Here is a 72,089-nt window from a genome sequence, read left to right on the forward strand (position 1 = left end):
TTGCAGTGGTTTGCCAATTTAGGGCACACTTTAAGTAAACAAACTATGAATGATTTCATGAGGTACATAGTACCACAACAAATGAATGAAGTTTAAAAAATGTTTCACCCTATTTTCCCATAATCAAGTATTTTATTCAGAATTTTAAAAAGTATTCTAACTCTAAATGCATAAATATAATCATTTATCGAGCAAGGTGATTTTTCTGATCAAGGCAACAACTATACGCAAGGCTTTCACAAGGAATTCTGGATAATGGGAATGTTTACATTCAAAGGTATTTGGCTGAAGCATGTAGAGTCTTTACATGAACTGGGTTTTGTGTCCCCTAAATCTGTGGGCTATGAGAATTTGTCACACTTTATGCCTAACTTTACTAACAACTGCACCAACAGCTGCACCAACAGCTCCACCAACAGCTCCACCGACAAATACACCAACAGCTAGACCAGCAGGGCCACCAATAAACCCACAAGCTGCACCAACCGCCCCACCAATACACACACCGACAAATTCACCAGCAATCATGTGTCCACCAAGTGCAAACGCTGATAAACGCAAAGTGTGCTGATACTTGGATAAAAATTGTTCAAATTCAGGGTTTTCACTTTGTCTTTCATCTTCCTCCTTTAACATTCTCTCAGTCTCATCTTCTCCTTGTTCCCCCTCTTGTTGTCTTCTCTCCTCTTGCTCTCTCTCTCTTCTCTCTTCTTCCTTTCGTCTGAAACTCTGAGCATCTTGAAACATCTGATTACTGTAATATCCTCCTCCATTCTGCTCGATCATTGTGTCAATCTTCTGCAGTAGATCATTCACCTGCTCTCCGCTGTTCTGATTTTCATTGTTGAAGACGTGAAATCTGCCTCCACACTGTTCAAGTAGATGTCTTAATTGACAGTTCTTCTTAGCGAGGTTCTCTACATTTTTTCCTTTCAGCAGATCTCCATAAGTGAAGAGAATGATGGAGTATTTTAACGCCTCTGCACCAAACAACGTCTCAATCTGCTGAGGAATCTGCTGCTCGTGTTCAGTGAATCTGTCAATTACTCTGAACACAATGAGAAAAGCATGAGGTCCGGGACTGGATAAATAAACACTTCTCCCTATCTCTGTCATTAACTCTTCACTTTTCATCTGTGTGTCAAAGAATCCAGGAGTATCAACGACACACACTGATTTGCCTGAAACAGTGGCCTGGACATCTAAACATCCACCGGTTACTGAATTCATGTTCATCTCAGATCCAAACTCTTCCTTTCCCAGTATTGTGTTTCCAGCTGCACTTTTCCCAACACCACTTTTACCCAGAAGAACAATCCTTCTGGATGACTGACTTAAGACAGGATCATCTAGTTCATTAGAAGTGTTTGGACTGATTTGAATCCGTCTGACTCCTCCTCCATCTGATGAATTATAAAAAGAGAAAACAGTTGTTAATCAATCAACCAATCAACCAATCAACCAACCAACCAACCAATCTATCTATCTATCTATCTATCTATCTATCTATCTATCTATCTATCTATCTATCTATCTATCTATCTATCTATCTATCTATCTATCTATCTATCTATCTATATATCTATCTATCTATCTATCTATCTATCTATCTATCTATCTATCTATCTATCTATCTATCGATTAATTAACCATTCTGAAACAATCTTTTTTCCGGATAGCTTAAATTAGTATAGTGCATAAAATGAAATACATAATTACATAATTTGTATCACAATAGACTTAGCAAAGCACCATTAAAGACTCACCCTTTACTCCAAAAGATCTCTGGAGAATTTTTCCCAGCAGTAATCGAGCTTGGTCACTATGTCCTTTTATCTTGTTGTTGAACACATGGTATCTCTGATCATATTTCTGAACAAGTTTCTTCAGTGCTTCAGTCTTATTGATAAATTCATTTATGGTCATGTTTTCCTTTTGTAGTTTGTCTCCTCTGGTGAAGAGAATCCAGGTTTTATCCAAGCATTTTTTTCCTAGCAGCTTCTCAATCTTCTCCACAGCTTTTATCTCTTCTTCATCAGCTTCTTTATCAGCTTTGATAACCAGCAAAAATGCACAGGGACCAGATTCACATTGCTGGATAATCTTTTTAAGTTTCTGCTGAATCTCTTCTTCTCTCAGCTCTGGGTCACAGAACCCAGGTGTGTCATAAACAGTGACTGGAAACCCATCAACACTCCCAGATTTCACAGCTACATCTCTAGTGACTGATTTGGAGCTTTTCTTTGACATGAAAACTTCTTGTCCCAGTACTGTGTTTCCTGATGCACTCTTTCCAGTTTGTTTTCCCCCCAGTAAAATTAAGTTACATTTTGCATTTGATTCTATTTCTGATGAGTGACCTAAAAAAAAAAAAAAAAAACTCATCTCTGTTAAAATCTGTAATATATAAGAAACATATAACATCATCTTAAATAGACAACAGAGGACAAATAAATACATTCTTACCACACTGATGTTCACTGCTTTCCAGCTCTTTTATCCTTATCGATTCAGTGTTGAACTTCTCTCCAGTGTAGCACTGCTGTTTGTTCTCATTAAACAGATGCTCAATCTTCTTCATCAGGTCTCTCATCTCTGATTGGTTGTTCATCATTTTGTTGCAGGTCTGATATCTCCCTCCACATTTCTCCAGCAGCTGCTGCAGATTAGGGTTTTTCTTCAGATCATCTTTTATACTGTTACATTCTTCTTCTCTCTCATAGGTAAATAGAATCATTACAAACTGAAGAACTTTGTCACCAAACAGTCTCTGAAGCCATTCAAAAATCTTATCATCATTGGTTAACTGGCCCAGCCGCACAACAAAAATGAAGACGTGGATTTCATTATCATTCACTAGCTGTCCAATGTGATGATCCACACAGTCCAGGTAAAGCTCAGCCTCATGTAAGTCAATCATGTTGAACACAGAGATGTGGTGTTCTGATATCTTCTTCTGTAAAAAATCAATCCTGGGCACTTCAGCGTTTTCAGTATGTGTCTGTTTTTCTCCAAGCAGAATGTTTTCATGTCCAAACTGGACTGACGAAGAGCTTCCGAATAACACAATGGACAGATTTGGAAACATATTTTCTAAAGTAGATGAACAGATACACAGATTTAATGTTAAACACATCAATCACTGTGATGTAAGTCTTTTTACAAAGAGTTTTTGTTTCATTACTGATGAAGCTGTCTGATAAGCAAAGTCCCTATAGTCTTTAAGTCACACTGTTGTTCAATCTCTATAATCTAGATTTGAAACTGTCATCATATCACTGGAAAACATGTGAACAATAAAAACAAAATAAAAATAATAAATAAATAATTGCAATTAAAACAACTATAAGATATAAAAATGCTCAGCCCCATTACTCATGTAAAAGCGAACAGGACTGTCTAACCGTAATAGTGTCCTCTGGTGAATTGATTTATTAATGTAAATATTTGGCTACATCCATGTTAATCTAAGTGAATTTCTAAATTGGTCTGTTTCCCTACATTTTGACAAAACAACGGTTTTGAACAGCAGTAATTACCCGCAAATCATGTGGCTATTTCAGGTGCAGCACCAAAAATTAGAATACCATGAAAAAGTTAGTTTTTTGTGTGTAACTTATTTTAAAAACTGAAACTTTAATATATTGTAGATTCCTTACATGTAAAGTAAATCAATCAGTGGTCGCCGCAGTGGAGTGATCCGCACCGCCACTTTGGCACATGTTTTATTCCGGATGTCATTCCTGACACAACCTAGTCCTGAGAGTGCACTAACTTGTGCACCCCCAGTGCTGGGACACACTCACTCACTCATTCACTCACACACTCAGTCAGTGCAGGGAGATAAAGCGAGGTGTGACCTGGGCTATTAGGCTCGTTGAAGAACAGTTGTGCCGATGCATTCTGAATCATTTGTGCATGATGAAAGTCTAGCCAGAAGAGCATAGCAGTAGTCCAGCCTAGAAATGACAAGGGCCTGGACTAGAAACTGTGTGAGGTCTGGCTCACTAAGCAGTGTTTAACAGGTCTCACTATTAGTGAGGAAATTAACAGCTCACAAGTGTAGTCAAACCTGTTTACGGCCACACATTCATGTTACCCAATGTTTATTCCTGTTACTGTTATTAAATATTTTGTACATATATAAAAAAAAAAAAAGAAAATATATATATATATATATTCTTGAGTGATAAGCAAAGGAATCAGTTGATATTTTAAACATGATTTTTAAAAGACACATAAGTTTCCATAACATTACTGATAAAAATACATTTCTGAATAATTAAATACATTTCTTTTGAGATTCAGTTTTTAAAAAGAAAAAAATTAAATAGGCTAAATGTCTACACAATCTCTGTCACGTATCTGGTCTATCTCATCATGAACTCTTGCACACACATTCTGGACTTCAATCCCCATAAGCCACTGCACCAATCACTGCACACAGCTGCTCCTTGTTTCCCACTGAACTGATTGCTGCACACACCTGTTTCACATTTACCCACATGCATTTAAGCCACAGACACACACACTTCCTTGTGAGGTCTTATTGTTCCTATGGTCGTAATTCTAAGCGTTTATCTCTGTGTTGGATTCTCTGTGTATGACTCTGGACTGTGTACCCCGTTGACGATTCCTGCTACCTGCCATTGCGACCATTGCCTGTCTATCGAACTGTTTCCCGGATTACCTACGTTGTTCCTGTTTTCTGGTGATTATTCTGGCCTGTCGACATTTCTCAATAAATGCTGCAATTGGATCCGCACGTCTCTGACTCTCCTTGTGACAGAAGACTTCGCCGATACAAGGATACAGCAGCTTTATTCGTCAGCAGAACGACCACCCAAGAATGGATCTATCAGGAGGACTGTCCAATCCAGTAAGTTTGCTCTGCTCCATTTTTCAAGATGGCCGCCCCATCGAGGATTATGTGGAGAAATTCATTGCTTTTAGTTACCTGGCACCTTGCGATGAAACTTTGCTCAAGGAATGTTTTTGGAGCGGATTGGACACTGAGATCAGCTTGAACTTACCTGAGGAAGACCCCAGTTGGACCCTCACACAGTATATAGACTTTGTTTTGCTGTTTTGTGAATCTCCGTTTACTGTGGGTGAGGTAGAGCCTGTTCACAAGATGTGCCGCCAGAGCGCCCTCCAGTGACTGCGCCGCCAGAGCGCCCTCCAGTGACCGCTCGCTCAGAGCCTGCTCTTCCCGAGTCTCCGCTGGAGAAGCCCAGCCCTCCTGAATCTCCGCTGAGGTCGTCCAGTTCTCCAGAGCCCGCTTCACAAGAGCGTCGTCCAGAGCCCGCTTCACAAGAGCGTCGTCCAGAGCCCGCTCCTCAAGACAGCCTTCCAGAGACTCCGCTGGTTCAGCCCAGCCTTCCAGAGACTCCGCTGGTTCCACCCAGCCTTCCAGAGACTCCGCTGGTTCAGCCCAGCCTTCCAGAGACTCCGCTGGTTCCACCCAGCCTTCCAGAGACTCCGCTGGTTCTGCCCAGCCTTCCAGAGACTCCGCTGGTTCCGCCCAGCCTTCCAGAGACTCCGCTGGTTCCGCCCAGCCTTCCAGAGACTCCGCTGGTTCCGCCCAGCCTTCCAGAGACTCCGCTGGTTCCGCCCAGCATTCCAGAGCCTCCGCTGGTTCAGCCCTGCCTTCCAGAGCCTCCGCTGGTTCAGCCCTGCCTTCCAGAGCCTCCGCTGGTTCAGCCCTGCCTTCCAGAGACTCCGCTGGTTCCGCCCAGCCTTCCAGAGCCTCCGCTGGTTCCGCCCAGCCTTCCAGAGACTCCGCTGGTTCCATCCAGTCGTCCTGAGATTCCTGTCTGCCCGGTTCTGGTCACGGAGCTCATGCATGGACTGTTCCCACCCACCCTCCCTGCTGCTCCAGTCCCGCCACCTCTGTCTCCTGACAGTCCCTCTGCTCACCCACATCCCACCTTCGGTGCAGAGGACTTGCCGTGGGACTGCCAGTCTCCATCGGTGTCCAGACTGAGGGATCCCTCACCATCACCTCCAGTCTCAGAGTCCTGGACTCCACCTCGGCCCTCCGACCCTGCGGCTCCACCCCGGCTCTGTGCTCCCTCGTCTCCGTTGTCGGCCGTCGGCCCACCAGCTCCTCCGGGCTCCATCGTCTCTCCGGCTCCGCCCCGGTCAGTCGTCGCCCCACCTTCGCCTCTGGACTCTACTCCTCCGGCTGTGCCTCGTCACTCCGTCCTGCCGGCTCTGTGGACCTCCTCCCTCCCGTGGGCACAGCCTCGATCCTCTGTCACTCCGGCTCCGCTGCGTACCTCCGGACCTCCATCTCCGCCGGGGTCGCCAGAGCCTTGGGCTCCGCCTTGGCCCTCCGGATCCTCGGTGTCACCTAGGACCATCGACTCTCCGGTTCCGCCTCGGGCTCCACCGGCTCCACCTCCGTCGGTCGGCCCCATGCAGGAGCCAACCCTTCCTCCGCCATGGCTTCTCCCTCCGTCGGCTCCGCCTCAGTTCGTGGTTCCAGTACCCCTACATGGACCTGGCCCTCCATCCCTCCCCCTGTTCCGCCTCCGCTCCACCACCCTCCAGGTTGTATTATGTGGTTAGAGCATCTGGAAGCCGCTCCTTGGGGAGGGGCTCTGTCACGTATCTGGTCTATCTCATCATGAACTCTTGCACACACATTCTGGACTTCAATCCCCATAAGCCACTGCACCAATCACTGCACACAGCTGCTCCTTGTTTCCCACTGAACTGATTGCTGCACACACCTGTTTCACATTTACCCACATGCATTTAAGCCACAGACACACACACTTCCTTGGGAGGTCTTATTGTTCCTATGGTTGTAATTCTAAGCGTTTATCTCTGTGTTGTATTCTCTGTGTATGACTCTGGACTGTGTACCCCGTTGACGATTCCTGCTACCTGCCATTGCGACCATTGCCTGTCTATCGAACTGTTTCCCGGATTACCTACGTTGTTCCTGTTTTCTGGTGATTATTCTGGCCTGTCGACATTTCTCAATAAATGCTGCAATTGGATCCGCACGTCTCTGACTCTCCTTGTGACAATCTCAAACTTATTACAAATCTCTGTAGAATGAAAATAGTTATTTACAATAAATAAATAAATAAATAATAATAAATACAAATATCAGTTTATCTAATGCACAGAGAAGTCATCAGAATTAAAACAGCCCTGCCTACATTCAGTTTAGTTTTGAGAATTCCAATGGGGGTGGGTGGACCTGTAGAACCAGAGGTAACTGACAGCTGTACATGCCTAGTAGGCAAATGATTGGGACAGATTTGTTTATCATAAAGAGAACTTTTATGTAAAATAATGGTTGCAATGCTGCAGAGCAAATGGATTTCCACAACAAGAATAGCAATGCACAATGCGAGAACTGCAAGATCTGCTTACAAGTTTCACAAATTTTCAACAGCATTTCAAAAACATTTGCATACGAAAATCAGCAAATTGTAATGATTTCTGAAGGATCCTGTGACGCTGTAGACTGACGTAATGACGCTATGAATCCAGCTTTGAAACCACACGAATAAATTACATTTTTAAATATAGTCACAAAAGAAAATAATTTATTTCTAAATAATTTTAAATATTAAATATGCAGGTTTGGTAAGCAGAAAATACTTCTTTAAAAACATTGAACATCTTACTGTCCAAAAACTTTTATCTGGTAGATCAGGTTGATATAGTAACATAGGGGTACTCACTTAGATTCTGACAACAGCTAGTCAGCTTCGCAAATGCACATCACACGCAAGAAGATTCCATCTATAGAATGAGAATGACAGGAAAAGGAAATGGCAGAGTTTAATCACAAAACTACAGTGTAGTTATATAGCTACTACATTACTCTATTAATATTAGATACATTACAATTTACTTTTCAATAAATTTAAAAAAAGCTATTTGTCACTCTGTTAAGCTTCTGAGTTCCAATAAGTTCTCTGCTGGTCCTTATGTTGACATGAGAAAAAAAAAAAATCCTTGAAATTCCTTGAAATCACATGACATCAATTATTTTAGACCAGAACAGGCGAAATATCTCAAGAAACTACTCCTACTGAATGCAGGCAGCACACAATGAGGAAGTGAGCTCAGTCCCCAAAATCATAAAACATGCACTTGTTCTCTGCACAGCATTCATCTTTACATGCATCTTCATTTTTAATTTTCATTAATTGTGTTGATAAAGCATCATTTTCACACAATTACTTGAAGAATATTATATTATGACTTTAAAACTATTTAATATGCTCGGATGCTTTTGAATGGGAGCATGACATAGCTTCATATCTATGGGTTTTAGACAGTAGTGTTGTTCGGTAGCCCACACAGTATGAAGATACATTTACATTTATTAATTTTATACAAACTTTTATCCAAAGTGACTTACAATTGGGGAATACAACAAGCATCTAATTGTAAAAACGCAATACTTATACATACAGCCTATGAGCCACAATCTGCCTCACTTCAATTCATGATCAGGAACCGCTGCTGCTTGAACAAGAACAATAAGACTCAGGAGTGGGGCGGATCAGTCGAAAGTGAAAGTACAGAAATTGAAGCCATTTTGATGAATTCCGTGAAAAAAACCATTTTGCTACTTTGCTCTGCTGTCACTCCGTGCCGTGATCACAGAAATCTGAGCGTAATTAAGTTCAGTAAATATTGACTTTTTTGGACTGACAACTGAGACTGAACAAGAAACGTTTAATTTTTAATTTTTATTTTTAACCATGCACTTAAGTGAAACTTTGATACATCATTATGTAATTTTATAATTGTATTTTTTTTTCTTTTGGTTTTGGTAAAGTATGGTTTATTTGTAATTTGATTTATGGATTTTGAAATATTTTCTGGACCCTACTGACTGTCATGTCGTATGGGAGGATGAGGAGCCAGAGGTAAACGAGTGGAGCCAGGAATTCCAAAATAATATGTTTTTATTAAACAAAAGAACATAAATCCAAGGATTAAAACAAACACGATGGAACTTTAAGACAGGATAAGGAAACTCAGGAGACAAACAACTTATAAAGGGAGTGACAAATTACAAAGACAGGTATACACACTCAAGGAAATGAGGGGGAAGTCCAAAAATGGGCATAAGGGTAAACCAAGACAAACTGAATAAAAGGGGGAGACAACTAAAACATGAAAACCACAGGGGGAGAAAACACTAGGAAACACAGAAATAAAGTCCTTAATCCTGACACTGACAAGCAATTAACATGAACTAAAATATAATTTAATGTTTGATATTTGCATTTAGTATATATTTGTAATTACATTTCTCATCGAATAATAAGCAAGAAATGTAGTATTTACAATACAATGAAATATATTTTAATGAAACACAATAGCATAGTGTTGCCTTATTAAAATTAAATATATTTTCAGTGAATTTAAATGCATAGAATTAAAATATGTTTTAAACTGAAATTACCAGTGCACTTTATTACAGTCAAATATAGAAAGACAGATAGATGGTTTTTGTTATTAAACAACATTACAGTGTCTTAAAAACATAAAATATTACTGAAATACTTATATTTCAAATATATTGCAATCTGAAACAATATATAGCCTACATAAACCAGGGAGTTTTCACAAAAATGTGGACTACGAAGCAGCTGAAGATTATATCATATTTGATACAAATCTAAATCCATGTTTCATCCATTAAATAAAAAGGAATCAACATTGTTCACTTCCAGAACCCCCCCCCCCCCCACCCCTAAAATGGGGGTTTAGTCACCCCCAATGGTATCCAAGATCTTCATGTCTTTTTTCAATCGCAAAGAAATGATTTTTATATATGTAGACATATTTATATTTATGTTATTTTTAAGCACATAAGCTTGCACTTACTCTGTGTTGTGCATGCACATCTTCGCACATTATGAAATCATGCTGGAAAAGTCAAGCGTGGTTAGTTCTTCACCTGTGTACTTTGGTTTAAAAGGTTTGGGTAGCTCAAAAAAATCTCATTTTCTCCTCCAACTTCAAAATTGTCCAACATTGTTGTTTTACATTTTTCTTTTGTAAAGGGCATTTGACTTTCTTTGCACATTCGCTTTGTAAAAATTGGATGTCACGTGTCACCTTTTCAACTAAAATATGTAATGCGAGAGGTTGGGCTGGTGCAATATGAGCATTTGTAGTTAAAGTACATACAAAATTATTTAAAAGTTTCAGGAATTCTTATTCTGGAAGTGAACATTTCCTATACTACTTATAAAAATAATCACAACAATAAAATCAGGGAATTCAAAATTTAAAATTTATTTAAAATTAATTTAAACAGTAAAGAATAAAAAGGTGAACAAACAGGAGGTTAATTTTAAGTAAGTTACATTTTGGTCACAATATTGTCTGTTTCACCAACACACATTGTTCTAAACAAAGCAGTGCAGTGCAGAGAGCAACATGTTTCGTAATTGCATGAATTGACTGAAAGATAAAAAAAAAATGACATTAATGTTCAAACAACATGTAAACGTGAGTTTTGCATCCAACAACTTTTTATTGTGTGTTTTTACTAGTAAAATAATTATAAAGTTCCAGAATTGCATTTTCACTAGTAAGAAATAAAATACAGAGCTCTCTACTTGTAACTGTTGGTAAGAATTAAATTAGAGAGCTCCCTAGATGACATTGTTGCTAGTAATTATAGAATTAGAGTGTTCTGTTAATTCTTACTAGTAAAAATTAAATCACGATGAGGAAGTTCAGAAGTTAAGAACAATTTGAGCTTGTCATATATTTGTCTTTTTTTTGTACTAAGTATAAAGTACATATTTGTAAGAAAGGTCACAAAAAAAAAGACAAAAAAAAAAAAAACACAGCAAAAAAAGAGTGCTTCTTTTATTGTCACTGCAGTCAGTTTATTGCAAACTCACAGTGCAAAAACTCACATTTGAACAAATGCATACGACTAAAATTTACAATACATGAGAAAAAGTTGCATACTTATAATTGAATTTTGTTTGTTTGAGCCAAAGATTCTATTGTAAAATTATATGAGACACTTGTGTCTACAAGAAACCTTCTTGGAGTTATGAGCACTTTCACACTTTCAATTGCTTTAGCGCCCCTTGCTGACTAGCTAAGTCTTTGCCAGTCTCTCACCAAAATGAGTACTACCATCTGGCTAAGTCTCTAGAACTTATGGTTTTGGCTGCAATGTTCATTTACATTTAGTCATTTTGCAGACACTTATTCAAAGCAACTTACAAATTAGGACAATAGAAGTAATCAAATCAACAAAAGATCAATGATATGTAAGTGCTATGACAAGTTTTAGTTAGCTTAATGCAATACACATTGCAACGTTTTTGTTAATAAAACACTAATAAAAAAAAGAAAACAGATGAAAAAAAGATTCAACATATTAAGAATTGAGAAGTTAGTGAGCTATTTAGTTTTTATTTTTATTTATTTATTTTTTGCTTTTTTAATAAAAAGGAAAAAAAATAGAACATATAAAGAATAAAGACGTTATTGAGCTAGGTGTTGTTGTTTTTTTAGTTAGAGGGTCAAATAACGTTGGAAGAGATGTGTTTTTAGACAGTTCCTGAAGATGGCTAAGGACTGTTCGGATTGAGTTGGGCAAGTCATTCCACCAGAAAGTTACATTTAAAGTAAAAGTCTGTGAAAGCGATTTTGTGCCTCTTTGGGATGGCAATGGCAAATTGATAAACAGAGATGTGACATGCATTCTTGTTTGGCTCATTAAAAATTAATATTGCAGCTGCATTCTGGATTAATTGTAAAGGTTTGATAGAACTGGATGGTGAAATTGTGATGAAATGATGGGTTTGATGGAACCACAAGCCATTCTGTATTGGCAAGGCTGAGTTAAAGAATGGTATTAATCGCATAGCAGTGATATGTAGTAGTTGTTGTTGTTTCTGACAGAACCTAGTGATGCCATATAGACAGAGAAGAGAAGTGGTCCAAGAACTGAGCCCTGAGGTACCCCAGTATATAGAAGTTGCAACACTTCACCTCTCCGAGATACCTTGAGGGACCTGTCTGAGAGGTAAGACTCGAACCACTGGAGTGCAGTTCCTAAGATGCCCTTTGCCAATAATATCAGTTTTATGGTGAAAATAATAATAACAATAATAATATTTAATAATAATATCATTGTTATTATTATTGTAATCCTTACAATTACAACAGGGTCTCAGCCCTTGAACAACTAATAATAATCCCTAACAATTACAATAGGCTTTCAGTGGTATGAACTTGAACTCCCTTTCAATTTTTATATTATGTAATGATACATCCCGGTTTCTTTTTTGATTTTTCAACTTCTTTTATTAGCTCTTTTATTTCTTCTTTTTTTCAGGTGTTGCACCTTTTTAAATTCTTTTTCTGTCTGATCTTTCAGGTGTTGGTAGAGTCTTTCCAGTAATTCCTGTTGTTTCTGATGCTCTTCCAGCATCTGTTGGAGCTCCTGAACCTGCTTGTCTTTTTTCTCTCTGAAATCGTTCAGTTCTTCTGCCTGTTTTCTGGCTTCATCTTCATATTTCTTCTTCATCCCTTTTATTTCTTCATCATGTTTCTTTTTCATTTCAACCCGTTCTTTCTCTTCTCTTTTTTCTCTCTCTTCTTCTCTTCTCTTCGTCTCTTCTTCTTGTTGTTGTTTCAGATCTTCAGTCATTTTCATCCAGCTCTTTCTCTCTTCCTCTCGTCTCTCATTGTCTTCTCGTTGTTTTCTCTCCCATTCATCTTTTCTCTTTTGCTCCAGCTGATCATAATATCTTTTTTTTTCCATTTTCTTTTCTTCATATTCTCTCTCTCTTTCTTCTCTTTCTCTTCCCTGTTTCTGTCTCTCCTCCTCTAGCTTCTGCCTTTCTTTTTCCTTCTCTTTTTCAAATCTCTGTCTCATTTTCTCCTGTTCCTCTTGTTTTTCTCTCAGTTGTTCCTCATGTTTCTCTTTTCTCTTTCTTTCTTCTTCCTCTCGTTCTCTCATTTGTCGTTTCTTTTCATCCTCCCATTCTCTCTGCTGTCGTTCAATTTCTTCTTTTTTTTCATTTTCGGCCTCTTTTATTTTTCTTTTCCATTCTTGTCTCTCTTTCTCTTCTTCTTCATTCTTCTGCTTCTCCTCCAAATCTCTCTTTTTTATTTCTTCTTCTTGTTTCATCTTTAACTCTGCTAGAATGCGTTCTTGTTCATGTTTCATCTTTTCTTGATCTTCTCTGTGTTTCTCTTCTCTCCTTCTATCTTCTTCTTCTCTTTCTTTTTGCTGTTTTTCATACTGTGATCTCTGAATTTCAATCTCTCTCCTCATTTCTTCCATTTTTTGATGATATTCAGCTCTTTGCTGTTTTTCTTCTTCTGACCGTTTCTGGTTTTCAGTCTCTCGTCTCTTCTGTTCTGTTTTCTCTTTCTATTCAAATTCTTTTCTGAGTTTTTCCTCTTTTTCTCTAAATTGATTCTCTATTTTAATTTTCTCCTCATCTGCTCTTTGTTTCTCTTCCTCGAGTCTCTTCATCACCATCTTGTATTTGGCTTCTAACTCTTCTTCCTGAGCCTGAATTTCTGTTTCTCTCTCTTTCAATATTTCCTCCTTTCTCTTTTTAATGGACATCTCTGCCTCCTCAAACATGCTGTTAGTGAAGTGACGACCCTGATTAGTGTTTTTCACCTTTTCTATCATGTTTAACAGTTGAAACACTTGAGTTCTGACTTGCTTTTCTCTGTTATTGAAAACCAGGAATCTGTTTCCACAATCTCTGATCAGTTTCTTGAGTTCTTTTGATTTAGTTCTCTTCACATAATCTTGTATGGACTCATTCTGAAGATCTTCTCCTCTAGTAAACAGGAGAATGCTAAACTGGGCAGCTTTTGGACCAAAGGTCTTCTTTATCAGATCTACAGTGTCTGATTCTTCTTTGGTGAATCGTCCCAAACTCAACACAATGACAAACACGTGAGGTCCAGGCGACAACATTGAAACGCATTTCACTATTTCATCCGCCGCTAGTTCATTTTTCATTGTTGTGTCAAAAAGACCTAGCGTATCAACAACAGCTACCGGTCTACCATCAATCTCACCAACTCTCTTTTCACACATGGTTGTCACTGAATCTGCACTTAATTGACTGTGAAACTCATCTCTTCCCAGAATAGTGTTTCCTGTTGCACTCTTTCCATTTCCTGTCTTCCCGATCAACACAATTCTCAGACACTCCTGATCATCTGCTTCATATTCAGCACCTGAAAATCACATACAAATTAATGTGTAAACACAATGCCACAATGCTACAAACTACAATGTTGAACTTTGTCATAATATTCTAATTTTGTGAAATACTGGATTTTTTTATTTTATTATTATTATTATTCTTTAATACATAATCATTTAAATTGAAACAAATAAAGGCTTAAAATATTTCACTTTGTGTGTAGTGAAATAATATAACATAAAAGTTTCATTTTTTGAAACAAAATATTGAAAATAATTGGACTTTTCCACTGATAATATTATTATTATATTATTATATTATTATAGTTTGTATTATATAAAAAAATGTATTCGCAAATCAATTCAAAATATTTCGACGACCATTTGACGTATTGATGGAAAGAAAAAAAATCAGCCATAAGTCACTGATAGTTCTGATTTTGCAATAACAACAGAATGTATTAGACACACAACATAAATGATGACATATTTTGAGAAAAAAATATATAAGCAATATTGCGAATATGTATAAGCTAATAAAATTCCACTAACCTTTGGAAGAAATCTTCATCTGTAACTCCATTCTCTTCAGTTGTTCTTCATATTTCTGCTGTGTTTCGTGTCTTGCTCTGTTCTCTTGAGCTTTCACATACATCTGAAGTGAATATGGTTCAGTCTTCATGCTCTCTATATATTCCAGCAAGTCTGGAATCTGTCTTGATTTTTCAGGTTCTTTTAACCCCATCACTCTATATCCACCCTCACAGAGGCTCTGAGAATCAAAGCTATATTTTGTGAAATTCATCACATTTTCTTCAACAGACATTCTTGTAGTAAAAAGCACCATACAATGTTTGCTGGAGTCAAATATCTTCTGGATCTTCTCTATTTCTGCTTTGTCTTCATTGTTAATTGGACCAACAGGAACAATGATGATGAAAACATGAACTCCTGGATCACAGAGAGACACACAGCGAAGAGTTTGATGCCTCACTTCCTCCTCTGAGAGCCAATGGAGAGCTGGAAGCTCCACCAGACTGATCAGACGACCATGAAGCTCCACATCTACAGTACTCACACTCTGATGTGAAGATTGTATCTTTCTGCCTTGCAAAATCTTGGACACAGAGACTGTAAGTGTTGTATCGCTTCCACACAGCACCAGGTTCAACTTCTCCTTTCTAGATAAATTTGCTGATGCTGAAAAACTATTTGAAAGCACTGTAAAACACACATACAGATATGTTCACTTCATGTAAAGTACATCAACAACACATTAACCAACTATAGGATTAAAAAATAAAATAAAAATAAGACTAAATCCATACAAAGTGTGTAACATCTCCAAAAGGTAATGGGTTTGGGTATGGCATGGGTAATCAGTATGGAGACATACAGCATAACATGCCAATCTTTGTGGGAAACAGTGTTTGTTGATAAAAATCTTATTCAATTAGTCAATTTAATGGCAAATGTAACGTTATTTTGATGACACACTGATGCAAAAGATACAGAAAGAGAAATATAAATCTAAACCTAAGCTTAAATGTCGCATCCAGTCAATATTGAGAAGGCCAGAACTGATGGTGAAACTGACTTTTATTGCCGATCGTGTTTTCCACCAACGTAAGAGCTGAGTATGAACAAATAAATCATGCATTACCATCACATTTCAAAGGTTACACAGCTCATTACATTAGTTTCAATCTGATAGCATTACCAAATTATACATTTTACGATAAACATTTCAAGTAACTCAAATATATTTCTCATTAACTCTACCAACCTTGTTCCCCAATTGACCGAAGCTAAACCGTGTAATTTTAACTGTTTCTCCGTGGCCTTTACTGTTTTTAACCGTGAACCTTTTCAGACTTTCCTTTCGTTCTTTGCGCCGTTTTTCCCGTTTAGTTTCCGTCACCATACTTCCGGTTTCTTTTGTTATCAAAATAAAAGCCCGATACGGTAATAATAAAACATTATAACTTATTGTAATCAAAATAGTGCTCAACTACTCTGTTGGTCTTTACACTCCCACCAAATTATTTGCTATTACACATATAAATAAAAATAAAAATAAAAACGTAAATAATTTCTCCAAGTCACTTAACTAGAATACAGAAATAACTTGTAAACATGTTACAACTGTAACTTCAACATTTCAATACACTTAAGCATTGTAAATTTACCTTTCACAATCTTCTAGTAGCAGAACTAACTTATGTACTGGACGTTCTACTACAGACATTTTGTTCACACGTTGACCCCCTTTGGTAAGATTTCTGTCTGCAAAGCCTATTTTGACCTTTCTGACAAGTCCATCTGTATCTTTTACAGTGTCCAGGATTCGTCCAAGTTTCCACTGTGATCGTGGTTGCATTTCATCCTTGTCCATTACTATGTCACCTATTTGCATGTTTCTTTTAGGCTTGTGCCATCTTTGTCTGACCATTATGTTCTGCAAGTACTCCCCTTTCCATCTGCTCCAAAATTGTTCAAGCAGGTACTGTACTTGACGCCATCGTTTTCGTGCATATAAGTCCTCTTTAACGAACTGTCCTGAGGGAGGTAGAGGAGTTGAGGGTTTCAATGTGACAAGATGATTTGGAGTTAGCGGCTCCAAACTGTTTGGATCGTTGAGATTGTCTGTTGTAAGGGGGCGGCTGTTTACTATAGCAGCTGCTTCATACAAGAAGGTTCTGAGTGAAGAGTCGGTGAGTCGACCTGGTGTGAGAGCCAATGTTGCATTAAGAACGTTCCTTACAGTACGTATCTGTCGTTCCCATACCCCACCTGCGTGACTAGCATGAGGCGTGTTTAGGACAAAATCACATTGGCTTTCTGCAAGGAAGTTCTTCAGTTTGTCAGGGTCAATTTCACCTTGTGCTGCACTCAGTTCGTTTTTGGCACCTACAAAGTTAGTACCCTGATCGCATTTTATTTGTCTGACAGAGCCTCTTAGAGCGATAAAGCATCTGAGTCCATTTATAAAAGTGTCCGTTGATAGGTCTTCTAACATTTCGACATGAATTGCACGTGAATAAAAGCATGTGAAAAGGAGGCCATACCTTTTATATTCTTTCCTTGCTTGTTTGGTCAGGAATGGTCCAAAAACGTCCATACCACAGTAGGTGAAAGGTGGAGAGTGTTCAATTCTTTCTGTGGGTAAGTCTCTCATTTTTTGTCCTTCCACAGGTCTCCTTTGTTTCCGACAAAACACACACTGGCGAATGTAGGATGCAACCGTTTGACTCAACTTTGGAATCCAATAGCCATTGGCTCGTATCTCATTCATCGTGAAGCCCTTTCCCTGATGATTGACCCTTTCGTGGCAGTGAGCAATTATCAGTTTTGTGACGTGATGTTCTCTCGGTATGATTGTTGGATGTTTAAATGAGCAAGGAAGCGATGAGTGATGGAGCCTTCCTCCCACCTTAAGCACATTGTCCTTGTCCAAGAGAACATCCAAGTTGTACATTTTGTTGTTCTTTGAAAGTTGTTTGCCTTTGTTTAATGTCTCTATTTCGTTTTGATATGCTTGTCTTTGTAAATCTTTGATGATCACAGTTTCTGTGTTTTGTCTTTCAGTTACAGTTGTGAGTGTCCTTGATTTGTCTTTGAGCACGTATCGTCTGAGACGTGCGACTGCCCTGACTGCACGGGACCAGGATGAGAACTTTGTGAGCCGGTCACTAAGGCTGGTCTGTTCAACCGTTTCTGTGTTTAGCGTATGTACCTTTCTCACCTCAGGGTCTCCTACCGTAAGTACAATGGTCTCTTTTGTTGGAAGCTGTATTTTCGTTTCCCACAGGAAGTGAGGGCCTGTGAACCAATCAGATGAGAGCAGTTCATTTACAGATGTGCCCCTGGACGCCATATCTGCTGGGTTTTTGCTGGTGGGCACATAAAACCATTGTTGCAGTGAGGTACTATTGCGGATTTTCTGCACTCTATTAGCCACGAACGTGTGAAACCGCCTTGCATCGTTGTTTATGTATCCTAGAGTGACCTTTGAGTCTGTCCAGAAGAACTCCTCAACTTTGTCATAAAGCAGTACCTCTCTTAGCATGTTACTTATAGCGACTGATACTGTGGCTGCGGTAAGCTCTAATCTTGGGATCGTAGTGACCTTTGTTGGAGAGACGCGTGCTTTGCCCATGAGGAAGGTACAGTGGACATCTTCCCTTTTGTTTATGAGTCTGAGATAAGAACACTGTCCATATCCTGTGGTGCTTGCGTCAGAAAAGTGGTGTATTTCCCTTTTTACCACTTCTCCAAAATCTGCAGGAACATAACATCTGTTGATTTGCACATTTTTTAGATTGTGTAGATCTCCTTTCCAGCACTCCCACCGTGGTTTAAGATGCTCCGGTAGCGGGTCGTCCCAGTCTGTTCCTTCACGACACATTTCTTGGAGAATCCCTTTTCCCTTGAGCACATAGGGAGCAATGAAACCAAGGGGGTCGTATATTGCTGCGACCGTGGACAAGATGCCCCGCCTGGTTGGTGGTTGGTCCTTTAGTGTGATGTTGAATGTAAAGCTATCCTTCTCCACATTCCAATAAATGCCAAGTGCTCTTTCTGTTTGTGTTTCATTAAACGACAAGTCCTTTGTTTTTGTATCTGTTGCATGCTCTGAAGCTGGAATGCTTTTTAAAACTTCAGAGTTGTTGGACACGAATTTGTGTAACCTTAGTCCACCTTTGGCACATAGTTCGCGTGCTTCCTTTGCCAGTCGTATAGCATCCTTTACTGTCTCTGCGCTGGTGACTCCGTCGTCTACATAGAAATCTCTTGCTACGAACTGTGAACCAGCTGGATATGCAGAACTGTTCTCTTTGGCTAAATGTTTGAGTCCATAGTTCGCGCAACCGGGTGAAGAAACGGCGCCAAAGAGGTGTACTGTCATCCTGTACGCTTGTGGTTGGCTGTTCATGTCTCCGTCTTTCCACCATACGAAGCGCAAGTAGTTGCGATCATTTTCTTTGACTTGGAACTGGTGAAACATCTTTTCAATGTCGCACATTAGAGCTACTTGGTGCTGTCTGAAGCGCACAAGCACACCAGTTAGGTTGTTGATCATGTCAGGACCGTTCAATAAATGCTCATTAAGACATGTGCCTTTGTGTTTTGCAGAACAGTCGAAGACCACGCGCAACCTCTCAGGTTTCTTTGGATGATAGATGCCGTGGTGCGGTATGTACCATGTCTCTCCGGGCGGTCCATTATCATCAGTCCTTTCGGCATCCCCTCTTTTGATGATGTCGTTCATGTACTTCATGTAGTCTCTTTTGTAATTTTCATCTTTCATGAATTTGCGTTTGAGCTGGTTTAGCCTGGTTTCAGCGAGTTGTCTGTTATTTGGCATCTGTGGTCTTTCTTTGAATGGTAATGGCATTTCAAAATGTCCATTTTCCATCTGTGTTATACCATGCTCGAGTTTCTGAAGGAATACTAAGTCCTCTTGCGACACAGTCTTTTCCTTCCCATCGGTCTCTTTGAAATCTCTCTCCAAAGCACGTATTGCATCTGCTGGAGTGGAGGGAGGGATTTCTTTAACAATGATCCGGTGACAGAGACTGCTCGCCGAGTCTGTTTCGTTGCATGGTGTCGAGTTGCCAACTATGCTCCATCCCAAATCAGTATGAATGGCATAGGGCTCATTTCCTTTGCCTAAGATTACCTGTTTGGGTGCGAGAGCTCTAGGACAAGTATAACCTATGAGGAGACTTACTTCACAACTGAGGAGTGGAGGGACCTCGTCTACAATCGATAACAAGTGACTCCACTGTTTGGCTGTTTCACATGTAGGTATGTGTTCTCTGTTAGCAGGTATGTAATCCTTTGTGTATGCAGTGGGGAGCTTTATGACTGTGGCCGAGTTGTAACCTCTCACTAAGAGATTAGACACCTTTCCACTGCTTAAAACTGCATTTCTACCCATCATAGTTGTTAGTTTTAGCTTTACTGGACAAACATCTGCCTGCAGCTCATGTGTGACATCCTGATCAATGAATACAGTGTCACTCTGTGTGTCTAGTAACGCATAGACCAGTTTTTCTTTGAGTGGGTTAGTGGTAGTGGACAGCCACACTGGAACTATCATTGAGGTGCTGACTGACTGTTCAGATCTGGCAACATTAAGTGACATGGCTGTTGCTGTTTCAGGTGAGCCATCTCGGGCTGCATAGTTTGTGCTCGCACGTGTTTCTCTTTGCAGACCGTCCCTGTAGGTTTCATCGTGAAGACATGTCGGGTGTCGCTTTGTGCAAGTTTCACAAGTGAGGCGGCGTTTGCAGTCCTTAGCACTGTGTCCTTGTTTTAGACAGCCATAACAAAGTCTATTGTCTTTCACATGCTTCTTTCTGTTTTCTAGAGACATTTTCAAGAGGTCAGGGCACTTGTGAAGTTGATGGGTGCCTTGGCACATTGTGCATGGAGAGCCGGTAGGTGTTTTTGTTATTGTTCTTTTATCACTTTGTTCAGTTGTGTTTGTGTTAAATGCACTTGCCTTGTTTCTTTTGATTTCCTTTGTGTTCCTTCTGTCGCTGTTTGTTTCAGTGCAGCGAAGTGCATGAATGGAGGTGACTGGGTTGCAGGCGACTTCAGCTTCTAATGAGAGGAAGGAGGCAAAGGCAATAAAACTTGGAAACTCACCGCCCTCCATTAAAGTCTTGGTTACCTGCCTGTTCCATCTCGCATTTATCCAGTCTGGTAGTTTGTGCAACAGTTTTTGGTTTTCTTCGCTGTCATTGAGTATTTGTAGCCCCTTTACATGAGGCATTGCAAGCATGCATGCATTTATGAAATCTGCAAATGCCCTTAGTCCTTCGGCATCTCTAGCCTGCACTTTAGGCCAGTTTGATAGCCTTTCTCTAAATGCCTTCTGAATCACGAATGGCTGGCCGTACCTTAGGTTTAGTTTGACCCAAGCGTCACTGTATGCCTCCTCATCGTTTCTAAAGAAAGTCCCTTCAAGGCATTTTCGAGCTGGGCCCGTAACATATCTTTTCAAATAGTACAACTTGTCTGCCGCTGAGATGCCCCTTTGTTCAATCAGTGATATGAATGTGGATTTCCATTCAATAAAGCTTATTGGTTCGCCATTAAACACTGTCGGTTCTGGCGCGGGAAGTCTGTTCAGTTTAATGCTGTCCTGCACTGCTTGAGCTAGTTGAGTGACACTAGGGGGAGCTGTTTGCACAGGAATGAAAGAGATCGCTGGTGTGGGCTGTTTGGGTGTGAAGTATGGGCTCTCCTGTTCACCTTTAATTGACTGTACATCATCCACCTGTGATAACTCTCTGTCATATGCTTCAAACCTGGCTCGAGCTGCTTTCACGTCCTTCTGTGCTTTCAAGCGTTCCAACTCTGATGTTTGAGCTGCCATTTGTTTCTTGTGCTCCTCCTCTAGAGCTTTTATCCTTTCCTGTTGTCTTTGTTCCTCTAGTGCGATCTCATATTCAGCCTCCTTTGCAGCTAACTCTGCTGCTGCCTCGGCTCGTTTTGCTGTGAGCTGTGAAACTGAGGACCGTTGGCTGCGCTTTGATGCTGCGGTTGAGCCGTATATGGACTGGGCGTAGTCGTGCTCTAAAAGTCCCCGTAAACGAGTTCTTTCACGCTCTGCATCAAACTCCTCAACAACACCACTTAATCTTTCCAGAATTATCCTTACGATGTCATGAGTTATTGCATCGCATGCATCCATCTTTCTCCTTATGTCAGATGATGGTGCCATTTGGTTTCTTATTTCTGAATATAGCTTCAGTACATCATCTCTCTTTCGTTCTATCATGTCTGCGATTTCTGACATCTCCGTGTCTGTGATATCTAACTTTAATCTTTCTCTTGTTTCGCGTACCTGTGCTTTCCATTGTTCATAAAAGGTTATTAGTCTTTTTTCCTTTTTACTCATTTCTTCCTTTTGGAATGTTATCATCCTTTCCGTTTGTACTTTAACTCTTTCAGAACGTCTTGGCAACTTTGACATGCTTTGAGCTTTGTTTTGAAGCTCTGTTAAGATTTGTTCTTTACATGTGATTGAATCTTTAATGTTTTGTCTCTCCTCACTTTCGTCTTTAAGTGAGTCTTTTAAATCTTGAATTTCTTGTTGTAAACTTGTGATCTGTTCATTTATGTCCATTTGACTTACTGAAACAGCCTGTGATTCTTCCATTTTGAGCCCTTTTCGTTGAACTGTTTTATTTCCTGACCGACTTCTGCCATCTGCTGGACGTCACGGGTAATGCCGTTGGATCTCGTAGTCCGTTGTGCAGCGTGCGGCGGTGGTCAAGCTCTTACTGTCGCATCCAGTCAATATTGAGAAGGCCAGAACTGATGGTGAAACTGACTTTTATTGCCGATCGTGTTTTCCACCAACGTAAGAGCTGAGTATGAACAAATAAATCATGCATTACCATCACATTTCAAAGGTTACACAGCTCATTACATTAGTTTCAATCTGATAGCATTACCAAATTATACATTTTACGATAAACATTTCAAGTAACTCAAATATATTTCTCATTAACTCTACCAACCTTGTTCCCCAATTGACCGAAGCTAAACCGTGTAATTTTAACTGTTTCTCCGTGGCCTTTACTGTTTTTAACCGTGAACCTTTTCAGACTTTCCTTTCGTTCTTTGCGCCGTTTTTCCCGTTTAGTTTCCGTCACCATACTTCCGGTTTCTTTTGTTATCAAAATAAAAGCCCGATACGGTAATAATAAAACATTATAACTTATTGTAATCAAAATAGTGCTCAACTACTCTGTTGGTCTTTACATTAAATGTAAGCCGGCACATGACCGACCTTCAACGTTGAAATTTGGTTGAAATAAGGTCAGTTGTTGTTTCAACAGTGAAACAACGTTGATGTGACGTTGAATGCTAAATGGTTGAAGATCAGTCAACACATGACCGAAATTCAACGTTGAAATTTGTTTGAAATTAGGTCGGTTGTTGTTTCAACGGTAAAACAACTTTAATAAAACTTTGAATGCTAAACGGTTATATTTGCCTTCAAAAGCAAGTGTTTAAATTATAATATTAATAATAATAATAATTAACAAGGTTAACTTATAAATCAACATATGTCTTCAGCATACAAAGAAATGTTTGCCTTTTAAATGATTATGGACATTATTATTTCATGAAACTTATTATAAAATATAAGTGTATGTGTTAAATATCATCACCAAAAATAAAACTAAATACATTTCGCTACCACATGCTGAAACAATTCCTATTGGTTGTTTTACCTTACTGCTTTGATCATGATTGGTTAATCTGGCTGTCATTCAGGAAACTGACAGGTGGAACTGCGCGGGCCTTTGAAATTTAAAAAAATTCGACCGTTACCGCATTTTCTTGTGAGGCTGTGAGTTGCATAGTCTGTATGAGAGCTGCTGCTCACCGAAATTATTTAGTTGGTCACGAATTATTTTATATTTTCCTGTTATAATTTTTTTTTGAGCGTATTTGAATTGTGAGATCCCAACGGAGAACAAAAACCGGAACACAGAGGAAATAGACGTGAGCTGCGAGTCTCTGAAAACATACAGCACTGGCTAAATCAGGTAAGACAATAAGTATTTATTATTAACGTTACCTTTTAAAAAATAGTACAAGAGTTTACAAATTGGTAAAGGACATGTAAACTGCAGAAGTTAAATACTTGAGTGTGTGTTTGTGCTGCTTTATTATCACAGACAGCAAAAGTTAGATGCTAATCGCATTTAGAGCGCTAGCAATATTAGCTCATCTGGTCGTATATGTATCTGCTGTTGTTGTGTGTTGCTAGTATTTGTTAATGTCTGTCTTTTAGAGATTCACATTTTTCGATATAAATGCCATGCATTACTGCAGGTGTGTTTACATTTTAATCCTATAATAACAGTCCTAAAGATGACATACTTTATCTTTCTTTTCTGAATATCATATAACGGCAAATGTCTTTATAATTAAAATGAATTAAGATTGTTTAAAGGAATGGTTTAAAACGAAAAACAGCTTTTTAAGAAAATTTCAGTAAACCATTTATTCTTTCCCATTGTAGAGTCATTAAAGGTTGTATCAGCGATTTCTGGCCTAAAACATAAAGTGTCAAATTCAGCTGACCTTTCATCACGATCCGCTCGCTGTCTGCCCCATAAATTGTCTGTGAAAAAACCGCGTCTCTCTGGTCAGCCTAGGGTCCGAGATATGCCAAAAAAACAATCGGCACTACCAACCTTTCTACACAAAAACAAACAGTGTTCCAACCAATCAGCGTCAGGGGTTTGGTGTTATGGACTTTCGCTCCGCCTCCCTCACGTCCCAGCACCAGTAGGAAAGTCCACAACACGAACCCCCTGACGCTGATTGGTTGGAACACTGTTTGTTTGCCGATTGTTTTTTTGGCATATCTCGGACACTAGGCTGACCAGAGAGACGCGGTTTTTTCACAGACAATTTATGGGGCAGGCAGCGAGCGGATCGTGAAGAAAGGTCAGCTAAATTGACACTTTATGTTTTAGGCTAGAAATCGCTGATACAACCTTTAAGGATCCAGTTTATTGGCAGTTTGGTAAGGAATTGTTCATCTGCTACTTTGCACTGTCAGTTCTGGTAGAGATTCATTGATCCTTTGTTATAAGTTTATTTAATGTAATACAAATGTACACAATATGATTTTACTTGTTTCACTAAGTACACTGTTTTGTTAGAATTGTGATTAAAACCATGTTGTTTTAAATTTTAATCTGAATACATCAAAATGTGTTTAATGAAGTGTTGTGCACTTTGTTTCCAATTCCACTGTTATTGGACTGTAAAGTAAAAAATATTGTATAAGATTTGTTTTGTATTGAGTGTTTTCAGTTAAAGATATTCAACAGTATCAACATTGGTATTTTATGAAATTTTATTTTTGGTGTTTTTGTTTATGCAGGACAGCACAGAAAGCACACAAGTGGGGGAGAGAGGAGAGGACAGCATCAGAAAGGACCCAGAGCTGGGACTCTTTCAAAGATCACCCGAAGCACAACCATGCTATATGCACAAGGCTGTTGTTTTTATCAGAATTTGAAGAAACATGTTGGCTTAAAATAATAAATACATTTCATTTAAGGTATTTCCTGTGTAAAGAATTTTAAGGCGATTGCTTTTTACCCCTTTACCACGACATGGTTTCTGTTGCAGGTTCCATTCTCAAAGTCTTTTACCCATTTCCACTGCACAAATGTAAACCTGTTACACATCTGTAAACCTGTTTTCATAGAACTAGTAAACCACCAAATAAGAGATCAAGTGGTTTTAGTCAAAAAAGGTTTCTCTTGTGCAGCGCAAAATATGCATGTTATTGTACAAAAACTTTGAGTCTTTAACCTTCTGGGGTCTAGGGATTTGGAAAAGTTTAAACCCTGACATCTGTTTTTTTCAGCATCAGAAAAAAAATACACTACGCGTCAAGTTTTTGAACAGTAAGGTTTTTTTTATTTTTTATTATTAAATTTCCTTCTGCTTTATAATATTTGTATTATTTAAAATAATTTTTCATATTATTTAAAATATTTTAAAATGTAATTTATTACTGTTACTCCAGTCATCAGTGTCACATGATCTTTTATAAATCATTCTAATATACTGTTCAAGAAACATTTATTATCAATATTTAAGCAGTAGATTTTTTTTTTCAGGATTCTTTGATGAATAGTAAGATCCAAAGATTAGCATTTACTTGAAATAAAAAGCATTTGTAATTTTATTTAGCAAGGATGCTTTACATTGATCAAAAGTGATAATAAAGACATTTATAATATTACAATAGATTTCTATATCAGATAAATTGTTTCATTTTCATTTCATCAAAGCAAACTGAAAGAATTCTACTGAGCTGTTTCCAACATTTTTTTTTTTTTTTGAGCAGCAAATCAGAATATTAGAATGATTTCTGAAGGTTAATGTGACTTGATCATGAGTAATGATACAAATTCTGCTTTGACATCACAGGATTAAATTACATTTTCAAATATCTTCAAATGAAAAACATTTCAAATAGTACAAATATATTTTATTCAATTTTTCTGTACTTGGATTGGTGAGCAGAAGAGACTTAAAAAAACATTTAAAATTTTACTGTGAGAACTTCTGAATGGTAATGTATAATGTCTAAAGTCTGATTACTTTGTATTCATCACAAACTGGGATACAGTAACATGTGAGCAGAATTCATGTATTTGTATTGTTTTTGGAAAATGTTTTCGACAGGTTTTTATTTTTTATTTACAGTGTATGTTTCCAAAATAAAACTTGTTTTACAATATTGATCATGTGTTAGTTTATTGAAGTTGATACCATTGCTGCTAGTCATTTGATTTTTAACTAACATGTACGTACAGTGTTGATCTAAATGTGAAATGGTTGTAATTTAATGTGCAGTTATGTATTCACCGTTGCTGAAAGGTACATAAGACGGTGAAACTAAGTCACGATTTCAACGGTGAATCAACGTCATAATATCAACGTTGAAAATTTTTGCAAATCCGAAAGGTTATTCACCGTTGATCCAACGTCGACAGATGACCATAATCCGAAAGGTAGGAGGGTGAAACAAAGTCGCGATTTCAACGGTGAATCAACGTTGTTACTTCCACGTTGAAAAGACGTCACAATATCAACGTTGAAAATTTTTGCAAATCCGAAAGGTTTTTCACCGTTGATCCAACCATGGTACCTGACGTTGTTTCAACGGTGAATCAACGTTGAAATGCCGGCTGGGATAGGAATAAACCTTATAATTTCTTTCAAATTAGCTTTTTTTATGTTGACACTGCTGGTATGAGTGCTTCTGACTGCTGTCACTCTAATTTCACTGGCGTTTTACCAATCTAACATCATGAGCATGTCAATTTATTAGACAAAGAATCATACTAAAATTGCATTCTGAAGAGAAAAGAACTTCAAACTAGATTTTACCTTCAGTTCTTCTGTCTTTGTTTCCCTTTTTGGGTTTTTCATCATCTTTTTGAGATCGCTCCTTTTTTTCCCCATCTGATCTGACAGATTCACAGGATCTGATCTGGTCTTCAACCACTGATCTTCCTTTAGCATCTACATTTATCTCACGTGTGAGATTTTTTTCTTGGCTTTCCTTGAGTATTTTATCAATCCTTCTAAATATCTTAGATTGAAATTCTTTTTTTTTTTCATCAAACTGCAGATGTCCTCCTCCACACTCCTTTATTAACTGATGGATTGCTTTATTCTTGATCATAGAACTAAACTTTGATCTGTATGTTTCTTCATCCGTCGTGATCACTATAGTGCGTTTAATTACCTCCACACATATTTCATTCTGTGTCCATTCAACTCATTGAAGTCATTATACTGCAGTACCAGGATGAGCACCTGAGGTCCTGGAGCAGACAGATTCATACACTCCCTCACTGCCCGTTTGATGTCAAAGAATGTCAGATCGGGCTGGAGCAGCTGAGGACTGTTGATGATGGTCACATGTCTGTCCATCACTGTTCCACTGAATCTCTCGCTGTGCAGATGGACCGTATCATCTGATGGAGCTTCACTCTTAAACACATCTGTTTCTAAGAGTAAATTCCCCACACTGTTTTTACTAACACATTTTTCCCCAGCAGAACAATCCTCAGATCTCTCACTGGAAAACAAAACACACTCATTCTTTAGGATCAGATCATCAGATAATAAAGACCTATAGCATTTAATCCACAATGAAAAGTTACTTACAATGAGGGAAAATATTATTTTATCCCCTGCTTATTTTGTATGTTTGCCCACTGACATAAAAAATGATCAGCCTAAAATTTTATTGGCAGGTTTATTTTAACAGTGAAAGACAATAATGAGAGAACAGCAGCACCAACAACAGGAAAAAAAAAAAAAAACACATTTAAAAAAATGTTATAAATCGATTTGCATTTTAATGAATGAAATAAGTATTTGACCTCCTATTAATCAGCAAGATTTCTTGTTCCCAGGTGTCTTTTATAAAGGTAAGGAGCTGAGATCTATTTAAGGGAGTGCTCCTAATCTCAGCTTGTTACTGGTATAAATAACACCTGGGCACATAAGCAATCAATCAATCAGATTCCAAACTCTCCATCATGGCCACGACCAAAGAGCTGTCCAAGGATGTCAGGGCAAGATTGGAACACCAGGCTGGAATCAAATGGGGTGATGTAGGGACCAGGAACCTTAAAAACACATGTGCTGCATGCAGCCGGCAGCTTCTGATTAGAAAAGCAAGAACTGTAGGGATGCCAGAAGTATAGCTACGAGACACAGCATCTTGTTCCTTTGGGGAACCAGGATCACATATGTAACCCAGAGACTTCAAACCCATTGGGAACAAATGAGTATGAGCAAAATTGAGTGAAAGGAAGGCTCAGCCCTAGGGAAGAGAAGGCCATCAGAAGGGGAGGAGGGTATACCAAGAGTGAGGCATCTACTTGAAACCCATACAGAAGAGACCTGAAAGCAGAAAGATAGAGGAGCAATGTATGAAAACGTCTCAGCCCATCCTGTACCAAGACCACCAGTCCAGGAGGAACTGGGTCACTCAGAGAGGCCAGAAGGGATAGAGAGATAGTCACCTGAGTCACAGCAAATCCACTTAGGACTGGCCAAACTTTCTCTAAAATACGCCAGCAAACCAGATGGAACTTCCCCAGGCCTAAAACATAGTGTCTGCTCATCCTTCCTCTGAACAGTGAAGTAATGGCTGTAAGAACCAGACCAAACTCTGGTGATACTAGAACAGTGTCATCGAACAGCAAGCCAGCAGGGTAACCACCGACCTAGGATGACCTCCTTGGAGGATGCAAGCCTCTTAGAGGAGCTATGTAGCACCAGGGGTGGCAGAGTTGACAGTCAATCTCCTGAAAGCACCGAGAAAGACACGGATATCGTATACCAAGGTGTACACCACTGTTTCCCAGAGGACTTGGCAGCCATCTTGCCCGAGGACATGTGCTTGGCAGCCATCTTGGCCAGGGAATTAAACTTGGCGGGCCGTTTAATTGGGCTTGGTGACCATGTTGGTTGGGAACTCTGAGGTGGACTCTGGATTGATGCTGTCTTGGCCGAAGACTCGAGCTTGGTGGCCCTTTTGCCTGGGGAATCGGGTTTGACAGCCCACTAAGCCTGAGAATTCGGTATGGTGGCCTTTCTGGATGGAGACTCAGATGTGGCGACCCCTTCGGCCAGGGAATCAAACACGGTGGCCCTTTAGACCAGAGAATCAAACGAGGTGGCCCTTTAGACCAGAGAATCAAACGAGGTGGCCCTTTCGGCCAGGGAATCAGAAGTGCTGGGGAGCTCAGAGGCCAGTGTGGTTGGTTGCTTGGAGGCTGGCGGAAATGATGTTGGAGAGGTCGGCTGATATGACGTTGGGGAGGACGGCTGACATGATGTCAGAGAGGCCAGTTGACATTATATTGGAATGTCTACCAGGCCTGAGTTAAAAGTAGCTAAAAGGGCTAAAATGCAAGCCTGCAAGGGGCCTTAAGTGCCAAGTGATCGTTGGGCTGCCAGTGGACATGGGTGCCAATTTGGCCAGCAGGTTTGCATGAAGAGCAGTCGACATTCTTGATGAAGGAGAAGACAACGAGTTTGACAAAGGGACTACCAGCAGACTGGAATGCGAAGTGACCAGTGTTTCTGATTGCCGGACAGCCAGCATGCTTAAATGCTGGATGATCTGCGTTTTTGAGTGTTTGTTGGTCATTTTGTATTCTGACTTTGAACTAGTTGTTTTGGTAAAGACAGATTCAGTGGCGAAGGCCATGTTGGGCTGGAACTGATTACTAGCAGCCATGATGGGTGGTGACTTAAACGACAGACCAGTAGAAGTAAATTGACTCACTGCCCTGCCATCCTGAGTGAGGTAGTAAAGAGAATTAGCCATAATGCTAAACTTCTCTTTCAATTTAATATGCTGGTCTTCTGTTACAGTTGGATAAGAGACAGCCAAAGAAAGGTTAAACTGCTTCTTTACTGAAAGGAAACAAAGGACGACTTCCCAACAGTACGTATCAAACATAAATCAGCATTCAAATTGTTTAATAATTCTATATTCCAAAATTTATATTTAAAAATTAACCTTGTAACATTATAAAATATAATTTTTGAAATGCATAATGTCACATCTGAAATTGTTAATATTCCTTAATGCCACATTTGAATGAATGATGCATTTACATAGCGCTTTCATTGTGCATTGCCATACACCCAAAGCGCTTTACAATCATTTGGGGGATCTCTCCTCAACCACAACCAGTGTGCAGCATCCACTTGGATGATGTGACGGCAGCCACGGTACAACGGTGCTAGTACGCTCACCACACACCAGCTACAGGTGGTGCATGCAGCGAACCATAGTAATTCTGTCACAGAAAAACAGGATGTGTTTGCAAGTCTCAAAGAACACCTGTGTGTTCTGCAAGCAAGCAGGGTTGGGGAGTAGCGAAATAGATGAAGACACTCATTGTTAAGTAAGCCATATTAATATCCAAAATAAGCATTTGTATTAAGTTCTATTAAGTACAGGTGGAGAGAAGAGAGTGATATAGCCAATTCAATAAAAGTGGATTATTAGGAGGCCATGATTGACTAGGGCCAGTGAAGGAAATTTGGCCCGGACACTTGTGCTCTTCTGTGCCATGCAAAGCTGAAGTGTTGTTGCTGATTTCATTTTACTGGTAACTTTTTCTTTCTGAGTGTATCGTATAATTTAAATTTCATTTATTGTCACAAAAGATTGAAAAGAAAAAAATCAAGGAGTCAAATACCACTTTATAATGTGATGGTTAATTTCTGTGATTTCCGTCATGTGATAAGAAGGTGAATTAGAATGTTCGCGGGTGCGGCCGGTAAGAAAAAAAAAATGGAGCTCAACTGAATATCGCGCCAATTTTGTGATTGGCTATGTAGTGTGAGGCTCGGGTGGGCCAGGTTTCTGATTACACCCCACCCCGTGGAGCCGGGCCTGGCTACAGAGCACCAAATATCAGGCCTACCAGGCACAAGAACAGTTTTTCCCCAATCCACCTTGTGAACAGTTCAATGTTTCTTCCATTGTGCAATAAAAATGTGTACAATAATCTGACATTTATTTGTTATCACCTCCACCCTAATACATCCCTGCATCTTCTATACTATACTAGTCCATTCTATCATCTATAGCACAACTGTAAATACCACTTCTTTATTTCTCAATTTATTTTAAGAATTTTTTACACACACACACACACACACACACACACACACACACACGCACACACACACACACACACACACACGCACACACACACACACACACACACACATATTTTTCATATTGACTTACTGTTTGGACGATCAAAGCATAGACTGCCGCTGTTACCTGCTAAACACAAGAACACACATAAAAATTATTAGTGAATCTGGTATGCATTATTACGCACTTCCATTTGAAATGACTCAGAATCAAGAATAACTGCTATTACAAAAATTATACCACCAACCCAGCCCTAAAGAAACCACAGAAGACATGTAAATAGTTCATAAAGGCACTTCCTTTATAATACTTTTTTTTCAGGCATTTATTATCCACACTCCTCACACAAAATGCTATATTGATATGCACCACACAGTGCAAACCATTTACGGCTAATCTTTTTAATAATAATAAAAAAGTGGCTTTAAAGGTAACAGATATGCTGCTTTTAACAGACACTTAAATGATATCTCATGAAAGCATTTTCCTGGCAAATTTCAATTGCATTATACATGCAGCAAAATCCGCTGTGGATTTGAAAGGGCATGCAAATATTTAAGATGTTCCTAGTGTTTTTATATTTTTGACTAATAAGAATACCAATATATGCTAACATATCTACACACTATCAGTGATGGATGTGAACATTTTAAAGAGTTTTAAAGAGAAATTAACATACCTTCGTTGTGCTCCATTTTACCATCCAGTCTTTAATGTTTCGAGGGGGAAAAAACAAAGACACACCTCCAAGCTTTATGATAATGCGATAGAGCGTGCATTTGGTTTGTGCATGCAGCAAACCAAAGTAATTCTGTCACAGAAAAACAAGATGTGTTTGCAGGTCTCAAAGAACACCTGTGTCTGTGTGTGTGTGTGTGTGTGTGTGTGTGTGTGTGTGTGTGTGTGTGTGTGTGTGTGTGTGTGTGTGTGTGCATGCAAGCAGAGTTCAGGAGTAGCGAAATACAGGAAGACACTCATTATTATGTAGGCCCTATTAATATCCAGACTATGCATTTGTATTAAGTACTGTTACAGTGTTTATTATAATTAAAAAGGCTGCAAGTTGACTCCATCCAATGCAGGCACTTGCCACATTTTTATAAGTAAGATCTAGGTATTACTTTTTACAGTAATTTGTTGAGGGGTGCAAGATCAGTGTTGGCACCCTCTGTATTCTAGTAGCCCCTAACACTTACTCCTGCAGAAAACTTTCTACAAGTCAATGACTAAAAGTTTATTAACTAGCTTCTGCTTGGAAGGATACTGACTCATAAGGAGTATAAAAAAGTGACAAGGGTTTACTTTATTAAAGTACAGTAAAAATTACTTTATTAAAGAACATTTGAATTTTTACTTAAAGAGATAAATAATGGAAATTTTGCCATGCTAAGTGGAAGATTTTTGCCAAGATTTCACCTGGTAGAAAAACAAATGCTATTAAAATTAATGTCATGAATTCCACTATGACCACTAGATGGAAGAAGAGAATAACTTATTGTCTCATTTACCATTAAAAAATAAAAATGCATTTGACTACACGTGAATACAATTGATTTGTACTCAACCCATCTGTGCACATTGTTTTTTTCTGAATGAGCAAATATGTTGTATGCACCCCTTCAATGTCAAATAGAAGGAGAACATTTTGCCATTCAAATCAAAATAACTACTGTCAGCAGATCAATATTTATTCATAAGCAAATTTGTGTATAAAAGTTCAAGAACATGTGATGCAAACTCCACTTCATTACAATGATTTTTTCCTTGTTATCAGATAAAAAAAAAAAAAAAAAAATGATTTTCTAGACAAGTAAAAATTATTTTCTTGTTTTCAGAAAAAAAGTCAAAATTAACTGAGTTTTTGCTTTGAACAAGCAAAATAATCTTCCAATGGGGTGAGCAAAAAAAAAATAAAAAAAAATAAAAATAAAAAAATCAAACAAGATTATTTGTCTTACTCCTTTGGTGAATTTTTTTGCTTGTTTCAAGCAGAAACACACTTAATTTTGACTTCTCTAGAAATTCTTTCTTGATTTAAGATTTTTTATATATATTTTGTGTGGAAACAAGACAGTAACAAGATGTAATAAAAGCATTTTTGCAGTGAAGAAAAAAATGAATTGATCCACTGCTGATTTTGTATGTTTGCACACTGACAAAAAAATGATCAGTCTATAATTTAATATAGACTATAAAATATACTGTAAAATATACAGAAAAATACATAAAACGTTATAAATTGATTTGCATTTTAATAAGTGAAATAAGTAAGCGTTAAGTGAGATTGTAAAACAAAACTTAGCAAAACCCTTGTTCAAGGGCAAAAACAGAGGTGAGACATTTCTTGTAGTTGGCCACCAGGTTTGCACACATCTCAGGAGGGATTTTGCCTACTCCTCTTTTAGATCCTCTCCAAGTCATTAAGGTTTCGAGGTTGATGTTTGGCAACTTAAACCTTAAGCTCCCTCTGAAAATTTTCTATGGGATTAAGGTCTGCAGACTGGCTAGGCCACTCCAGGACTTTAATGTGCTTCTTCTTGAGCCGTTCCTTTGTTGCCTTGGCCGTGTGTTTTGGGTCATTGTCATGCTGGAATACCCATCAACGACCCATTTTCAATTCCCTGACTGGCTTCAATGACCTCATGGCCCCTTCCATCGTCCCTTTGATGCAGTGAAGTTGTTCTGTCCCCTTAGCAGAAAACACCCCAAAAGCGGCGTGAACATTCAGTTTCATATTATTTACAAAATATCATTTAAATGCATAGCCTGGCAATCCCATACTCTCCATATCTGCACAGTTGTACATTTAAATGCTGACAGATAAACACTATCATAACGTGTTTAGGCTAACATTAGCTAGCTAGCCATACTTCTCTTCAAGGACATCTTAATCGTATTCTTGATAATCACTAACTTGCCTTCATAGTCATGAACACATTTTTAAAATCTTGCAATATTTTAAAGCCTTCATTATTTTCCAACTCTACAGCTGCGAAATAAAATTTACTTCAAGGACTCACTTTTCAGTCATAAAAAGGGCAACGGACAAAATTACTGTCAATCATAGCAATGTTATTACTGTCAATCATAGCAATGACTTGCGCATATTTAGCCGATTTACTAACATATTTTTTTAAACTGGCATTTGTCATCCTTGAAATGGTATACATGGACGTTTGGTTCTCTTAAGCTGGCTGCACACTAGACGATTTTCAAAATCTTAACCGATTTTAAAACCATGGGAGCCCACAGACATTAAGACACTTTCTACAGATTTTTTTAGCCTAAATACCTCTGAACATACCCTGGAAACCCAGAGGTCTCGCGAGAGCACAATTTGAATTGTCTCTGCAAGACACTCTGGTATCGAGCAATGATGCATGTTACTGCAATACGTAAGCAATTGTGGGAACCAATCAAATCGGTGTATCTGATGTAGGCGGGCCTAAACTGATGACAACAGCACTGCGACGTCCGGAATCGTTAGTAAATATTGAAAGAGATCTACAGATAAAAACCAGTTGTTTGAAACGGCTTTGGCCGCTACAATGACCGAGTTAGACTTGGATTTTCATTTAAAAGAGGAACAGAAAACCACACTCGAATCGTTCCTTTGCAAGAAGGACGTTTTCGCTGTTTTGTCGACTGGATACGGCAAGAGTTTAATTTCTCAGTTAGCTCCGCTGGTAGTTAAGCGTATGGGGCAACCACTAAGAGGAACAGATCTGAAGCGGGCAATGCCAAGCATTCGGCAGTCTCGAGTCCTGGCTGTTAAAAAAGAAGTGGCGATAAATGTTATCGAACAAGGTCTACCGGGACAACCTGATCGGGATTGGGGTAGATGAGGTCCATCTCATTTACAAATGGTAAGAGTCACTTGGTAAACTTACTGTAACGAAAAACTGAACTATTCAATAGTAATGCAGTAGCTTAACTGGAACAGGACGATTCGCAGCTGAATGAAACGCTAGTGTCCATTCACATATTAGTTGATATAATGAATAGTTTGATCGGATCTAATTGTTTTATGAGGTTGATTCGGCTGTCGTAATTAATATTTATTAATCTTGTCACATTGTTTATGTTATAACATTGAAATCCACTCTCATATGTTCACCGTCGCTCTGGATACGTCACACCATGTATTGTTGTGATTGGTCGTGGCGTTATCCAATTGCGTGCAGTGAGAGTTTCAAATTACTGCTTGGTGCAGCCCCTCGAGTTAGGTCCTTTTCATTGCTCAATGCCAGACCCTTAATCTTAATAGATTAGGGTCTGGATTTTTCCAGGCTACTCTGAACGCACACACTAGACAACTCGACCAGACCGCGAGACCACACACTTGTTGACTGTAGGAACGATTTTGCAGTGACACGAGATCTCACTGATACTCGCGAGATCAAACGTGACTAGAGAAGGAAAACAAATGGAAAATAATGGACGTTGTCAGCTGGCTCTCCCAGTGCGTGTTCTGTTTCACTGTTAAAAACAAAGTATGAAGAAGAATATAGGGGATGTATTCTGCTTTCGTGGCATTTTTGTGGCCGTCACGTTTCAGATATAGAAGCACGCAACATCTGGTAAGTGATGCTTGCATGTTTGATATTTACGATTTGAGTTTGGGGACGCTCCGTCTTCATCGGGAGCAGATAAATAATCGGAATGACACCACACAACAAAGGATTTTTGGACAAACAAGGAAGTAATTTGTGCATATGGTCAATTAGATGGAAAACACACATTCGACTTTACATTTACAATTTACATCGGACTAGCCATGTAAATAAATCAATGTTTAACACCATTTACATTAAATGGTGCATGAAATTTACCGGTCGCCGCCATCTTGAATTTAGTCACGGTAAGTCGAGTGTCGAGCAGGAAGGAAACTACAACCTAGCTGTCAGTATAGGCCATGTAGTTTCCTTCCTGCTCGACACTCAACTTATCGTGACTAAATTCAAGATGACGGCAACCGGTAAATTTCATGCAGGTACTGTCTGTATAAATCTTCTTGTAAATAAACTACCAGTGCTTTTTCTAAGTTCTCAATGTCTCGTTTTAAATGTCAGGGCCCTTGGAAGTCTACCAATGAAGTGTGGAGCTACTTTGTGCCTCGTAAATGGTGTAGAACAGTGACTTATTTGCATGGCTAGATGCCCTATTCACCCTCATCGACAACCTGTTGTTAGCATCTGCTAACTAATGCCAAATTTCGGACTGCAGGGGACAAGCCGAGATGATCTATGCAAGGTATGTTCACACTCGGTATCATGATTCAACACACTTTAGGTCAATATCACACCGGACTTCTCCTTTAAGTCTGTGTTTGCGTTCTCCCAGTGTCCGTCGATAATTGTTACTTCAGTTTGGTTTTGCTCCATGTTCTTCATTTGTTTGCTAATAAATATCAGTGTTTATTTTACTCCTTATTTTACTTTACTTTATCTTGACTCCTCAACCTGCAATCTGCAATATTTGTGACATCCCCACACTTACTGCAATTCCCAGACTCATGCTTATTCATTTTATATAGAGACTGGTTTAGAACTGCGTGCCCTAATCTGAGTCTTGTTATTACTGTATCCTCTCTCCTGTTTCCAAAATTCCCTCTTTCATTTCCAACTTGATTTACAATATGGAAAAAATGTCTACCTCTTTCCTCCTTATTCCAAGAATCTTGACATTTGATTTTATTAACTGTTCTAATTTTAATCTAATTCTCTTCTCTGCTTACATCTTGAAGTTTCTTGTTCGGATAGCTTATAACTGTATACAGAAGCACCTTAAACTTATTGAGGACAGCACTTTTCCATCTCTTCACGCAGATGACAAAAACAGGAAGAGCCATACAAAGGCAGGATGGGACTAAAATAACACATAACCAAAAAAATAAAAAAAAAACTCATAGAAAGAATCAGTCTCGCTCAAGAAAACAACAATTTAATATAGAAATCACAATAAACGTTCTAAAATAAACAAAATATAAAATTATAGAAATTGAACTAATAAAACGTTATCAAAATAAACGTTTCCGTTTCCAAGAATACAAGCACCACCTAATGGAAATAGACATAAACTCAGAAAGCTTTGTGAGAGCCAATACAACCCTTATTGCATATAGATGCAATTATCTGCACCTCAGTGTTGTACTACATTAAAACAGTACGCAGAGTGTAAATTATTGTTTTAATTCAATTTATGAAATGGTACTTATTGGGACAATACTCCATACTCTCTACTCCTACCCTAACCCTATACTTTATTTTCAACTTTTCAATATTGTCCTTCATTTTTATTGAAAATAAATGCCTTTGATGCCAATGAGATTTGAAAAGGGAGAAAAAACTTTGTAGTGTGTTGACTATCCCAATCATACATTGGTGGGCGGAGTTAGTGTAAATAGCCTCTGCCAACAAGTCGTACTATTTGCACTTGATTTTTCAGCTATTTTGACTAAAATCATTTTAAAGTGGTTTTAATTACTCTGTAAGGAGTGAAATTATCTCTTCATGGAATTAAAACACAGGAACTCAAAACAGCTGCCATGCAATAAAGCAATAAATCAACTGTAAACAGGAGAATCGATCTTCAAAGAGAAAGAAACAACTCCACCCTGACCCCCCTCTCTTCGCCCCTCACTCTCACACCTCTCTTCCTAAAAGCTTTTACTGAAAATCAGTAAGATCATCCACATGTTATATCTTGTGAATATATTGTTCCCTTCCGGGAACTCGAGCCGCGTCAGGAACGCTATGGGGAACGCCATTGGCGGGCAGCACTCTGAATCATGTCTACAACCAATGAATGACGGGGGTGACGTCACAGGCGCGGTGACATCATCGACCAGGAAGTATAAAGCATGTGCGTTTGACGCCCGCGGCAGCTTTTGTCATTCAGCGAGAGCGCTCTGTGTCTGTGTCTGTCTAAGAAGTCATAGCTGTTTTTCGTGCCCAGTTTGGTACACTTTTATTTGAGCAAATGACTTCTAAACAACCTAAAAAAGTGGTGGCGGTCAAACGCCCGCATAAACAGTGTGTCCCTCCCTGCCAACGTTTCATTGTTTGTGGGGATACACACAGTTTATGTGTGATTTGCTTGGGGGTGGAGCACGCTCAGTCAGCCCTCGAAAAGGCTGGCTGTGTGCACTGTGAGCGTTTGCCAGTGCACTTGCTTCGCTCCCGGAAAGCCCTCTTCGAGGAGGGGGCTTTCACCAGCACGCCCCGCGGGTCTGGCCCTGCTTCCGTCGAGGTGGAGCGGCAGCTGCACTCGTGGGGCTTGCAGCTCGATCTGCTGGAGGGTATGGAGACGGGTGAACCCCTATCTCCCCCCCCGGGAGGGGATGCCAGAGCTCCTGTTGTCTTCCTCCGAGGAGGTTGGCGTCGGGGGCCTGGACAATGAGCCACATCCGCCACCTCGTTCGCCTCACTACGAGGAGCTATTGGAGGTGCTGACAAACGCTGTGGTCAAGCTCAACATCGCTTGGCCTGCGGAAGAAAGTAGATCTTATGAGCCGCAGCGGAGCGCATTAGATGAGCGCTTCCTGCAGACAAAGTCAGCACCCCCTAAGCGGAGTCTTCCCTTCTTCCCCGATCTACACCGAGAACTATCTAGATCGTGGGAGAAGCCGTACTCCTTCCGCCTGTTTAACCCCGCCGAGAATTATGGAAATGTGGCGGGCGCGGAGGAGTGCGGTTACAGGATTATGCCACGGGTTGAGCAGACGCTTGTGGGCTATCTCTCACCCGGCTCGGTGTCGTCCCTGAAGGCTCCGCCCTTGCCCACAAAGCCGCTTAAGGTTACATCAGGCTTGATGGGCAAGGCGTACACGGCAGCAGGTCAGGCTGGTTTTTGCCTTCATACAATGGCAGTGCTACAAGCCTACCAAGCCGACCTGCTGAAGGAGTTGAGCGATGGTGAGGAAGTGAATGTGTCAGAGATGCAACGTACTGCAGATCTCTGGCAGCGGAGAGGCATCTCTGGCTGACCCTGTCCGAAGTCAAAGAGAAGGACAGGGTCACACTCCTGGACGCCCCCTTGCAGCCATCTGGCCTCTTCGGTGCCTCGGTCGACACAGTTGTCGCCAGGCACCAGGAGGCCCGCAAGCAGGCAGCAGCGTTCAGGACCTTCCTCCCTCGCCGTGTTTACTCCTCTGGGGCTGCTGGACGGGAGCAGCCCCAGCCGTGTATGAGCTCCTCGTATTGTGAGGCACAAAAACAGAGCGTCGCCACCCGTACTCCTCAGGCTAAGCCTAGAGGGCGGGGACGGCGACGCTCTAAGCCGAGGACTGCCGTCAGAAGGCCCGACCTGAGGGTCGTCCTTCAGTCGAAGAAGTCTTCGGCTAAACGGCCCTGACGGTTGTGGCTCAGGGCCGTTGAGGGCAGCCCCTCTCGAGCAGGTTTGCACCGTACCCCCAGGTGCGGGTTTCAAACCCCCTCGTGGCCCTCAGGAGATAAGTCAGCTAACCCTGCCAGTGTTACAGGGCGCGGCGATCTCCTGCGAACATCCTCTAGCTGTTCCGCCCGGAAACGTAGCGGCCCTGGAGAGTGTGCAACTGCTGCGGGGGTCCTCAGAGGAGCTAGCTCAGGAGTGTCCTGCCAGTTCACTGTTACAGGTCTCCGAGTCAGTTCCTCGAGTAAATCCAGACTCCAGGCTCGAGAGGCTGGTACCCTTAGTAGACTTTCTGGCAGCGTGGAAACTACTGCCAAATGTTTCAAAGTGCGTACTGTAGAGAAAGGTTATGCTATCCAGTTCGGCACCAAGCCGCTAACCTTTTTTCTACAGCCGGTACTTCATTGTTCCGAAGAAGGATGGGGGGCTTCGGCCCATCTTAGATCTCAGGCTTCTAAACCGCTCAGTCAGAAAGCTGAAGTTCAGAATGCTCACAGTCAAGCATCTCTCCATCACAGAGGACTACTTATCTGTGCGTGGTGTGGGATTCATCCACGATGCGGGCACAATTGTCACCTGCTCGGATCGATTCCATACTCACTGCAGTAAATGCGGTCAAGCTAGGCCAGTCACTCACTGTCAAACAGTTCCAAGTACTGTTAGGTCTTATGGCAGCCGCTTCCAACGTGATACCTTTTGGACTTCTGCATATGAGACCACTGCAGTGGTGGCTCAAAACCAGGGGGTTCTCCCCGAGGGGAAACCCATTCCGCAAGATCAAGGTCACGCGGCGCTGCCTACGTGCCTTGGCCATGTGGAAGTAACCCTGGTTTCTCTCTCAGGGTCCGGTCCTTCGGGCGCCCTGTCGCCATGTCACGCTAGCGACGGATGCGTCCCTTACCGGATGGGGAGTGGTCATGAGTGGCCGCTCAGCCCAAGGCCTGTGGTGCCCTCACCACCTCTCATGGCACATAAATCGCCTAGAGATGCTGGTGGTGTTCCAGGCCCTGAGGAGTTTTCTTCCAGACCAAAGAAACCGTCACGCGCTGGTCTGTACAGACAGCACCGCGGTGGTTTATTACATAAACCATCAATGAGGTGTCCGCTCACACCCCTTATTCAAGCTGGTGTACCGGATCCTCCTGTGGTCTCAAGGAAAACTCCTCTCCCTGAGAGCAGTCCACATTCCTGGACATCTGAATGTGGGAGCAGACAGGGGCCTAGGCCCGGGGGATGGATGCTTCACCCAGAGGTGGTGAAGCAGATCTGGAGAGTTTTTGGCCAGGCACAGGTGGACCTTTTCGCGACTCGAGAGACATCGCAATGTCCCCTCTGGTACTCTCTAGTGCCTCAGTGGGCAGAGAGCCCTTGGTCATACGGTTCCTCCACGGTGCGCTCAGGCTGAGGCCTCGAGTGACACCCAGGGTCCCCACGTGGGACCTGGCTGTGGTGCTAGAAGCTCTATGTGAGCCCCCATTCGAGACCATAGAGGAGTCTACAGATCGCATTCTCACAATAAAAACAGCGCTTCTGTCAGCACTCACCTCTCTCAAGAGAGTAGGCGACCTGCAGGCCCTTTCAGTGGCCCCGTCTCATTTAGAGTTTGCCCCAGGGATGGCCAAGGCCTTTCTTTATCCCAGGGTCGGGTACGTCCCAAAGGTCCCCTCCCTAGCACCGCAGCCAATAACGCTGCAAGCGTTTCATCCTCCTCCATTCATGGAGCCGAGTCACAGGAAGTTAAATTGCATGTGCCCAGTCAGAGCCTTTGACGCATACGTCCACAGAGCTGCCATGTGGCGTAAAACAGAGCAACCGTTCGTCTGTTTTGGCCCCTCTAAGAGGGGGAGCCCGGCTTCAAAGCCTACTATTAGTAGATGGATCATCGATGCCATAGCTACTGCTTACGAGTCCTCTGGTCTCCCTTAGGGGTGGAGCCGAACCCGAATACGGTATTCGGAAAGGCACAAATAGCGTGTTTTTAACGAATACTTATTTCGAACAAATACCTTAATAAATATTTGAATTCGGGAACAAGAAAAACTTTCTATAAAAAAAAGCTTTGTTTCCTCAGGAGACCGCAGTCAGTGTAACTGTTAAAAGAGGTGACTGTCACAGGCTGCTCCACACAGCAACAGAGAAGACTCGGCTGGGTGAAAAAAGACTTCACTGCGTCACTATTTTTGATGAATATATTTCTGTACCTTAACTGGGTTTATAACTTTGGGAAGCAGAGTTTGATCGGGAGATTATAATATTAGGGGCCGTTCAAATGCGCGCTAAAGTTCGTCGTTATTTCAAATGTAGAAGCGCGGTAACGCCCCCTCATAATGAAAGCAATGCTCACACGGTGCTACGCGCTCGTTTTTTCCAGGCGCGTCCGCGCCGCATTGAGATATTCTATAATCTTTGTATAAATACATCTCAGCTTTACAGAATGCCACATGCGCACGCAGGTCATATGACAAGAACCAACAAATCAGCTTCACTCTTTCCCTTATACCGTTGAAAAAACACCCAAGTTGGAGGAACAGCTGATCATATCTGTACATGAATAACCATTTTTAAAGACATTTAATAGCAATTGCTGAAACTTCAGAGTCGTCATTGAGTGATCAGGTAATGGTTGCTTAGCAACGGCAGCGGCCACAAGAAAGAAGTTCTTTCAGAAGAAGAACATCTTTATTTTTATTTTTATTCTGTCTGTTCAGCATCCTCCAACAAGGACTGGTGGTGGTGGGGTTCATAATGTTCATAATGGTATTTTATTAGTTGGTTTAACCATGGATGAGGTAATGGTTGTCATGTTATTTTTTTTTTCAATGACGTTCCTTGTTACATATTCAAAAACATTAACCAATATTGCATATCAGTAATTATTATAATGGATATAATTACAAAATACTTGCACTATAACGTAAATGAAAAGTTAAGCGCACACAAAAAAAAGGATTTTTACAATTATTTTGAATTTTACTCGAATACAAATACATATACAAATATTTTCCCCCCTCAACAAATACAAATACAGATACAAATACCGGCTGCTTTGCACACCCCTAGTCTCCCTTCTCCGTTGGGACTCAAGGCTCACTCCACTCGAGGTCTGAGTGCCTCGAGAGCTCTGACTGCAGGTGTCCCCATACAAGGACATCTGCAATGCTGCGGGTTGGTCCTCGCTCCTGACATTCGTCAGGTACTATGAGCTTGACCTCAGAGCCGCTCCAGGCTCAGCTGTACTCTCGGCTTAGCGAGCTAGGCCTAGAGAGTCAGCCACCTCCCTAGCCAGGAGGAGACTTCTCAAGGCGCATTCTTTCTGCGGAATGAAGAGAAGTCAGTTTCGCCACGAAAGAGATCTGCATACTTAGCCTGTTGTCCGTGGAAAACTAGACAAAGGCTCTTACTCTCGTGCTCTGATGTTGTTACCAGACCAAGCTTTCAGTCCCTCTTGTCCTGGCTGAATCCCCAGACAAAGGACTAAGACTCCTCGTGTGCCCAAGGGCCGAGGGGTGCCTCTTGCACTGGCTGGCGAACCAGGCAGAGGTCTATTATTCTCGTGTGCCTAAGGGCCGAGAACCATACAGCCCTCTTGTCCGCGGAATGCTAGACAATGGCTTAATTGTCCTCGTGTTCTGGCGCAGGATGCTACCAGACCGAGTGTATTTCGGTCCCTCTGGTTCCGGACTTTCCTAGACCAAGGACTAAGACTCCTCGTCTGCCTTAGAATAAGGCCGAGGAGTGCCTCATGCGCTGGCTGGCTACCACACAGAGGCCCCTACTGTCTTCCCCGTGTGCCTAAGGGCCGGGGATTGCAGTGCCCTCTTGTCCGCGGAATGCTAGACAATGGCTTTATCCCTCGCGTCCTGGAGTAGCTCAGGCCGAGCCTTGGAACCCTCTTGTTCTGGCTGAACCCCCAGACAAAGGATCACCGTCTCCTCGTGTGCCTGCGGGCCGAGGAGCCTCCTGAGGTCGAGCTCACTATCCTCGTGGGTCTACGGACCGGGGACTACAGACACCATCTGTCCGCGGAGTGCTAGACAGTGGTCAATCGGTCCTTCTTGTTCTGGCTAACTCCCAGACAAAGGACTAAGACTCTGCGTGTGCCTGAGGGCCGCGGAGTACCTCTCGTTCTGGCTGGCGACCAGACAGAGGCAGACTACCTTTCCTCGTGTGCCCAAGGGCCGAGGACTACAGGGCCTCTTGTCCGCGGAATGCTAGACAAAGGCTCTTTTCTTTCCACCCTAGGGTGGCACAGACACTGCGCAGGACTTGGATATTACGGGGGCGTTGGTAGTCTCGTTCCCCATAGCGTTCCTGACGCGGCTCGAGTTCCCGGAAGGGAACGTCTCGGGTTACTAATGTAACCTTAGTTCCCTGAGGGAACGAGACGTCGCGTCTCAGACCATAATTCCTGCACCCTGCGGCGCTCACTTCACTCCTGAAGAGCTGCCGCAGGCGTCAAACGCACGTGCTTTATACTTCCTGGTCGATGACGTCACCACGCCTGTGACGTCACCCCCGTCATTCATTGGTTGTAGACATGATTCAGAGTGCTGCCCGCCAATGGTGTTCCCCATAGCGTTCCTGACGCGGCGTCTCGTTCCCTCAGACATTCCCTAATGATCTCCCATTCAGAGGCGAGGGTTTTTCAGTGCAACATTCAAATGTGCTCCGGAAAGAGGTTTGAGCTTCTCCTTCCCTTTCTTCATCTGCTGCGGGAAGTCATTTCTTATTTACCTTTTTAGAAGTGTTGAAGGAAAGCCTAGACACACCCAATATATACACATTTGTAGAATGAGTCGGAATACTCATAAATTAGACCGGAGACGTAGAAATCCGGTAGGGCTTAAGAATTAGACAAAACCACATGAATTAACAGGGACATGATAGCAACAGCGTAGATGAAGAATGAAGTCTCTTGAGCCAAAATCAAAATCTCATAAGAGAAGAAAACTTAAAAATGGAATAACATCATCCACATTTTATTCTGGTACTCAACAGAGGGCTGTAAATTAGAATCTAATTTCTGAAATAAACAATCTCCTGTCACCATTGTTCACCACTGAGCAACATTGGAAAGGCAAACAGTCATGTACGAGTTCTCACTAAAATCCTTTTGTATGTGAAAGTGAAGTTGGACAAGTCAGAGCAATGAAATTAAAATTTTGAGTATTTCAAAAGAAACTCTAATCTGACAACATTATCTTGTTTGTATTTTCAAGTTTGTAATTGTGCTGAACACATTGTGTGAATAGACCACACATCATAGTTGTTTGTGATACTACATGTACATATAGGCTAGTTGAGTTTATTCTTTAAGAACATGACTGCTTTACTGTAAGTGTGCAAAACACTTAGGTAAAAGGTTGTAGATGCTACATGCATGCTAGACCAGGTGTCTTGTTTAAAAATAGAATAACTGGAATTGTATAGCAATTTCAAGTTGAATGTGTGTCTATAATGAATTTGTTTGTCTCCTAACTGGTAGACTCTGCTATTTTCAATATAGCTGCAGTGATCCATGTACAGGAGCATAGAATTGCCATGTGGCCACAGTGTGATCTCACAATTATCATAACAATGAAGATACTTTCTGCACAGCAGATTTTAAAGTTCAATCTAAAAAAAATAGCTTGGTTTTACTTTAGAGTTGACAAAATTACTTCAAGTTTGTACGAGTCTCAGTCTTTGTCTTTAAGCAGACAGACAGACCTCTGAATCTAGAACAATAGAGGTGTAATCTGCATTTGCTCTGGGTTTGCCCAACCCCCAAAACTTTCTCAGACTCAGAGGGTGCAGTTAGTAACAGCTCAGCTCAAAACTAAAAGAAAATTTTGACCAATCCCAGATTGTAGTCACAGAGATTAGCAACAGATGCAAATGGGAGGTCAATATAACTTCTTCAGGTGTGAGTGAGAAAATGGTATTTCTCTCCCTCTCCCTCCCAATAGAGCAGGCCCACACAAAGCTGGTCTCCTGGTGAGCAAGTGTCTCAATCATCATCTTTCGAAAACCATTTGTCTCTACCCCCAAGGATGAGCACGGGAACGGTCCTGAGAAAGTTTCACATACATTTGAGTGCTAAATGTTTATGATGCTGTGTTCTGGGTATTTAAATTACTTAAGTTTTATTTGTTTTAAGTGTTTATTTTATTTTGTGTTCTTTTTGTTTTCTTTTATTTTTATTTTCACTATTCTGCTGATCAGGTGTGTACATTTTTTTAATTACTTTGAATTGAAAGTATTCCTGTTTAGTAAGATACATGTTAATCTTGATTAATTTTTGATATTGTCTGAAAATATTCATTCAGTAGGTTAGTGACCGCTGGTGTTTCCGCATCTTCGCGTGCTAGGGTGAGTCAGGCCGAGAGATTAATGTTCGAAGCCGGGGGTGCGTCATTAAAGCTCAGGAGTTCTGATCACCAAACTGGCCTGGCATGCTATTTCTTAGGGATTGCATGAAAAATTATTCTTTTTGAGTCTATTGAGGAAATGGCTGCATTAAGGTAAGCAGTCTACGGATTAGCCGCTGACTTGGGACCTGGACTAGCCCAGATGTGTCGTGAATCTGTCCTGGTCAAAACAGGTCTCTAAGTGACCCAGGTTCCTAACGAACGATGAATGGAAACTAGGAAATATTATAATTAATTAATTAACTAAATTTTGATCACAACTAGAGGGATCAGCAGTAAAGTTTTAAAATTAATAATTTAAATTTGGTTTGTTGACATGCAACCCAGTAAAGAGGGAAGGTACAAGTTTGTTTTTTCTTCCAACAAAGCCACGAACACAGTGGGGTCCCACCCCTCTGTAAGGGATTATGTACATTTAATTTAGCTCAAAGGGAATCGAATATGATTCAATAGGGAATTTGAACAGAATCACTGTTTTACGGCTGTTCAGAGTCGACCCGTGATTTATTAAACGAGCCACGTAACAAAACTCAGCACAGTAGCAAAATCGGCAGTTTAAGACATTAACTTTTAAGCACAAAACACAAGATACTTATCTTTTCTAATAAAAATATGACTTTATTGGATAAACCTAACTAATCTAACGTAAACACACACATTCACACAGGTTGCAGAAAGAGAAAGTGAGGAAAGAATGAGTTTAAAGGAATGAAAATATGAAGTCCCAAGTTTAAAGCAATATGTGTAATTGCTTAGACCTGAACAACCATCAATCACTTAATTAACCCTCGTATTGAGTCTCTCAAAGAGGTTATTAAACTTTATATCAAATGCACCAGTTCATTTAGAACCTGGAGGTTACTTGCGTTGCCTTTTTCTGTGCCGAGGGAATTCCTTTGTTGCGTCACTCCAGAAAGGGGGCCTTCCTGAGGTTGCTGATTGGTTGGTTCTGTGGTCCTTTGTGAAGTCTTGGGCGTTGGCTTGAGAGGAAACTCTCAACGGAAATGTAAGGGGAATTTTACAGTAAAAACCCAAGGACCAGATATAATGAACAAAAAACAGGAGTCAAAGATTCAATCAATCGAAGTCATGTTTACTGAAGAAAATAGTTTGCAGTTTCATCAGCAGAACCCAGCTTCAACACTCTCTATGGAGTTCGTAGACCGCTCTGCGTACATGTTCAAAACACCATTAATTATACTCTAACAGAGGTTGCTAATCACGTCAATACATAGATTAGGAAGATCCGGATTGGTCCAGAACCTAGATAAGTGTGAAATATTCAACACACACATAAAGTCACACACAGAGGTCTTATCTATCGTCAAGGTTGCCTAGCCAGGCAAGACTCTTTATCAATGTGGCTTGATACATGCACACTTAACAGTTAGCCACAAAAATAGAACCAAACCAACAGGATTTCACTAATACAAGTCTAAGGGATTCACATTTGATCAGTTATCAAGAACACATGTCATAGATGTCCCCGTCACAGATGTCTTGGTCACAACTGCTCACGTAATCAGGAGGGTCATCCTGACCTCCTGAGGTGTGACCTTGGGTGTCTGAGAAAAGAGAAACTTCAACAAGCACAAATCTCATTCAGAGCACAATTTATTCTAACATCATGTGATTTTCTATTAAGACATCTTTTAGCCAATACTAATATTAAACAACAAATAATATTAGGAGTTAAACACTGATTTATGAGCTAGATCATCTACTAAAAATGTGTAAGAATTAATAACGATATTAATTTGTAAAAAGGCCATGATGTCTTCCAACTTCCACTCCTTCAGAAAGAAATAAAAGAATTAAAGTAAAAGACAGGAGTGTAATGATCTCCTCATGTTTCCTTTAGTGGAGCAGCTGAAATGCTGGCCAGGCAGCGTGGAGACGCGGCGGCACAAAGCCGTAAGAGAGTGAGAGCGAGAGTATGGAGTAAGCATGTAAAAGAAGCGAGAGATTTGTTGGTGTCCTGAGTTTTTAAACTCAGCTTTTGGACACATCCCAAATGGTGTCTTGACCAATTAAAACATTGTCCTTAGTCGGGGTACTGCTGGTTCCTCCTCCCCAACCATAAATCACAATGTTATCTTATCAGTCCCGTGGTCCCAACTTTCCCGCTCTTGGCAAAGTTAAATTCGAAAATGATTTTGATAACAAGACTAAAATACCTTTTACAAGTAATTGAATTATAGAAACATTACAAGAATGCGATTTCGGGTTCAAACTTACCAAACACCAAGATTAACCATTAAACTATTCAATAGTTATCAAAAAGGACATACACAATGAGTGATTAAAACATAATAGACAAATGTGTGAGTTACATAAGTGATAGGAAGTTATACATAGAAATGATGAGTTGCTCCTAAGTTCTTTAGCATATTTAAGGTGTATATATGGAAAGGCAGTTTCTTTATATGGAAGTAGTAATGTCTTCATTTTCCTCCTGTTGTCTTCTCTCCTCCTCCTCTCTCTGCCTCCTCTGTGCGCGAGCAACTTCATCATCATCAGCAGCAGCTCCATCAGCAGTTCCAACAACAGCTGCAACACCAGTGGCTCCAGCAACAGCTGCAACACCAGTGGCTCCAGCAACAGCAACACCAACAGGTGCAGCAACAACAGCTCCAGCAACAGCTGCAACACCAGCGGCTCCAGCAAAAACAGCACCAACAGGTGCAGCAACAACAGCTCCAACAACTGCAGCAGCTCCAACAGCAGCTCCAACAACAGCTCCAGCCACAACTGCAACACCAGTGGATCCAGCAATAACAGGTGCAGCAACAACAGCTCCAGCAACTCCAGCAGCAGCTTCAACAACAGCTCCAGCAGCTCCAAAAGCAGCTCCAGCTCTAGCAGCAGCAGCAGCTTCAACAACAGCTCCAGCATCTCCAACTGCAGCTCCAACAGTAGCTCCAACAGCAGCTTCAACAACAGCTCCAACAGCAGCTCCAGCTCCAGTTCCAGCAGCAGCTTCAACAACAGCACCAGCATCTCCAGCTGCAGCTCCAACAGCAGCTCCAGCTCCAGCTCCAGCAGCAGCTCCAACAGTAGCTCCAGCAACAGCTCCAGCAACAGCTCCAGCAACAAGTGCAACACCAGCGGCTCCAGCAACAACAGCACCAACAGGTGCAGCAACAGCAGCTCCAGCACAAGCAGCACCAAAGATCAAACTATTACGAATATTGCCATGTGCTTTTCTCCTCACTTCCTCTCTCATTCTCTCTTCCTCTGTCATTCTCTCTTCCTCTCTATGTCTCATCACTTCCATCAGTTCCATTTTTCTTTCCTCTTGCCTGAATCTCCATGCATCTTCATACATCTGATTACTGTAATGCCCTCCATTCTGCTCTATCATCGTGTTAGACTTCTTCTGTAGATCATTGACCTGCTTTCTGTTTTTCTGATCTTTATTGTTAAAAACGTGATATCTGCCTCCACACCGATCTACTAGACCTTTTAATCTACTGTTTTCTCTGATGGCTTGCTCCATGGATTTTCCTTTCAGCAGATCTCCATGAGTGAAGAGAATGATGGAGTATTTTAACACCTCCTGACCAAACATCATCTCAATCATCTGAGGAATCTTCGCTTCCTGTTCAGTGATCATCATAGTAACATTAAACACAATGAGAAAAGCATGAGGTCCCGGACTGGATAAATAAACACTTTTCATGATCTCTGTCATGAACTCCTCCTGTTTCATCTCTGTATTGAATAACCCAGGAGTATCAACTACAGACATTTTCCTGCCTGAAACAGTGGCGTGACCCACTGAACATTTACTGGTTTCTGATTTTGAGTCTGGTGTAGATTTGAACACTTCCTGTCCCAGTATTGTGTTACCAGCTGAACTTTTCCCAGAACCACTTTTTCCCAGTAGAACAAACCTCCTGTATGAGAGAGTGTCAACACAGGTGTCCTGGATACCAATGGTAATACTTTGCCAAGGGTTTTGGAACACTGTATATAAAAAAAGAAAACAAATTGTGAAACATTTACTTATTTTATCCTGGCATGTACTTTAAACACTGTGAGGAATTACTATTGTAATACGTTACAGTCCATATACAGTATACTATTGCTGTATGCAGATAATGGAGACAATATGTACACTGCTTCAACTCACACACCGCTTTGGTTTGTTGCATTTTTACTCATTCAAAATAATAGAAATATTTCACTCATCATTTTACAATATCTAGTTTCCCAGAGAAGATTAGTAATACTTTTCATAAATGTTTTTGGCATACATAGTGGCTTTTTTCTCCTTTATGCCTAATGCTTCAGACGACATTGTGGTCAAACCCCTACACATCTCTGACCACTTCTTCATTACACTAAACCTACATCTTGCTACTTGTGTACCCCCCATCCCCCCTACCTGTTACTTTTAGAAGAAACCTACGCTCTCTCTCACCCTCCCATCTTTCTTCCTCAATATCCTCCTCTCTTCCCTCTCCTACCCACTTCACATCTCTGGATACTAATGCAGCAACTGACTAGGGCTGTGCAATATGGACAAAATAATCATATTGCGATTTTTTGAAGGAATATTGCGATTGCGATTTTATTTGCGATTTTTTTTTTTTTTTTTGCTTTTTTTTTTTTTTGCTTTTTCAAACAAGCTACATACATACATTCTAAATGTATTCAGTGCACAAGAAGTGGATAACAAAACATTTCACCATGAAATAACATAGTATTAAGTTTAATAAACAAAACTGTAGTAAAATTGTCTTTAAAACAGACAACATAAAATAAATAAGCCATTTTACTTTTTTTCCCGGTACTTTAGCCTACTTTGTGCAATAAAGAATACATTCATTTCAGTGGAAAAATAAGTCCAAAACTCTCTATTTTAACATTTTGAGGGTTCTAAAATCTTTTGCTTTTTTTTTTTTTATTTAGAAATTATGTTTTAATTTTTCTGATAATGAAAAAGCATAAACATTTACTTATTTTTAATCAAATGAAAAATAAACCCTTTTAATTTTTGTGAAACAAACAGAAATTTACTGTTAAAATCAATGTGTGGAAGAAAAATTATAATTAGTTTAAAACGTTTAAATAATAATTAAGTGGTTAATCTTGTTGTAATTTTTTTTATCATATATATTGTTTTATGTAAATTATTTAAATAGGAATATATAAACACCTACATCATACTGTACAAAAGTAATACAGGACTAATATTGTTCTGTTACATGTTAAACCGTACTTTTATTTTGACAGTTTGCCGTGAAGTTTCTTTGTGTATATGATGCTAGTTTTCTCAAATGAAACGGTAAAAGTGAAACTCACAGCAGCGATTTGGCGATTGAGTTTATCTGTTCGTGTGAGAATCGCAAATGCCAAAAATTAGCGGGAGCGTCACGTGTGCTTCAGTCTGCATGTAGTAAAGAAATAAAACGCGTCTCCATCATTCTTGCATACAGAAGCAAACGGAACATGCAGGATTCATATTAAAACGGTCTTTTTGCATTTAAGTTTTCACAGACACTAGTCCATATCGCGATTTGAATTAAGTGACAGACCAACTTTTGATTTATTAATCCAAAAATCGACGAATTACGTGGCATTCCGCGCTATAGTAGATTAGGTTTTTATGAATGGAGTCCGCGATCCAGTCCGTGTTTTCGTGGAGGAGACATTGTAATCACGCGACCATGAAGAGACAGAAATGACATGCCTTAGTGTAAATGAGATAAATAACATAAGGCAATTTAGTATGCTTAATAAAAGAACTATGTATAGACCTGTTCTATAGGAAAGATAACCTTAAATGACTTCTATTTGTGATGTGGCGCTATATCGAAAATAAAATGAACTTGACGTTCAAGGGGGGCGGGGGTGCCGTTGGGGGGATAGATAAAATCGCAGCCTTGTGCGGTTTAGAAATCGCATGTGCTTAAATCGCGATTTTTTTGCGATTGCGATTAATTGCACAGCCCTACAACTGACACGTTATGTTCCACTCTTACTTCTTGCCTAGATGATATATGCCCTCTCTCCTCCATGAGCATCGGTCCAAACTTAGGGCAGCTGAGAGAAAATGGCACAAATCTAAGTATCCATCTGACTTGAGTATGTATCAGTCTCTGCTTTCATCCTTCTCTACCCAAGTCCATACTGCCAAATCTTCATACTTCCACAACAAGATCAACAATGCTCCGGACACACACAACCTTTTCAAAACTTTTAATTCACTGCTCTCTCCCCCTCCACCACCTCCCACCACTTCTATAACAGCTGATGATTTTGCCACATTTTTTTACAGACAAAACTACATCTATCAGTAATAAGTTCTCAGCTCCACATATACAGGAACTAAAACTGACCCCAACCACGGCTGAAACTCCCCTCTTCTCCTTCCATCCCCATTCTGAGGCAGAAGTAACCAAACTTCTCCTCTCCAGCCATCCGACGACATGTCCTTTAGACCCCATCCCCTCACACCTTATCCAAGCAATCTCCCCTACAATCCTACCAGCGCTCACACACATCATCAACACATCTCTTCTCACAGGCACTTTCCCCACTACATTTAAGCAGGCCCGGGTAACCCCACTGCTCAAAAAACCTACACTTAACACTTCACTCATAGACAACTATAGACCTGTCTCTCTCCTTCCGTTCATAGCTGGTTGAAAACAGCTTGTTCTAATGTTTTTGCTATCTTTATTTCTCGCACAGAACAACCTATTGGATGCTAACCAGTCAGGGTTCAGGAGTGGCCATTCAACTGAGACGGCACTACTGTCTGTTACTGAAGCCCTGCGGATTGCCAAAGCTGATTCCAAATCATCAGTACTCATCTTGCTGGACCTATCTGCAGCATTTGACATGGTAAATCACCAGATTCTTCTGTCTACCCTCTCATCGTTGGGCATCACAGGGACTTCACTTCGCTGGTTCAAATCCTATCTCTTTGGCAGGTCTTTCAGAGTGGCCTGGGGAGGGGAGGTTTCCAAAACTCATCAACTGGTCACTGGGGTTCCTCAGGGATCAGTTCTTGGACCCCTCCTCTTCTCCATATATCCCACATCTCTGGGCCCCATCATACAGGCACATGGCTTTTCCTACCATTGCTATGCTGATGACACACAGCTCTATCTTTCTTTCAAACCAGATGATCCATCAGTAGCTGCAAGGATCTCTGGCTGCCTGGTGGATATCTCTGCATGGATGAAGGAACACCATCTACAGCTCAATCTAGCTAAAACTGAGCTCCTTGTCTTTCCTGCCACTCCAACTTTACAACATGACTTCTCCATCCAGTTAGGTTCATCAACAATTACCCCATCGACTTCAGCCAGAAATCTTGGTGTAATCTTTGATGACCAATTGACTTTTAAAGACCACATACAGTAGCTAAAACTGCTCGATCCTGCAGGTCTGCATTGCACAACATCAGAAAGATCAGGCCTTTCCTTACAGAGCATGCTGCACAACTCCTCGTACAGGCCCTGGTCATTTCCAGGCTGGACTACTGCAATGCTCTTTTAGCCGGTCTTCCAGCATGTACAATCAGGCCTCTTCAAATGATTCAGAATGCAGCAGCACGGCTCGTTTTCAATGAGCCCAAGAAGGCCCATGTCACACCTCTCTTCATATCCCTGCACTGGCTACCGGTTACGGCTCGCATCAAATTCAAGACACTGATGCTGGTCTATAGGACAGCCACCGGCTCATCACCTGCCTACCTCCATTCACTACTACGCATCTACACTCCCTCCAGAAGTCTGAGATCCTCTAGTGAAAGACGCCTTATTGGACCACCACAGAGAGGCACGAAATCACTTTCCAAAACATTCTCCTTCAACGTCCCTGCCTGGTGGAATGATCTTCCCACCCCCATCCGAAGCGCAGACTCCATTACTGTCTTCAAGCGACTGCTGAAAATCAATCTTTTTCGACACTATCTGACTCAAAAAAAAAAAAAAAATTATATACATTTTCCTCTCTTTCCTGATCTTCCCTTTCTAGCCCGTACTCATCTAACAACGCCTGTCATATGGTATTTTTGAGCACTTCCTATGTTGATCTGCCTCCTTAGGATGAATCAATTGTTGTATTCCCAATTGTAAGTCGCTTTGGATAAAAGCATCTGCTAAATTAATAAATGTAAATGTAAATGTAATGCAGTGTCTGAAGTGGGCCAAAACGCAGTATGTAGTTTTATTATTAGTGCACCACCACTTTTTCTTGTGTACTGCCACTTCTTACATGTAGCCAGTATTTCCTACACAGAAACAAAAAGCAAAACTGTGTTTTTTGGTGATTCAATCACAAACTGTCAACCGAGATGCATTTACCATTTCCAGTTGGTACAGTAAACAAGCGTTTTGAATGTGTTTCATCTGAACGCTTGTGTTCGGATTTTGTCACACTCTATATCAGTTTTGCAGGAGCACAAAGTGCTGCGCATGATCTCTTCTCAATGAACCAACTAAAGTAACACAGTTTTACGAGTGAGGAACTAATAATGGAGAGCAAGGACAGTTGTGATTTTTTGTGCTATGCACAGATAAGTGGTGCTATGTCATTTTTTTTTTAAATAGCTGACTATCTGTATCTATCTATATGAAGCTACTCTTTTATGTTCTACAACACAATGAAGCTATTTCAGATTATATTAATAAACATTATTATAACTCGATGGAATTAAATGGAATTAAACTAGACTTACGATTCTTCAAATTGTACTGAAAAACTTCAGTTATCAGAGATTTCACTTGGTCACTCTGTCCTTTTTTCTGGTTGTTCAGCATGTGGAATCTGTCCTCATATTTCTGATTAAGTTTCTTCAAGAATTCATTCTCATTAATGACTTCATGTAGCTTCTTGTTTTCTTTCTCCAGTTTGTCTCCTTTGGTTAAGATAATCCAGGTTTTCTTTAAGCGTTTTTCTCCCAGCAGTTCCTCAATCTTCCTCACAATGTCTTGATCTTCTTGTGTGAATCTGCCTGACTGAAGAACCAGGAGAAACGCACACAGGCCTGATTCACATTCCTGGAGAACCTCCTGATATTTCCTAAGCTCTTTCTCACTCTCTGCACCAGAAAATCCTGGTGTGTCATGAACACAGATCAGTAATCCACAAACATCACAGACTTCAGTAGCAACATCTTGAGAGAAAGATTCATATCTTTCCAACACACTAAAAACTTCTTTTCCTAGTATTGTGTTTCCTGTTGAACTTTTCCCAGTTCCTGTTCTTCCCAACAAGACCAAACTCAAACACACTTTTGGCAATAAGTGTGTTCGCCCCATTTTTATTTCACCACCTAGAAATAAATAACATAAAAATTGTGTAAGAAGAAGAAAAAATACACATAGAATAATTTAGGTCTATATTTGTACTGGCCTTTAATTTTCTATTTGGAATGGAATAATAAGGCATTCATTTATAAAGAGTTGGTATGACTTTGCCAGTTTGTTTATAGTTGCAATTAGGGGTGGCACGGTTCACAAAACCCACGGTTCAGTTCGTATCATGGTTTTAGGTCACGTTTTTCGGTTCTGTACGGTTCTTTTTTTTTTTTTTTTTTTTTTTACACTCCAGAAATTTACTTTGGCATATGATATGTAGCTTAATTATCCACAATTTTGAACATTATAAAAAAAAAAAAAACACGTTATATCAAGTAAACATGCACAAACTGAATTGGACTTGACTTTAAGCACATTATTTGGATCATCTCTGAGGAAAGCTAGGGGAGATTTTGACACAGCAAGAGAGAAGACATTGATGACATGCTTTTCATTTATTTGGCAAAAACAGGAGAATGTGTATTGCTATCTCTACAGGAATTAATATGCCTTTTTAGCACATAAAGACTGAACTGAATAATTAACTTGCATTTATCAAACTGCCAACTTCAGTGTAGTTCTAACAAAAAATTATATCTTTTAAAAGAAAAAAGAGAGGAAATCTTTAAGTGATTGGTTGGTTCATGTCACATGACCTGCGGTGCGCTTGCAGAGTTCTGGAAAAGCTGAGATGTTTCAAAGTCCCTTTAAGGGTATTCTATAGTCTATGTATGGTTTTATCTTGCTGCGGCACGGAGGCGCCTGGAAAAAACGAGCGTGTCGCACCGCATGCGCGTCGAGACCGCGTCGCTTCCTTTATTGTGTGCGGGCATACCGCGCTTCTACATTTGAAATAACGAACTTGAGCGCGCCAAAGACGCTACATGTGAATGGCACCTTATACAACGTTGGCGCATCCTCCAACTCCAGGCAGCCTTCCTTATCTCTCCCACTTGCCATTTCTACACATGACGTAACCAGCAGCACTCCACTTTTACTGACTGTATGTCCACACACACCTCGTATTTCCCGCAAAAAGGACACTCACTACGTCCACAAGGCTACATTGCACATGCGTTGAACCGTGTGAGGCACACACGCTCCGAACCGAGACAAGCGAACCAAACGGTTCGGATGTTTTTTTATGTACCGTGCCTCCCCTAGTTGCAATCTTTAGTGTTAATAATAAACAATTACATATTTATTATTATTATTATTATTTTTATTATTATTAAGTTGGCTTGAGAAAGTCAACTTACTGATCTGCTATTTAAGAATATTATTATTATTATTATTCTGAGCCAAATTTCGGTATGTATTTCCTCCTACAGTTTTCAAGCTAGAACCACCAAACTTGGTCCAGACCTTCAGGCTGGTCTGACTCGGTGTGCTATCTCCTTTTTAACTGATCCGGCTTACGGTTTTCGTAAACCAGACTATCAAAGCCACCAAAAATCCCATAGACTTACACTGACGGAATGTTCAAATGAGCCAACACTTTTCAAACTCCAACTGACAAAATTCAAATCTAAACTCCCAGAATCCTTGAGCCTCAATCAAGCTTCCCTTCTATGTACTATTCCTAATCAATTTAGACTCAAGATTCCACTCTAAGGCAGTTCTAAAAACGCGAGGCACACAGCACTGCCTTTTTTGGTGACTTTTAATAAAAGAGCAGTGTGCTGCGTTTTTTTCATGTTGCTAAGCAACGACCAAAACAGCTGTCCTGTCAGTCAAATCCAAGGATTATAGCGTGAGTGCTCTAAAATCTTAGCTTTTTGCTGTTAAGTAAACTGTCATATTAGCAGAAACCCTAAAAAATACAGCTCTGGGTTTCCCACGATAGACACCAAAGGTTTCTCCTCCTTTTCTTGCAGTCTCCGGACTTCTTAAGCAACGGTAAACTTTCGTCACCACAACAGAAGGCCCGCCTCTCCATTCATTTGATTGGACAATGGAAAAGAACGCAAATGACGTTGGTCTCTTTTCTGCTCAGAGTTGATTTTTTTTAACTTCAGGCACTCAGAGCGCTCCTGCAAAAATGCAAGGTGCAGCAGGCGGCGAAAATGCAAGGCGCCTGGGGCGCATAAGCAGCACACAGAACTCACTTGCTAATCATATTAGAAACATGCTAGCAACTTTGTTAATCATGCCCAAAACATGCAAGCAACTTGTTAATAAAGCTAGAAAGACGTTAGCAACTTTACTTATCATGCTACAAACATGCTATCCACATGCTAATTATTCTAGAAACATGCTAGCAACTTGCTAATCATGCTAGAAACATGCTAGCAACTTTATTAATCATACAAGAAACATGCTAGCAACTTGCTGATCATGGCAGAAACATGCTAGCGACATGCTAATCATGCTAGAAACATGATAGAAACTTTGTTAATTATGTTAGAAACATGCTAGCAACTTCCTAATAATGCTAGAAACATGCTAGCAACTTTACTAATCATACAAGAAACATGCTAGCAACTTGCTGATCATGGCAGAAACATGCTAGTGACATGCTAATCATGCTAGAAACATGCTAGAAACTTTGTTAATAATGTTAGAAACATGCTAGCAACTTTGCTAATTTTGTCAGAAAAATGCTAATGACATGCTAATCATGCTAGAAACATGCTAGCAACTTTGCGAATCATGTTAGAAACATGCTAGAAACTTTGTTAACCATGCTAGGAACATGCTAACAACTTGCTAATTGTGTTAAGAACCTGCTAGCAGCTTTGCTAATAATGCTAGAAACATGCTAGCAACTTTGCTAATTTTGTCATAAAAATGCTAATGACATGCTAATCACTTTGCTAATCATGCTAGAAACATGCTAGCAACTTTGCTAATCATGATAAAAACATGCTAACAACATGCTAGTAACTTGTTAACCATGTTAGCAGCATGCTAGTAGCATGCTAATCATGTTAGTAACTTTGCTAATCATGCTATAAACATGCTAGCAATATGCTAATCATGCTATAAACATGTTAACAAAATGCCAATCATGCTAGAAACATGCTAGAAGCTTTGCTAACAACTTGCTAATTGTGTTATGAACATGATAGCAACTTTGCTAATAATGCTAGAAACATGCTAGAAACTTTTTGTTAATAATGCTAAAAACATGCTAACAACATGCTAATCATGCTAGAAACATGCTAACCACTTGCTAATCATGTTAGAAACATGCTACTGACATGCTAATAATTCTAGAAACATGTTAGCAACTTGCTAATCATGCTAGAAACATGCTAACAACTTTGCTAATCATCCTAGAAACATGCTAGCAACTTGCTAATCATGGCAGAAACATGTTAACGACATGCTAATAATGCAAAAAAATGCTAGAAACTTCCCAATCATGCTAGAAACATGCTAGCAACTTTGTTAATAATGTTAGAAACATGCTAACGGCATGCTAATCATGCTAGAAACATGCTAGCAACTTTGCTAATCATGCTAGGAACATGTTAACAACTTGTTAATTGTGTTAATAACATGCTAGCAACTTTGCTAATAATGTTAGAAACATGCTAGCAATTTAGATGCTAGAAAAGTTAAAAATTTAAAATGCTAGAAACATGCTAGCAATTTTGCAAATCATGCTAGAAACATGCTAGCAACTTTGTTAATCATATTAGAAACATGCTGGCAACTTGCTAATCATGGCAGAAAAATGCTAACCACATGCTAATATTGCTAGAAACATGCTAACAACTTCATAATCATGCTAGAAACATGATAGCAACTTTGTTAATAATGTTAGAAATATGATAACGACATGCTAATCATGGTAGAAACATGCTAGCAACTTTGCTAATCATGCTAGGGACATGCTAACAACTTGTTAATTGTGTTAAGAACATGGTAGCAACTTTGCTAATCATGCTAGAAACATGCTAGCAACATTGTTAATCATGTTAGAAACATGCTAGCAACTTTGCTAATCATGTTAGAAACATGCTAGCAACTTGTTAATCATGCTAAAAACATGCTAGTTACTTTGCTAATCATGCTAGAAACATGCTAGCAACTTTGCTAATCATGTTAGAAACATGCTAGCAACTTGTTAATCATGCTAAAAACATGCTATCTACTTTGCTAATCATGCTAGAAACATGCTAGCAACTTGCTAATGATGGCAGAAACATGCTTGCAGGTTTGGTAATCATGTTAGAAACATGCTAACGACATGCTAATCATGCCAGAAATATGCTAACAGCTTTGCTAATCATGCCAGAAATATGCTAGCAACTTTGCTAATCAAGCTAAAAACATGCTAACGAAATGTTAATCATGCTAGAAACATTCTAGCAACTTGTAAATCATGCTTGAAACATGCTAGCTACTTTGCTAATCATGCTATAAACATTCTAGCAACTTGCTAATCGTGGCAGAAACATGCTTGCAGGTTTGTTAATCAAGTTAGAAACATGCTAACGACATGCTAATCATGCCAGAAATATGCTAGCAACTCAAGATTCACTTTTTCAAAATCATAATATCTTACAAGAAAGTATTCTCGCAGTTGTATTCATTTGCCTACTTTTAGAACAGGTGTAATAATTTGTTTCTGGAAACACGCAAATCGCAAAGTAACGAAAATATTGTATTTTCACAGAAATCATGCTGTAGTGCATTAAGAAAAAATAATATAATATATATAAGACATTTCAACTTATAAGGTTAAGCAGCCAAAACATTACCAATTCAATTTATAGTTGGGTTAAAAAGTTTATTTTAATCTCTATCTATCTATCTATCTATCTATCTATCTATCTATCTATCTATCTATCTATCTATCTATCTATCTATCTATCTATCTATCTATCTATCTATCTATCTATCTGTCTATCTGTCTGTCTGTCTGTCTGTCTGTCTGTCCATCTGTCTTTCTGACTGACTTTATTGCCTTCCAAACATTCAAACTTTAGAACTACTTTAAGCTATTAAAATGTTTTCAGCTTTTCTTGCCAGGCTTTCTCAAGCCAACTTAAAGTTTGTTCTCAAACTTTACTCATCTAGTTATTATTATTATTATTATTATTAATTTTGATTTAGCTAGTACTTACAGTTCCTCATTGTTACTTTTACTTGTATTTTGTAATGTAAAATTGAACTCTCCAGTATGACATGGTTCTGTAAAACTTGACTGGTTGACTGACATTCAGCAGTCTGATATTTCTTTTTTTCAGCTAAAATCTGAGGACTGTAGTGCCTGGAGCCCATCAGACATGAAATAACGATGACTTCCGGTTTGAGCAATGTAGAGAGCGGACGCGTGTGCGTGAGTCTCCCGACAACTTAAACTTAAACAATAGTAATTGTTACTCATAACAGATCAGGCAAGCAGTAGTGGACGGTAATACAGGTTTGGCGTCAAAAATGCCTCACTATAAAACGAAAACAGCTGATCAAGATCCAAAGGGAACTTCGATAAGTAGCAAGCTAGCTAAAATGGCGACGGCTGCTTCAGAGGCTAACTAGGAATTCTCATTAAGTATGCTGACTACGGAGCTGGAAAAACAACGCAAACATCTTAAAGAAGATATGAGTGCGCTAATCAAGACTTCCCTTGCACCAATTCAGCTTTCCATAGAGTCGTTTCAAGAGACTGTGGATGCGTTTGGTAAACGTCTCGCAACCGTGGAAACAACGGCCGGGGAAAACTTCGAAGCTCTCAGTAAAGCGGAGGCAGACATTGCTGCGTTAAAAGCTACCAACGAATCACTGTTAGACCGCCTGGACGACCTCGAAAATCGTTCACGTAGGGCGAACCTCCGGATCATAAATGTTTCCGAAGACAGCGAAATTGGAACGGACATGGTCAAGTTCACTTCGGATCTGCTGAAAGACGTCATGGGGGTTCAGGTGTTTGAGAAACCGCCAGAGCTGGAAAGAGCGCATCGTGCATTGGCGACTAAACCCAGGGATGGTCAACCTCCATGACCCATTATCGTTTGTTTTCATCGATACCAGGAGAAGGAACGAGCTCTGCGCTGGGCCAGGCAACACGAACTGCAGTATCGAGGGAAAACTCTCAGATTCTATCCTGACCTAAGTGCGGCACTCTCCAAGAAGCGCGCTACCTTCAAGAACATCAAAACGATGCTCTATCAAAAAGGGATTCGTTTCAGATTCCTCTATCCTGCCCGCTTGCGATTTACTCACGATGGGGAGACCTTCACCTTCGAGTCAGCACCCGAAGCCGAAGCCTTCTTTGAACGTCGGATCAACGTGACCGCTGCTGCAGGGAGTAATTCCTGGTAAACTCAAACTGTTTCTGAACGACAAATTTAAAGGTGTACACACATTCACTACAAGAACTGTTCTTATTTTGTATTTTCTCTCTTCTTCTACCGCGACGGTTCACATTTTTGTTCGAGAGGGTACTGTTAAAATACCAGCGGATGGACTAGTCGTCATGACGACTTACGTCCTTGTAAAGGTACTGTAATAAAGCACTGGAAGATGGACCATAATTAACCCTCCAGATTTTATTTTTATTATTCTTATTGTTATTATTCTATTCTGTTTTGCTGATTGCCTGTCTGAATGCAGTTTTTACAAATTGCTGTGATGTATAAGAGATAGGGTGTCGGGAGCTCAACAGTTGAGTAGTTAATGGGTAGCTGGGAGTGCAACAGGGTTAGTGGAGTCCTGCAGCTTGCCTCAGTTGGGGAGGTAAACATAGGAATGGGTGTTGTAATGTTCATGGCGTGGTTTACTGCCTCAATGACTAAATTTTTTTACTTTTATTTTTGTTTGTTTTTGAATTTATTTTTTATTTTCTTATGGATACTCAATTTGTTTTTGGGCTGTTTTCATTCATTGCCAGAGACATTGAGAAACTTAGCTGGATACCAGGTTTATCTATGCCACAGGTGCAGTGTTCATCCTTCTATACTATGTCTGATGTATCAAGCAGAGGAATGACAGGAAAGTCATTCGTTAGGTTTACATCATGGAATGTTAAAGGTCTTAATGGTCCTATAAAGAGGTCTAGAATTTTCTCTCATCTTAAACGTCGTAATTCCGATATAATCTTCCTTCAAGAGACACATTTACTTAATTCAGACCATCTTAGATTGAAGAAACCATGGGTTGGGCACATTTACCATTCTAAATTTAATGCAAAGGCAAGAGGAACGGCAATATTAATACATAAAAAAAATTCAGTTTTCTGCTTCTAATGTTATTGCTGATCCTCAGGGTCGTTATATTATGGTGTCAGGTAGGCTGTTTCAAACCCAGGTCTTGCTGGTGAACATTTATGGCCCCAATTGGGATGATAAAAATTTTATAAGAAAACTGATTGCGTCTTTACCTAGCTTTAATTCATATTATCTGATTTTAGGCGGTGACTTTAACTGTGTAATGAACCCAAATTTGGATCGCTCAAACCCAAAACCACAAGTTCCTTCTAAAATGGCATGCGATATTTCAGCATTTTTGAGCCAGACAGGTTGCGTAGACCCCTGGCGATTCTTCAACCCTCACAGTAAGGCCTTTTCTTATTTTTCTCATGTACATCATTGTTACTCTAAAATTGATTATTTTTTTATAGACAAAAGTCTCCTTCCCTCAGCAAAGGGAGTAGAGTATTCTGCTATCGTAGAGTCGGATCATGCTGCCTTATTACTAGATCTCTCCTTTCCATCTAATTTTACATGTTATACATGGCAATTAAATTCATCGTTGTTGTCTGATGAATCATTTTGCAAACATGTGTCTTCCTCAATTGACAATTTTTTTTAATTTAATTCAACAGAGCATGTCTCCCCTTCTCTCCTTTGGGAGACTCTAAAAGTGGTGCCTAGGGGAGACATTATATCATATACTGCTTTTATTAATAAAGAGAGGAAAAGGAAAAGGCATCATTTAATTGATGCAATATCCAAAATCGATAGTCAATACTCTACCTCCCCTACACCAGGGGCCTCATGTATCAACGCTGCGTACGCACAAAAACTTTGCGTACGCCAGATTTCGCGCTCACGTTTGGATTTACTAACGATGAAATTAACGTGAGAATGTGTGTTGATCCACGCCAACTCAATGTTTGTTTTATGTCCCTTGGCGACTCCTAGAGGCAATTATTTTGAATTGCACACTACAAAGTATCGCACCAACACATGTGGAAAACATTGCTATTAATTTATAAATGATGAAATGGGTTAATTGAGACAATATTTTTCTACCAGTTATGTGATTTAGAACATATAAAAGCATTTGCAAATGTATAGGGCCTACATCCCTTAGTCTATGGCAATGGCAGTGTTGGCCTTATTGGAGGACATTGTCAATGGCCAAATCCGAAGGGAACGCGTTTTTAGGGATCACTGTGATTTTCTGGCCCACGATGATGACTGGCTTATAAACTGTTTCAGATTTCCAAGAGCTCCTCTTGGAGCTCTGTGCTGAGTTGGGTCCAAATTTGGAGACAGCGAGGAGCCGCGCATTACCCGTTCCCTTACAGGTGCTGATAACGCTCGGTTTCCTGGCAAATGGTTCTTTCCCAAGAGAACTGGCAGACCGCTCTGGGTTAAGCCAGTCGTCTTTGAGCCGTGCAATGCCAGCTGTATGGGACGGGATCATCCGCATGTCTAGCAGGTATATAAGATTTCCATACCATGCTGACCAGCCAAACAAAGCGCAATTTGCAGCGATCCCCGGTTTTCCTAATGTAACCGCAAGCGATCGACTGCACGGACATTGCTATAAAGGCGCCATCTGAAGACCAATTTGGATACGTGAATCGGAAACAGCCAAGTTTTACTTTTTTTATTTTATTGAGCGTAATTATTTATCAGGAGACCGCGGTTATCCATTAAAGACGTGGCTGTTAACCCCCCTCAACAACCCACAAACTGACCAAGAGCGCAGATACAATGATGCCCATTCTCGCACATGTAGCGGGCGATTGGGCAACTGAAATTCCGCTGGCACAGACCTTTTGAGGGGCACCCCCCAACCTCTCCACCACCAAAAAAAAAACACACACACAATAATATTCTTATATTATATTTAATAAGTATTAATAACTTTTATACAGATAATACAGAGGGGATCTTATGTAAATATCTTATATCTTATGTAAACTAATTAAAACAACACTGTGATCCACTGGGATGTCCCTCTCAATGGCTATATAGGCTATATAAAATGATGAAATGTTAATAAATTACATCATGTAATTTACAAGTATCAGCAAATTCAGCAGATATAGCCATAAAATCAAAATAGAAATTTCTTTTAATATATTTTACCTAGCTGACAAGGATCACTCGGTTGCTTTGTGTCAAACTAAATCACATTATGTCAACATCACACCGTGTGGTGATGCATTATATGAACCTTTATAGACATAGGCCTACTTTAAGACAACGTTGTACTTATTCAAACAACAATATATTTTACCATTACAAGACAAAGACGTTCATCTGCTTCCGCTCTATGACTGACTGATGCGCTGAAACGCAAGTCGCCGCTGTTCTCCTCTTACCTGCACCTTTACATCGGACCATTTCTTTTTTAATTTGTTCACAGTGCGATGTTCAGACCCCCCTGCGTTAACCGCGTTAGCTAAACTCTCCCACTCTATTTTTTCAATTTATTTTTTTACAAGCTTGCAAATAACAGTTTTTCTCCAGTTTACCTCCGGTAGGAGCACCTTCAATTCACATTCTGTTAAGTTTCTCTTGCTTGCTTTTTCGTTTGGTTTTGCCAAAGTGGAGTCATTACCATATTAATATGGGGGAGGAGGCAGGGAGGGGTTTTGCGCTCGTGCATGTGCGCTCAAATTCACGTTAATTCGGATGTACAAAGAGATTATGCGTGGAATTCCGCGTACGCAGTGTTTCGTACATCTGATTTTTTTACTGCGTACGCACATTTACAGCTTTGTACGTACGCAATGTTTTAGTATTAATTCAACACAAGTCTTTGTACATGAGGCCCCAGAACTCTATAAGGAAAGGATTGATCTTCAGACTCAGTATAATTTAATTTCATCAAATCAAGCAGAACAGCTTATTCTTCGGTCACAAGGTTTTTTTTATGAGCATGGTGATAAGGCTAGCCGATTCTTGGCCCATCAGCTTAAGTCCAGGTCATCAGCACAACATATTTCCGAAATTGAGAGTGATGCAGGGGACTTAACAATAGATCCCCTTACAATTAATAATATTTTTATGAACTTTTATTCTAACCTTTATACATCAGAAAAATCTAAGGATCGATCTAAACTGTTAGAGTTCTTTGATCAAATAAATGTCCCCACTATCTCTTTGGATCATAAAAAAGACTTAGATCATCCCCTTGAGTTGCAAGAAATATCTGAAGCCATATCAGCACTGCAGAGCGGCAAGACCCCGGGGCCCAATGGCTTTTCGATTGAATTCTATAAGAAGTTTTCAATTAAATTATCCCCACTCCTTCTTAGTATGTTTGAACATTCTTTATCTCAAGGAACTTTGCCAAAGTCCCTTAGTGAAGCACTGATTACTCTTTTACTGAAGCCCCAAAAAGATCCAACAAAATGCAGCTCATATCGACCAATTTAATTAATCAATTTATTAAACGCGGATATCAAAATTTTTGCTAAATTATTGGCAATTTGATTAGAGTCTCCTTTAGTTAATATCATCTCAGTCAACCAGACTGGTTTTATAAAAGGTCGGCACATATTTTCTAACATCCGTCGCCTTTTAAATGTTCTTTACACTCCCTCATCCCAAGACACCCCTGAAATTGTAGCATCATTAGATGCCGAAAAGGCATTTGATCTGGTGGAGTGGGATTACCTTTTTTTTGCTATGGATAGGTTTGGTTTCGGCCCTGAATTTATAAAGTGGGTTTGTCTGCTTTATATTTCTCCAGTTGCTTCAGTAGTTACGAATAAATGGAGATCAAAAAATTTTCCTTTGACAAGGGGCACTCGGCAAGGGTGTCCTTTAAGTCCTCTTTTGTTTACAATTGCAATTGAGCCATTATCACTAGCATTAAAATCTATATCCTCTTTCCATGGCATAGTTAGGTGGGGTGTTGAGCATAAGCTCTCATTATATGCTGATGACCTGCTTCTTTACATTTCAGATCCTTTATCATGCATTGATGACATTATCAAAGTTTTGCACAATTTTGGGACCTTTTCTGGCTATAAGCTGAATACTTCCAAAAGTGAATGTATGCCTGTTAACTCACTCGCCAGACATATGCCTGACTCCATGCTTCCCTTCTGCATGGCAAGATCTAAGTTTAAATATCTAGGCATTAATATCACTCAGAACTTTAAAGGGCTATATGAAAATAACTTCACTTCTCTATTGACTAAACTCAAATCTGATTTTCAAAAATGGAGGCCTCTCCACCTGTCTTTGGTTGGCAGAGTGAACTGTGTTAAGATGACAGTTCTTCCAAGATTCTTATATTTATTTCAGTGCCTCCCTATCTTTCTATCTAAAGCTTTTTTCAATACATTGGATAAACTTATCTCCAATTTTATCTGGGATGGGAAAATCCCAAGAATTAGTAAAGAGTTTCTTCAGAAAAATAGAATTGACGGAGGTTTAGCTCTTCCTAACTTCTTATACTATTATTGGGCGGCTAATGTCCAAAAGATAATTTACTGGATGCACTCATCAGGGGGCACTGATTGGCTTGAAACAGAATCTAAATCTTGCACAGCAACCTCTTTACAAGCTCTTGTAACATGTAGCTTACCTATTAAAATAGTTAAATATACATCCAATCCAATTGTTCATTTCACTCTTAAAATATGGACTCAACTACGTCAGCATTTGAAGTTAAGACAAGCACTCTTGTTTCAGAGTCCAATATGCAATAATCATGCTTTCCTCCCAGCAAAACTAGACTCTGCTTTCAAACAGTGGCAAGATAAGGGAATTTCTCGGTTCAGTGATCTTTATATTGATGGTATTTTTGCAAGTTTTAATGATTTGCGTTCCAAATTTACTCTTAATTCAGTTGACCTTTTCCGTTATTTTCAGATACATCATTTCGTTATTGCCCAAAGCTCATCATTTCCAAACATCCCTTCAAAGTCTCTTGTGGACTCTCTGTTAGAAGTACCCTCCCATCTACAAGGTCTTGTTTCAAGAATATATACAATTCTAATGTCTTTAAAAAGTGCAAGAACAGACAAGATCAGAAGCAGGTGGGAGAGCGAGCTCAGTATGCAATTTTCAGAGGAATTTTGGAGGAATGCCCTCTATAGAGTGAACGGTAGTACTACTTGTGCCCGACTGAGTTTAATACAGTTTAAGGTATTGCACCGTATGCACTTAAGCAGAACACGGAATGCCTCCTTTAATCCTGCTTTTGACAAGACCTGTATTAGGTGTCATACTGTCACGGTGAGATAGAGAGGTCTGGGTCCAAATGCAGGAGAGTAATGAATTTAATAATAAAACAATAAACAAAGCAAACAAAAGGCCAACACGGCACACTAAGAACTAAAACACAAAATAAACAAGATCTAGAACATAAACTTAAGTCAAGAAATTCAAGAACATGGAAACAAACATGACACGAGACAATGCAGACATGAATGCAGAGTGAGTGGAGATGATACTTATAGTCCTGATAGTAATTGTGAACAGGTGTGGGTGATAGTGCTAATGACAAACCAGACGTGATGAATCAGAGTGCAGTGCAGGACAGGGACCTCATGTGGCTGAGGGAAAACCCACAGCCCCGATCATGACAGTACCCCCTCTCTAGGGAACGGCTTCCAGACGTTCCCAAAGTCTGGAGGGAGGAGGTACGGAGGAATGGTAAATCAGGGGGAGGGATGGCGGGCCAGGCCCATGCAGCGGAGTCACGTGAGCGGACCTCACCGCCAGAGGAACGCGAGCTGGCCTCGCCGCCAGCAGAACATCAGCGGACGCTGCCACCTGAGGAACGTGAGCTGGCCTCGCTGCCAGAGGAACGTCAGCGGACGCCGCCAGAGGAACGTGAGCTGGCCTCGCCGCCTGAGGAACGTGAGCTGGCCTCGCCGCCTGAGGAACGTGAGCTGGCCTCGCCGCCTGAGGAACGTGAGCTGGCCTCGCCGCCTGAGGAACGTGAGCTGGCCTCGCCGCCAGAGGAACGTGAGCTGGCCTCGCCGCCAGAGGAACGTGAGCTGGCCTCGCCGCCAGAGGAACGTGAGCTGGCCTCGCCGCCAGAGGAACGTGAGCTGGCCTCGCCGCCAGAGGAACGTGAGCTGACGCCGCCACCAGAGGAGCGGTCAACGCCGCGTCAGGAGCAGAGAGAGCGGTCACCGCCGCGTCCGGAGCAGAGAGTGCGGTCACCGCCGCGTCCGAAGCTGAGAGTGCGGTCACCGCCGCGTCCGAAGCAGAGAGTGCCGTCACCGCCGCGTCAGGAGCAGAGAGAGCGGTCACCGCCGCGTCCGGAACAGAGAGAGCGGTCACCGCCGCGTCAGGAGCAGAAAGAGCGGTCAACGCCGCGTCAGGAGCAGAGAGAGCGGTCACCGCCGCGTCCGGAGCAGAGAGTGCGGTCACCGCCGCGTCCGAAGCAGAGAGTGCGGTCACCGCCGCGTCAGGAGCAGAGAGAGCGGTCACAGCCACGTCAGGAGCAGAGAGAGCGGTCACCGCCGCGTCCGAAGCAGAGAGTGCGGTCACCGCCGCGTCCGAAGCAGAGAGTGCGGTCACCGCCGCGTCAGGAGCAGAGAGAGCGGTCACCGCCGCGTCAGGAGCAGAGAGAGCGGTCACCGCCGCGTCAGGAGCAGAGAGAGCGGTCACCGCCGCGTCCGGAACAGAGAGTGCGGTCACCGCCGCGTCAGGAGCAGAGAGAGCGGTCACCGCCGCGTCCGAAACAGAGAGAGCGGTCACCGCCGCGTCCGGAACAGAGAGAGCGGTCACCGCCGCGTCCGAAACAGAGAGAGCGGTCACCGCCGCGTCCGAAACAGAGAGAGCGGTCACCGCCGCGTCCGGAACAGAGAGAGCGGTCACCGCCGCGTCAGGAGCAGAGAGAGCGGTCACCGCCGCGTCCGGAGCAGAGAGAGCGGTCACCGCCGCGTCCGGAGCAGAGAGAGTGGTCACCGCCGCGTCCGAAACAGAGAGAGCGGTCACCGCCGCGTCCGGAACAGAGAGAGCGGTCACCGCCGCGTCCGAAACAGAGAGAGCGGTCACCGCCGCGTCCGAAACAGAGAGAGCGGTCACCGCCGCGTCAGGAGCAGAGAGAGCGGTCACCGCCGCGTCCGGAGCAGAGAGAGTGGTCACTGCCGCGTCCGGAGCAGAGAGAGCGGTCACCGCCGCGTCCGGAACAGAGAGAGCGGACGCCCTCCCTTGAAAAAACGCTTCTGCCCTCGCCAAAAAGTAGGGGCGTGTCCGCGCCGCCTCAGCATTAAGAGCATCCATCGCCGCCAAACAGGCGTAGATGGTCTCGAAGCGAGCGGCTGACGCCGCCTCGAAAGACCTCTCACCCGCTGGACCCACTGTGGATGTCTGCATTCTGTCACGGTGAGATAGAGAGGTCTGGGTCCAAATGCAGGAGAGTAATGAATTTAATAATAAAACAATAAACAAAGCAAACAAAAGGCCAACACGGCACACTAAGAACTAAAACACAAAATAAACAAGATCTAGAACATAAACTTAAGTCAAGAAATTCAAGAACATGGAAACAAACATGACACGAGACAATGCAGACATGAATGCAGAGTGAGTGGAGATGATACTTATAGTCCTGATAGTAATTGTGTGGGTGATAGTGCTAATGACAAACCAGACGTGATGAATCAGAGTGCAGTGCAGGACAGGGACCTCATGTGGCTGAGGGAAAACCCACAGCCCCGATCATGACACATACAGGTGAAGCAGACTTGACTCACATGTTTTGGGCATGCCCCACACTTACTGCTTACTGGTCAACTATATCTGATACACTTTCCAAAGTGTGTGAAGCACCACTGAAGCCATGTGCAGAATTTGCAATATTTGGTGTTCCAGGTGATGAATCAAATTTGACTAAAAGACAACTAAATATCATTGCCTTTGCATCCTTATTGGCTCGCAGACAAATTTTATTACATTGGAAATCTACAAATCCACCTAAAGTATCACAATGGCTTCGAGATCTGATGTTATACCTACATCTGGAAAAGATTAAATATTCAATCAGAGGTTCCCATAAATTCTCCTATGTCTGGCAACCCTTATTATCATATTTTACTGCCATAAAGGTACTTCCTTGACATTGTAATATTCCTGATTATGGTATCCAGTTTAATTGATCTATTCATGTATTTATTCACTTATTTATTTTATTTTAACTTTTTCCATTTGTAATTATCCTTATTTATTTATTTATTTATTTATTTTATTTTTCATTTTTATTCAACTATTGCATGTCCATCTTTGTTATATTCTAATCAATGTCATCATTAATATTAGGCAGTATGTTCGGGGTTGGTTGGGGAGGGTTTAAGAATGTAAAAAATACAGTCTCTGTACAAATAATAAAATTTGTCTTTGGAATAAAAAAGAGGAAAAAAAAAAGACATGAAATAACTCGTTATATTCCTTAAATGACTTCGCCCCCATGATTAACACCTATGTGCTATGAGCCAGACCTCTGGTCGAGGCACGTGCAGAGAGGGGGAGGGGGGTGGGGGTGGTGGTGGTGGGGGGTGGGGGGGTTTGGCCACTAGTGATCAAAGTGCCCTTTTGTTAAGATTTTTAATTTTTAATTTTTTTGGTAATAATATAAAAATAAAAAATGAATAAAAAAATAACGAATTCGCGACAGCCTGCCCAATCCAACTATTAGTAAAATTAATTAACATTGTTTTAGCTGTAAAAAGAAAGACCCTCACGTGACGACCCCACCCGGAAGTTCAGGGCGATCCGAATCCGATCACGTTTATATCACCAAGGATAGACACGTTCGTGGCTGCTGGTAAGTGGTGTTTTCACCAGATTTGATGTTACTTATAAGAATGACCTGAAGAAAAGAGATTATGCACGAGTATTTATATTATTTGGTAACGCTTTAGATTACGGCCCGCAAAGAACTACGTAAGTAAACTGAATTTACGGTGTAAGTTTCTGTAATTATAATGTACCTATATATAACGAACATGTAGGTATAAGGGAAGAATATGTTAAATTTGTGTAATTAGGGGGTAACAAACCAGATATGCAACCTGCAAAGAACTACATAACTATACTAAACTTACGGTGTACGTTTCTGTAATTACAGTGTACCTATAAAGAATGTACATTTAGGTATAAGGGAAGAATGTGATAAATTTTGGAAAAAAATAAGGGGGTAACAACCCAGATATGCAACCTGCAAAGAACTACATAAGTATACTGAACTTACTGTGTATGTTTCTGTAATTATAGCGTACCTATTAAAGCACGTAGCCTACGTGTAGGGAGAACATATGTTACATTTTGATAATTGGAATAACAACCAGATATTCGACCTGCAAAAAACTGTAAGCAAACCTAAGTTACGGTGTT

At 40.7% G+C, this 72,089-nt stretch overlaps 1 protein-coding gene and 1 pseudogene across 1 annotated transcript; both read right to left on the reverse strand.

Annotated features, from left to right (window-relative positions):
• Positions 1–354: 354 nt before the first annotated feature.
• LOC141285043 (GTPase IMAP family member 8-like) lies at positions 355–2,920 on the reverse strand. Its single transcript, XM_073818115.1, has 3 exons — positions 2,467–2,920; positions 1,767–2,360; positions 355–1,403 (listed from the first exon to the last, which is right to left on the reverse strand). Exons 1-3 carry the CDS (start codon positions 2,918–2,920, stop codon positions 355–357), a joined length of 2,097 nt encoding a protein of 698 aa, XP_073674216.1.
• A 9,396-nt stretch (positions 2,921–12,316) lies between these two features.
• LOC141285135 (GTPase IMAP family member 8-like) lies at positions 12,317–29,200 on the reverse strand (annotated as a pseudogene).
• Positions 29,201–72,089: the final 42,889 nt, after the last annotated feature.

The sequence above is a fragment of the Garra rufa genome, chromosome 1 (assembly GCF_049309525.1).
Source record: "Garra rufa chromosome 1, GarRuf1.0, whole genome shotgun sequence".
Taxonomy (NCBI): Eukaryota; Metazoa; Chordata; class Actinopteri; order Cypriniformes; family Cyprinidae; genus Garra; species Garra rufa.

Coding starts and splice junctions, on each gene's coding strand:
- LOC141285043 (XM_073818115.1), bottom strand. CDS start 2,920: ATGATTGACTTACATGAGGCTGAGCTTTACCTGGACTGTGTGGATCAT. Junction 2,361..2,466: donor AAGCAGTGAACATCAGTGTG/GTAAGAATGTAT, acceptor TTTTTTTTTTAG/GTCACTCATCAGAAATAGAA. Junction 1,404..1,766: donor GAGATCTTTTGGAGTAAAGG/GTGAGTCTTTAA, acceptor ATAATTCATCAG/ATGGAGGAGGAGTCAGACGG.